The sequence below is a fragment of the Boleophthalmus pectinirostris genome, unplaced genomic scaffold (genome assembly GCF_026225935.1).
Source record: "Boleophthalmus pectinirostris isolate CB_2022bp ecotype Guang Dong unplaced genomic scaffold, ASM2622593v1 HiC_scaffold_18, whole genome shotgun sequence".
Taxonomy (NCBI): Eukaryota; Metazoa; Chordata; class Actinopteri; order Gobiiformes; family Gobiidae; genus Boleophthalmus; species Boleophthalmus pectinirostris.
The window spans coordinates 42,416,979-42,489,067 of record NW_026571133.1 but is presented as its reverse complement, the minus strand read 5'-3'; the positions used below and the strand labels follow the sequence as shown (position 1 = coordinate 42,489,067).

Genomic DNA, 72,089 nt, shown 5'->3' with positions numbered 1-72,089 from the left:
TAATAATTAATTACATTTACACTATCCTTGATCACAACCTATATAGAACACAAACTAGGAAAATACTAAAAAATATTTTTAAAATTCAAAATTATGTTTCAGTTTATAATTCTAATTTACAGATACAATTAAAAACATCCAGAAGACTTACCGAGGTAGCAGAGGCAGCCTCCGCCTCTAGGGGGCACTTTTTCCACAGTGGTAATATTTAACCACTGTGTAAGACAGTTCAGTAACCTGTTCATATCTGCAAGTTCTTATATTCTGTTGCTGTTATACACTGTTTAGAATAGGTTACATTCATGTTCTAGGATTTGATGATGTAATGCAGTATGTTTGTTTATTGTCTACCTTCTTAAAAGTCAATCGGTTGAATTCACTGATCACAGTAGTTTATACAAAAATTTTGTGATAACATTTGGTAATAGGCAATATTCTTAAGGTCATAGTATTCAAAAAGAACACAAAGAGGTAGTAATGTGTTGCACTGTTTATTGGTGAATATGGTGTATAGATGGGTAGATCAGTTTTATTCAGACTTAGTAATGGTGGGCAGACTGGGCAGCACACTGGTCCAGAAGGTCACAAAGCGCATTCTCATATTCTGGTGGACAAAGCCCTGGCCCATGTCGTTGCGGATCTCTAGGAACTTGTCTCCACCACTCTGGAACTCCGGCCAAGCAACAGGGACCGCCGAGCCACCCTGGTTTGGATCTCTGAGGAGGAACAAGGAGAAAAGTTTTTAAAGGGTTCTAGATCTTAAGAGGTTTCATTGGTGAATTATAATTGAAACCATAGACAGTATATATAGTAAATGGACATAGCTAACCCACTAGCTGCGGCGTTCCAACTAGAAAGTCTGCATGCAAGTGTTTCCAGCCCCTACTGACCCTGGCTCCCACGCTCTTACACTGGAATATTGTCGCCCCTCTCTGTATCACAAATATCGTCATGGTAAAGTGGCCATGTTCTAAGACTGTGAAATTGTAGTCAAAGAACCCATGCAAACTGACAGGGAAAGCACATCTTATTGATACTTTAGCTGTGTTCAACTGGTACTCCTGAACTTGAAAAATGCACAAGAACGCTCACCAGAAGTTCCAATGCAGCAATTTTTTCTTTCTAAAACATCAATAGTTCTGGCTGTGTTGTGTTCACTTTGTGGTAAACTTTCCAAAATTTCATGGATTGAGTAAAATTTTAAAATGCCACCATGATTTTTGATGGCTAGAAGATTTCTGATGGTTAGAAGAAAAGGGTACGTTTTTAATTTCGCCATTTTTAAATGGCCAGAAAATCCACATAGTTGAATTTTCAATCAGATCTCTTCATGTACTTCTACTACTCACGCATGTGCCTTTATGTATGTATTCATGTATTTACATTATAGGGCTGTTTTGCCATAAAAGTACTCCAGAAGTAAACTTAAAAATGTTATTTTATTTTTTTAATGTGATATTTTCAAAATTAAAAGAGTGACTTGGGAAACTTGAGCTAAATTTATTACAGCTTAGAATATGTCAATAATTTATGGTGGAAAAAAATGGTCCATTATTTTATTTTGAAAGGAAGAGCATTATGTGTGGGGGAAAAAATGCCATATTCCCATTGACTTCCATTATAAATGCATGGCATGACTAAAACAGTATAATAAGATGAATTCTAACAGAAATGGGAAAAAGCTGGTCTGGTTGTTCTTATCTGAAAGTAAACATGGTATGAGAGTCCAGGACAGACAATGTGACCCTGTGACTGCCCCCCTGTGGCACCTGGGTGAACACACAACTATCAGTGTCAAACAACTATCCCTCAAACAATAGTATCTCCCCTCTGATTGGCCAATGCAAAGTCTGTAGATATATTGATTATATTTTTGATGTGTCAAGGTCTAAATAAAGACTAAGAGCTGACCAGGTCATTTTCACAACATCCATTTTGGATCAGAAAATGAGAAGAGGCTAAAGTAAAGAGGAGACTCTTGGTGCTGTTGTACAGATGACTGAAGAAGTGGATCTCAACAGTCAATATGAGGAGGAGGATGAGAGCTCAAAATATGACCTGAAATGAATGAGGTGATGAATGTCGCTTAATTTTTAAGGTGACCAGGGGGTTGAATAAAAAAATAATAATGACATACTCATTATAAAGTAATTTTTTTGTTCCACAGTGCACCTTTTAGATGACATGAGCAGAGTTCATACCCAGTTTTGGCGAAGTTGGTCCAGTATGCGATGATGTATTTGGACAGGTCCCTGTGCTTGGGCCAGTACCCCAGAGGAGTGGAGAAGGGCTTCCCAAACACGTACTGCAGGTCGTCCGCATGGTCTGCTCCCATCCAGTCGGGGTAGGGCGTGATCAGTCCCCCCATGCGGCTCGGCTCAGAGAACAGGTACGAATATGTGCGGCCAGTTCTATAGAGGGACACAACAAATAGATAATGAGCTTACATTGATTACTATCTATAAAGATTAGTATTATTACTTAAAAATAGCATAACTTAATTAGAACTATAGTAATGTTCAAAGAAATTAATCAAGTAAAAATTAAACGGTATTAAACTACTACTATCATTTTATATTGTCAGTATAAAGTTTTTGTCAGTCTCAGCCAAGGAAAAGATAACTATAACTTTTAATCAAGTACTGTTAAACTTTCAAATATTACTCAGGAAGAAGTATGGTGAATGAAAACTACTCTGAGAAGTCACTTTTGTTGTCAAAGTTGCATCTCCACAAACCTGACTGGAGGAGGATGGATATCCTGACTTTTATAAGATTTAAAATTGTTCTCACGTGGAATGTTGGGCGTGGAGGTACAGAGCAGCCTGAGTGGGCACCAGGAAGATGTAGTCTGTCCCGATGGCCACGGCGGCCTTCTTGATGGTCTCGCGGTTCGGACTGGTGCCCCAGCTGGCGGAGTAGGTGGAGAAAGCTGTCTCCATGCCAGCCTTACCTTTGTCTTTGGTGTATGAGCCCAGCAGTGTCTTCAGGTCTTCACTGTAGCAGACAGACGAGAGCAGCACAAAATAAAAGAGGAAATTATTGCCAGTCTTGGGCCTAGAAGGCACATGCTTGTTTATCGTGTGTATGATTTGATTTTGTATGTGTTAGGATGCTCCCTTGTCTCAGAGGTACTTTTAAATTAAGTTATAATAATAAAATAAATGTACCGACATTGCATGAAAACTTGCTAAAGGTTGGGCTAGTGTGAGCGCACCCTTAAAGTGCATGTTTTCTAAATACTACTTGGGTCTAAGGACTGGGGAAGCTCTGGAAAAGTTGTCCATTTCCTTGTTTCCTGTGACTGCTGGTTAATCTGCTTGTCTGTTAATAAACAGAAATGACTGTTTCATTGTTTGACTTTCTAACTTTCTATTGATTAAATCAGCAATTTTGTGAAGCCCTGTGACATAACTGCCATTGTGATTTTTGGCTATACAAAAATAAACATAAAATAAATGGATTGAATTGATGTACATAGCACCCATATTGAATATCTTAATCTTTTTCCAATATTGTGCAGCCCTGGCTGAAACCTATAAATAGTCAATAGCCTAACTCACATGGGCGTATCCACCAGCATGGAGTTGATCGAGGGGATGTCCAGTGCAGTGAAGATGTGTCCGTCCATGTCATTGACCCCGGCGATGTAGTCGATCTCAGCAGCGTTGTGGAACAGATTTGAGGGGTGGTCTGGCAGGAAGTCTCCATCCACCACCGCAGACAGAACCAGGTTATCCACCACAGGCTCTACATGTGGACACACTTTGGATTAGGAATGAACTTTCTGTCAAAAATATAGTATATTTTACACACATCCAGTGTGTTCACTATGAACATAATTGGATCACAGTCTAATGATGGTTTAGTGACTTAAAAACAGAGCAGAAGTCCAGAATTCTACCTATGACATCACAATCCAGGCAAAATGCAAACATTTTTGAATGCTCATAGAAAATGACTTTGTATTGATGGATTAATGACACTAGCGTGAATGAAGTATAATTCAACTTCAAGTATGAATTTGATAAGTTGACAATGTAACATGGTTGAAAGTACAAACATGGTTATTATCAGAAATTGAGAAATTTAACAGTGCAGTCTGGGAAATTATTCCAGCTCTCAAACTACAATGAACTGCCCTGTAGCTCTACCAGTAATCTGTATCTGTAGTAAAGTCAGAAACCTAAAATAAAAAATAAAATAAAAATAAATAAAACTTAACTAAGGATTGTTGTAAAATAATGGCAAAAATATAACAAATATGAATTACGGGAAGGGGAGCTTTGAATGTTGAGGGTCCCAGCCATGGTGATGGCCACAGGGTCAGTCATCTTGAGACAGGCCGCCATCCTGCTGTCAGTTGGACAGTTCACCTTCAGAGCCACCTGATACACACACAAAGAGAGTAAGGTTTTGGAATGAAAATATACAACTGGAATTTCAACGGAACTAGCCTGTACTTAGAGTTTAAAAAATGTTACATACATACATACATACATACATACATACAGTATTACTATGAACTATGAGTTGTCAGTACTTTAAGATAGAGGACAAATACAAGTTTTTTCTCTTTCTCGTTATATAGATGGACCACACCAGATTATAAAATGGTCATCATGTCCAAGAATTTTCTAATTAAGAATAAATCAGCATTATACTTGTTATCAGTAAAAGTTATATTTGATTTGAACATGTTTACCTTATATCTTTGAACACAGTTAGATCATGTTTATTGTATTAAAAATCAAGATGTTACATATGGTTTCTTTAAAGAAGACATATTATGCTTAAGGCATTTAATATTAAACTATAAATGACTTAGGTCATTAATTTGCATTTTTTTTTAATAAGAAAAAAGCCTCCTCCTTTATTTTTTAAGTGAGACAGTCCTTTTCAAAATAGGCCCTTTGGTGACAGGAATGTCATTCTTGAACAATTTTGACAATTGCTCGTTCATGCTGGATACAGAGCAACATTCTGTAAATACTGACATATATTATATATTATATGATATTGATTGGAGAAAACAGAAGAAAACAACGAGGACAAAGATGGTTCCACTCTCAACACATCTTTTACAAGGTCATGTGCTTTTGATTTTCGCTTTTGATACGCAGATATTCACTTTAATTGTTGCCTCTAAGGGCACATTTTCTCACCGCAAAGGACACTACATGTTTCACAGACCTTTTATTGTTGTTATTATTATATATTGATAGTCCTGTCACACCTTGACGATTTAGCCAGCATATGCTGACGTATGAAAAATTTGGTAAATACGCTGGCGTACGTCAGATAAGTTATAGCTAAGTTTTGTATAAGTTCTGAGCACACTGAAGCACGCTGGCATACGTCATCATACAACAAGGTCGTCAAAAAATTTTCAGCATGCTTAAAATTTCTCAATGTATGTCTGCACATGCTTATACGTCCTGCATACGTGGGCCATAAGTTGTAGGTACATTATGCAATCGTTGACACACATAAGTAACTTACAATTAACGTGTGTGAATAAGTCCAAATTCGTTGAGATAATGTCTAGTAACTTATGAATAACATGCTTTGAACCTGTGTGTAACTTATGTCAAACTTACCTCTAACGCATATTGACGTATGCAGATGTATCTGACATGCCCCAGAAGACCACAGAACTTACTGAACGTGTTTCGAACTTTTAGCTACTGTATAATGGCGTGGGAAACAGTCATTTGCATTTTAAAAAAGCGCGTCATGTAGGCGATCTGTGAAGAACATCATATAGCCTAAATAAATCCTAAATTGAACCAGCTCAATGAGAAGACTTTATTACTCACCCAGCATTATCCATAGAATTTGTTCTCCGCAAATAATGACATCCAGTCCACAAAACCGCGCTATTAATCCATTTGAGTCGTTCTTTGAAAGTAAAAAGGCAAGAGTCGCACATGTGTTTGTTTACAACCAGCATGTGTGTGAAGCTGCAGATTAGCGATAATGATTCTATTTCCTGTGGACTTTATCTCCAATCTTTTATGCTTTAAAAACCATGTATCTGAAGTACTGCCTCACATTTCACAAATAATAACACAGTTTTGTCTTGTATCTAAACTAGAAGTGCAGAACAGTTAAGAGTCTCAAAGCGACTGGTTTTACTCTAGACAGAAAACAGCTGACGCGATCGCGCTCACAACTTTACAGCCTGTGGTCTGCAGACATATCCTGCCGCTCTATACCTACCGACCTATCAATCAATCTGCTGCATTCAGCATCATGGACAGCAAGAGACGTAAAATATGGCGTATCGGAATAGCAATCCCAAAAAGATTGGAAAACTGGCATATCTAAATAGAGGCATGTTATAATACCGAGTTGTCTAAAGGCTGGGATGTCGGAATGAAGGGATGTTGGAATAGGTGGCGAAAACTCACTGTACCTATTGCGTGCCAATAGAGCCAGGAGTTTTCTTCAGCGTGACGCTTATTAATAATGTTTCTACTGTGATATCTAATGCAGCTATGATTTAAATTGTCAAGCAGCAGCCTTTTTTTTTATAGGCGATAACATAGGGCCATGCACTATGCATAAGTTAGGGTGACCATATTTCCGTTTGTGAAAACCCGGACATCTTTGGGGGGAGGGGGGGGCTTTTTTTTTTTTTTTTTTACAGGGTATGAATGCGTATTGTATATTACAGGCGGGTAGTAATTACACATGGGTGGGTCAGGACTAAACCAGGTCTAAACCAGGACTAATCTTGGACTTAAGAGAGAGAACGCCGAGCAGTCGCAAAGCACGATCGGGCAATTGCCGCGTTTACCTCCGTGAGGTGCGGAGCTCTCCATCGGTCCTTTCTCCTGTGGTCACCTCCGAGCCTGTCCTGACGGTGAGTCCTGTTTCAGTCCTAGTTTAGTCCTGTTTTAGTCCTAGTTTAGTTGTGGATTAGTCCTCCTCTTCAGTCCTGGAATCAGTCCTAGGTTAGTCTTGGTTCAGTTCGTGGCGTAGGCAGCGCAAAAGTTTGATATAATCTCTGGTTAATGGGCAGGTGCAGTCCTGTCCTGTGCGGTTGCGGTGTTGTACTGGGGGTCTCCAAAAAAGGACCCTTGCAGGACTCTGCACTGAAGGCTCCATTACGGAATAAATTAATCTTCAGTTCGTTACATAAAGAAGGAGGAAAATAACAAAAGGATGACAGCAGCAATAAGTTTCAAGAAGGAAGTAAAAAGGGTTGCACCTGCCCTGTCTGAGAAGAGTTTATAAAGTGTGTACTGAGGGGTTTTACAGCCTTAAAACAGATAGAATAATTGTAAAATATAAAGTTGACTACTTCGCGGATTTCACCTACTCTCACCTCACAACCTGTGCACTTGGCCTCCCACTTGTCCCGACCGGGATGGAAAAACGGAGAATTTCTTGTACAAGTCATTGTTAAATGTGCATTTGTGCTTCGGTATGTTGCAGGCTGACTGACTGTAATGCCCCTAATGAACGGTACTGAAAACCCAGACATTTGCATCACTTTGTAAAAAAAAAACCCGGACGCCCAGGACAGGACGCAAAATACGGACATGTCCGGGGAAAAACGGACCTTTGGTCACCCTAGCATAAGTTGTGGATGCAGGCAACACACTGAGCATTAGTTGGTATCTATAAGTTATCGAAACATTCTATATAAGTTACTAATGCATCATGCACACGTCCTACTCATTATGAATATGCTATGTGTACGCCCAAAATTGATTAAAAAAAAAAACATCGATAGTTCAGCATATGACAGCGTTTTAGGGAAATTCTGGTATGTCGGCATACACTGGCTAAATCATCAAGGTGTGACAGGGCCATTAGTACACACATGAAATTAGCGCAGTTTATCCAGTGTTTATGCCCCTGGGAGTGAAGGAGTACAGCCTGTGAGTCCCGTTAATGCAGTGGAACACTATTTGGCAGAGTCAGAGCGCGGGCCTCCTTTCTTTAGTATAGATGTCTGATACCCAGACACTTTTAAGCTATTGTACTTTGAGCGTGAAGGCTTGTGGGCTAGCTCTTAACTCCGTGCGTGTACAGGAGCTATTATACTTTTAGCATGAAGGCTAGCAGGTTAGCTCTTAACTCCATGCGTGTTTATTCCAGACCACACCATGGGTGCTCCATGTCAAATTAATGAGGTGTCAATACCAGCAGAAGCCCACACTCACAGTATCGATACTGTGGCATTTCAATACCGTGGTATACCTTAATACCATTCATCGTCCCATCCCTAGATACCAGACATTATTTTTACAGGGCTTCTATTACAGTAGTATATCTAATTCATTATTTTATCATATAATGTATGCAATTTAATTATAGCGCGGCCTACTTTCACAATTCATGCACAAAGTAAAGAAAAGGGTACTGTCAAATCCACAGTATGGATTTTGGGCAAATAGATCAACATCCTTAGCACTCATTGACAGAGTTCAGCAAATCACAACTTCCTTAGTTAAAAAATAAATGCAATAGAAGTCTTTGTGGATCTGACCAAAGCTTTTGACAATATTGAACATGCCATTCTAGTTAAGAAACCAGAGCGACATGGGATTAGGGGCATCACTTTACAGTGGCTCAAAAGTTATCTGAGTGACAGAAAACAATATGTAAGCATGGGAGAACTACTGACTGTGGAGTTCCACAAGGGTCTATATTGGGTCTAAAACTATTTATTGTTTACATTAATGGTTTGTGTCATGTGAAACCAGTATTGTTTGCTGATGCTGTTTTGCTCTAATATCGATCTGCATGAATTAATAATAATAATAATAATAATAATAATAACATTCTGGTTTAATGGAAAAAAAACTATCACTTAATATGAACAGAACTAATTGATGTATTTTGGAAATGAGATGAATAATACAGAAATCAATATATAAACATTATCAGTATCAGTGCATCCCTAGTTTGTTAGCAATAAGATATTGACTGCAATGTGCTCTCACCTCCTCAGCAACCTTGCGTGGGTTCTTGATGACACCCCAGGGACACAGGGACACTCCGCTCTGAGAGATGGCTCTACGGATCAGGCCCTTGTTGTGTGGAGTCAGGGTCTGTCACAAAAACAAACATTCATCAAAGACTGGGGACTACTTGTGGCCATGCCAGCTTGTCAAAGCCTGATCCCGTCAGGTCTCAGAAGCTCAGCAGGACTGGGCCTGATTAGTACTTGGATGGGAGACACTGGGAAAATCAGGTACCACAGGGGGGTGCCAGTCGTAAAAAGCTGTTGTTGTGTCCTTAGGCAAGGCACTTCACCCTCATTGCCTAGTATGAAAGTGGTGTGTGTGCGTGAGTGATGGTGGTGGTCGGACGGGCAGATGACGCAGATTGGCAGCCTCGCTTCCGTCAGTCTATCCCAGGGCAGCTGTGGCTACAGTAGTAGATTACCACCACTGGGTATGAAGTGAATGAATAATGCTCTGTAAAGCATCTTTGAGTGTCCAAAAAAGCACAATATAAAACTGATGCATTATTATTATTATTAATATTATTACTATGACTGTCAACAATATTCTAGTGTTATGAAACAACAAAATATCAATCAATATGAATGTCAATAAAAATAAAAATAAAAAGCTAAACTACTGCAAGGGCTACACAATATGTTGCAAATTATCAGTATCACAATATATATTCAAATGAACTCATGCTGTTGATGGGCAGATGCACATTATTGGATGAACTTGCCAACAACTCTTGGGTTACTTAGATTTGGTCAAACTTCATATTATTACAACCTTATTGTTTATTTCTTTAAAAAAGTCAACTATATCAAAGCCAGTGTGATTGGTATTGGCCGTGTCTGTTGTAAGCATAGACTGTATATATAAATGAACATAGGTAAGGCACTAGCTGCTTCCAGCTCCTTCTGACCCTGGCTCCGATTGACTTACATTGGAGTATTGTGTCTCTTTGTAACTGCTCTTGTGACCCTTGTCATTTTGGTCTTAAAATGTTTGTATGAACCTGATCTGCATGATCCTATTTATAATATTCATAATTTAGAGGCTCCAAATTCTCCCCTGTAAGTGTTAGCATCGAAAGCTTCATTTGAGTGGAACCAATGGCTATGGGTGGGATCACACTCGCTTAGTCCACTTCTTTATACAGTCTGTGGTAGTGGTCCATATTGGTTTTAGGCGATCAGACAATGGGCCTCAAAAATCACCATCTGAGCACCTCTATGATAAACCAACAGAAACAATAAAAGATGGAGCAAACCTGGAAGCTGACACTAGCGCCCCCTGCAGACTCTCCAAAGAGGGTGATGTTGTTGGGGTCTCCTCCGAACGAGCGGATGTTCCTGTGCACCCAGGCGATGGCAGCCTGCTGGTCCCACAGGCCGTAGTTTCCTGAAGATCACAAACCATTATATTAACAGGACGTCCCACCAACAGTGAGCACTGTGCATGGGTTATGTAAAGCAGTGAGAGGAGGAACAGTGAGGTTTCTCCTGTTTGACTGTTGCTCTGCTCATTTTGGAGGCTACTGCTTTTATTCAGAAACACACCATAAATAACTGTATTAGGCCATAACTTCAGAATTCATTACTGCAAATGATAAGGCCTTAATATGTATTACATATGTTTTTGACAGTTTTTTTCACTACATAATTTCACAGCCATTTAATGGTTTTAAACAATATGAAATACATGAAACGTTAAATATAATAGTAAGATAACTGACAAGAAGTATTAAACTATAACAGGTCTATACCTCATACTTCACTTTATGACAAAATCTGATCCACTCAAAGGACAAAACACTGAGCCACAAACAAAGCAATGTGGTCTACTCCATTGAGTTTAGTGAAGACTGCAGTGAGCACTACATTAGAAAAAACAGCCACTTCACATGAGGATGAACCAACACAGACAAGAGAGCAGCAGTGGACTTCAGTCTGCTGTACATCTCCACCTAAAAGCCACGGGCCACTCCCTTGACGATAGTGAGGTACAGATTTTAACCAGAGAAAAGAACTGACTTGAGAAGGGAGTTAAAAAAGCAATTTTTGTTAAGAAAGAGAATCCTTCCTTAAAAAGAAATGGAGGCCTCAAACATCATCTATCTCCTATTTACAACTCCATCCTCAAACCTAAATCAAAACAAACAAAGAAAACAATAGGGATATCCAGGTCAGAAAGAAAAAGTCTCACCAGGGAGATCAGACTGTCCGGTGCTCAGGAAGCCCAGGGGTCCCACACGATATCCCAGAGTCACCACAATGACATCCCCCCTGTCTGCGATCTCCTGTCCATCGTACAGGTAGTTGTCCAGGAAATTGGCCCCCATGGAGCCCCCCACCAGGAAGGCCCCTCCATAGATCCACACCATCACAGGCAGGTTGGAGGAGACTGAAACAAGTGGCAGTTTTATAGAGTTAGAGTTTATACTGAGGGCTGAGAAGTGTCGTGTGTATGTTTAAATATAGGAATATGTTAATATTTTGTCAGACAATTGGATTTTTTCCTGTGTCATTTCATGCAACAAAATTACATCACAAGTTGTAGATGAGAGATTCAAGGATGATGGATGAAGTAAGGTGACAGACTAATTTCACGAAAACATACTTTTTTTCCTACACTGTACACATCTTGTTTCTCTGAGTTTGACAATTTTGCACCAGTTCCAAATACCCTGCAGTCCACATGGCGCATACTGACCCTGGCTCCCATTGACTTACATTCGACAACATCCCAGTTAAGGTGAACAGCTCAAACAGTGTTGGCGAAGGCATTGGACAGTTTGCCAGAATTTCTTTGACGCCAACCGACAGTCCTCCTCCATGGCCTCGCCAAACTCTTCCCAACCCCTATTTTGTGCCTCTATGACCACTTGGACTCCAGCGCGCTTGGCCTGTCACTACCGGTCAACTTACCTCTCCTTGAACCACTATCTTAATGTGGCGGAGGGGTTTGAGTGAATGATCCTAGCAGCTATGTTATTGGGGTCTTCATGCCCCTGGTAGGGTCACCCAAGGCAAACAGTTCCTGGGGAACGGGTCAGACTAAGAGCAGTTCAGAAGCCCCCTATGACGAGCAACACACAGAGGCCAGTGACGTCGCCCAGATTGGTGTTAATTGGGCTCCATCCTGGAGCCAGGTCTAGGGTAAGCCCGAGGAAGCAACGTGGGACCATCACCCTGTGGACCCACCACCCACAGGAGCATCCATTTCTCCACTTCTCTGGCATTACCCGTGGGGCGTGGCAGCAAGCAGGTGTGGGCCTGCTCATTGCCCCACACCTCAGCCACCATGTGTTTTGCTGGAGTGTTGTGTAACTGCGCCTTCAGGTTGGGGATAGGTCTCTTACTGTTGCGTCAGCTTATGGGCCGAACAGCAGTGCAGAGTACCCAGCCTTCTTAGAGTCCCTGGGAGGGGTACTAGATAGTGCACCGACCAGGGACTTCTTTGTTCTACTGGGAAACTTCTATGCCCATGTGGACAATGACAGTGATGCCTGGAGAGGGGTGATTGGGAGGAACAGCCTCCCTGATCTGAACCTGAGTGCTGTTCTGGTATTGAACTTTTGTGCTAGTCACAGCTTGTCTATAACAAACACCATGTTCGTGCACAAGGGTGTCCATCAGTGCACGTGGCACCAGGACACCCTAGGCCATAGGTCGATGATCGACTTTGTTGTTGCGTCTTCTGACCTTCGACCGCATGTCTTGGACACTTGGGTGAAGCGAAGGGCAGAGCTGTCAACTGATCATCACCTGGTGGTGAGTTGGCAGAGGAGGAAGCCAGAAAGACCTGACAGACCCAAGCGTATCATGAGGGTCTTTTGGGAATGTCTGTCAGAGCCTTCTGTCAAGGCGACCTTCAACTCACACCTCTGCGAGAGCTTCTCCCAAATCTCAGGGGAGGTTGTGGACATAAAGTCCGAGTGGGCTTTGTTCTCTGCCTCTATTATAAACTTCAATTGTACAATTGTAAACTTTATTTTATACTCTATGCTTTAAATCTGACACATCTTTCAATGCCCCTGGACACCTCATCAGATTTTGAGCTGGGCTTAGTCAGGGCTACCTTGAGTATGGAGCATTTTACTTACTCTGCATGTTTTGGGTTGATGAGGGAAACCAGAGTGCTCTGAGGTAAGCGACCCAGACACAGGGAGAAACATTTGCATAGAAAGGTGTAGGTGGCCTGGAAGTTAAACCCAAATGCAAGTACATTTGCTGCTGTTTACCTTCTGCGCGGTGAGGGACCCAGATGTTGAGGTAGAGGCAGTCCTCAGAGCCTCTGGTGTCTGTCATGAGCATATTCAACTGAAGGCAGCGAGGTTTGTAGTCTTGAGCTTTCAACACACCTGAGGAAACAGACACAATCAAATGACATGAAAAAAAAATGTAAATCATACATTTGATATGCCAAAAGAATATGGAGAGTTGTTAAATTAAATATTGGCCAGTTATAGTGAATGTAAAATCTGGATCAAGAAAATTACACTTTTCCTCATACACTTCACATGTTAAAAACATTTGTAAAGCCAATAACTTGTATGTTCCTGTGATAGAGGAGCATTAGTGTGTGCTCACCATCCCAGCCTGGATGGCGTCTGGGTTTCTCAAAGCGTCCGGGGGTGTCAGCGAAGGGAATTCCCTTGAAAATATCCATGTGCCTTTGGTAGGCCAGGCGGATGTTTTCCCCCTCCACCAAGCCGCCCTCCGTGGAAACCACACCCAGCTGTACAGGGAAAACAGCTCATTACAACCTAAACTATATGAAAATATCACAGATTTTAGGTTTTAGTGTGTCACTTTTCTGATGAGGGTTCTGCCACCTGCTTGTTTCAGTGTTATTGTTTTGACATCGAAATAATCTATGATTCAATTGCACGTGTATTAATTGCCTTGGAAAACATTCCTTCTAGGTATGTCGGGTTGCCTTTCCACAGAATAGATTCTTTAACATGCTCTGGAGCTGGCTCCATAGAGATAGACATGTCTAAAGTCAGTATGTAAAACAGGTTCTCTCTAAAACACCACAATTTGTGGAAATTTGAATTTAGAGCACAATATATCGGAGTTGTTATCTGGAAGTATTTCATGTATTTTGAGAAAATTTTGACATAAATGTAAATTTTGAAGAGTTCTATCTTTTTGTCAACTATGTCAGACATTTTCAAAATCCTAATAAGATGATCATCTAAATCTCTGCAGGAATAATTGGTTACTCAGGCTCAAAGAAATTATTTCTATTTCTATCAGCAGCTACGCTGTTTGCTTAATACATACATGGTAATTACACTTCAATTAACCGTGTTCTTATTAGGACAAAATTAAATTAACATTAGCTTTAAAAACACAAAATAATGTAACTGTTCTTGTATGCACCTTAAACTGTACTACAGAGAAGTAACTAATGCAAAAAAACATGTTCATTCTGCTCCGTGTCAACTTTTCTGTCTTTGTCATGTCACCTGTATAGTATAACATAGTAAAAATACATGTTATTTACACTGAGTGTCATTTCATTTGCTTATCCTAATGTGAAGCAGTTGGAATTAATACAAAACTTAATACAATTAAAGATGGATAAGAGGCAGTGCCCATTTTCCTCCAGAAACCAAATCATGAGCAATAATGAAATAATGCAAAACTGTATTTTTTTGTTTGTTTGTTTGTTTGTTTTCTTACCAAATACTCATTGGAAAAGCAAGTACATATACACATTTACTGCAGAAGGCTGGTCCCCCGCTGCCTCCATAGGGTTGCCGCACCAATCACGTAGGGTTGCAGCATTGAGGTTTGTGAGGCAGCCGAAGGTGAAGGGCCCAAACGAACCAAAACAAACATGGCAACGCCTGCAGACCTACTTCAGTCCATTTTAGCATCAATACTACAGGACTATTTAGGTTGTGAAAAATGTGCACAAGGTAAATCCTTTGTGTGTTTGTGGACAGGGATGATGTCTGTGCTTTTCTCTCAACTGGATGAAACTAAAGTTTGAATTTTCGTCTTGTTCCGCTGTTGTGACGCTTCAAGGCTTCAAGATTAAAATTATCGTCATGATGTTTGACATTTTCCAATTACTTTTGTTGAGAGCCATCCCAGATCGATGTGTAGAACTCTATTCAGAGTAACACACATATCAATCTGGTGTGAGCCAGCTTAGGTCTAAACAGTTCTAGTTCAATCATCACTAAAAGTGATGTGAAGTAAAAATACATTCTGTTATAGTCTATTATTTCACTTATTTGCTAATTCACAGTTCAAATAGCCTAAAAATATTGTTGTGCCAGAGGAAAAAAAGTGACCTTCAGCTGCCCTGTCCATCAAACTGAGCTTTCACACATCTGCCTGTCATCTTCAGGTCCTGACAGCAGAGACTGAGGGGTCCACACAGTGCAGGGGAGGAGGGAGGAGGTGCGCCTGTTGCAGGTAGCAGTCACCGTAGGCATCGCTTCCATATGGTAGAGCAATCCGTCATGTGGCAGTTTCTTGGTACACATCAGCTAATTTGCCCTCATAATTTAGCACCTGGCTTCCCTAAACTGTTATTTGTGAACTTATAAACGGGTTGAAACACCATTTCACAGTTTAAGTTGCAGATAACATACTTAAAATAGCATAAAGCACAAGTTACAGGTTTGAGTGTCAAGTTGAATGTGTGATGAAGTTGACATTTTAAGTTGATGTTGACAGATCCACCAACTTACTCTACTCTACAAGATGTCTAACTCGTAAATGTAGAATTGTAAACATGTTTTGTCCTGACTCTAAAGAAATTATTCTAAATAAATTTATTTTAAATTTAAAATCTAAAAAAAATTTACATAAAATATTTTTTTTTAATCCAAATGACTTACAGAAGCAGCCGAGACGGCCTCCAAAAACACGGCCACAGCCACACAGATCCCGAGCAGCACCATCGTGTCCACTCTAGCGACCAGAGCAGAGTCCTGCTGGCCTTTTATACTCCATATACTGACCCCCTCCTCTCACAGAGCAGCATCTGAGGCTCGAGGGAGACTGTTCTCACAGAGCTAATGTTTAACCAATCAATAACTTCCTCATCTGCCTGTTGGGAGAGATGTTATGGTGATGGTTTAGAAAAGGTTGCATTCAGAATTTGATGCCCTAATTTTAGTTGGAGGGCATAGGCTTACATGACTCTTTGGGAGTTTCTCTGTTTTTGAAATATCCAAAATTCCAACTTATTCATATTTTATGTGGATAGGCCCAGTAATTACAGAGATATTAACCATAAACCACGTGAAGAAATCCGCAGTCTGACACTTCAACAGTTCAATTCCACCACAGAATTCTGACCTGTCCTCCAGCTCTGTTTAAATTATAGATCTATAGATAAATACTTTATTTATCTTGAAGGATATTCATAAACCTGTTGTTTCTTCCTAGTTACTCACTGAAGGCACCAAAACTATGAACGAACACATACAGAGTGTAGTCAAAAAAAGGGATGAACTTTCCTCCTTCCCCTCAAAGTGACTTTGAGTGCACTATATAAAAGCACTATATATAAGACTAATGCTTTATATTTATTTATTATTATTATTATTATTATTATTATTATTATTATTATTATTATTATTATTATTATTATTATTACAGTAGTTCCTGATCTGTTTTTTTCCTCATCACAAACATACCTGGTGTTTTGTTTTGTTTCATTCACACACAGAAAACACTCTGTTCCACCTTGTTATGTCATGCAGCAGTGTGTTTTTAACCCCCTTACATCTTCATTAGAATCATTTTGGTCATTTCAAACGAGTTTCCAAATGAGTGGAACAATGCAGTTCCATCTAACTGCACCCTAGTGACCCACTTTGTTGAAGATCTTATGATAAAGAATTGTGTAAGTGGAGGTGACAAGTCATATGAGTTGCAGAGCTACGTCTTTGTGAGTGTGTCCTCACACAGCCCTGTACTATCAGCCTGTGGACCAGTGTACACAGCTGAAGCACAGGGCTCAGGCTCTCACTGCTCTGCTCAATCACAACACACTTCCATCTCCTCAGCTCTCTGCGCTACGTGCACTGATAACGCCTTTAATGAGGGCCAATACTCACATTAGAACTAATTCTGTCTGTATGCTGGAATGGTCCAAGGTCGCTAGTCACAAGTTGCCATGACAAACATTCAGGTAAATAATAATATTAACTGAGTGGATATTTTTCTGAGCACTGAAGAACAGATGTAAGATCTTTGTCTCCTGATATGAGGGAGACATGTTCAGATCAAATACTGAGAACAATAATCTAATAGAGGTAGGGTTCAGGTGTGATTGTTATACTGTTTTAAAACTGTAAAAGGACAGGCTACATACAGTTCCTTTTAACATGTACTTGTACTTGGGTACTCGACATGATGCTCCTTTTGCATAATCACATTAAATGACTTGCTATGATATTTTTATTCCAACAAAATTCAACTCATCTGTGCACAACTATGTATTCTATAAATTACATATAGTTTTACAATGAAGTTGTGTTTCAGTTTCTTTATATTTTAACATTAAACACTCAACTGTCCTGCGGTGTGACTGTAACTTTTCTTTTAAAAATTCTAGAATGAGTCTCTTGTGACAGTTCATAAAGATGTTGGCATAAAGAGAAGCATGTGTACATTATTTAATAATAGTAGACCTTTACTTATACTTTAAATTTAAAAAAAGATATTATCAGTATAATGAGGTAATCGAGAGGAGTGTCCTGCAGTGTGACATGACAAATCACAGATTAAACAGACACAAACACACAGCAACATTTTGTCACAGATATTCAAAATTTGGTACATATACTCATGATATGTTCTCGATCAAAAAAGTGATGCTCACTAGAGATGCGCGGATGGGCTATTTTTTCATCCGCAACCGCGACACAAAACTCATCATCCGCCCGCTGTCCATTTTGCACCGAAGGTTTTCAAAACCGCACCCGCCGCCATCCGCCGATTGATTTTAGATTTTAGAACAATCATACAGCAAACAAACTAAGGAGCCTCGATAAAAATGCAAACTCTATAGCTCATTCATTCCAAAATTCACTCAGCGTGTATGTTCGCATTCTTAATTGTCCGTAACAACCCCAAACTTACCTGGTTTTCTTGCGCAGCTAATTAATTTACGTTTTCCGACGAGGCTATTTTTGAACCTTCTTGCCTTCGTGTTGGATGTTGTTACATTCTGAACATTCTGCCATTGCCCGATGTTATTTCAAAGTCATAGCCTCACTCCATCGGTCTTTCTTTAAGTTTTAAATCCCCCGAGTGGCAGTCTACGCTATAATGTCTGCGTGTTTTAAAATAGATCTGATATCGAAACAAAATAGACAAATCATCTCATCCAGATGAACCTTTATTGAAATCAGGCAATGCCCTCTTTATATTCCAATTGAAATATGCAAGAAAAAATATGCATAACTAAATAAATATGGCCATAGCCACTTATGTGTTGGCAAACAGCTGAAATAAATTAGAAATAATAAAATAAACTGCATATAATATGTGCCTCGTAAACCTTAGGCATCAATAACCCGACACAACCTTAACCTTCAGAACATAAAAACGAGGTCAAATGGGCTAATTAAGGACATGACGTACACTTCATACTACAAGCATAGACAATGACACTCGTCTTTTCAGATGTAGGTAACAATACTAACAATAACTTTTTTTTTTTTTTTTTTTTTTTTTTAGTAGTTAAACCGCCACCCGCCCGAATTTAATTAAAATATAATTTTTCGTCACGTCATCCGCCCGACCCGCGGATTAACCGCGGATACCGCGGTTGTAACCGCAATCCGCGCATCTCTAATGCTCACGTTTGGTAGCTAGATGCATCATGCCAATAGGAACAAAAAATGATATTGTGACCACACCCCTTTACAAACCAGAAGTCCACCATCTTGGATTAAAAAAAAATCAATACATAAAAAAATTGAGAAAATGGTCTGGTTAGGTCAGTGGTAGGTTAGGGTAAGGGCTAGAGTACGTAGGACAATGTTAGGGTTAGGGTTGGAGCTAAGGTTACAGTTAGGGTTGGGGCTTGGGTTGAGGTTAGGGTTACAGTTAGGGCTAAAGCTAGGGTTAAGGTTGGGTCTAGAGTTAGGTCTGGGTCTAGGGTTAAGGTTTGTTTCAGGGCTAGGGTTAAGGTTAGGGCTAAGGTTAGGGTTAAGTTTATGGTTAGGGTTGGGGCTAAGGTTAGAGTTAGGGTTGAGGCTAGAGTTTGGGCTAGGGTTAAGAGTTAAGGTAAGGTTAGGTGCATTTGCTGTTATTATTCCATCTTAATGCTTCTTTTCTTGCTTGGCAGAAGGTTTGACTTGAAGTTGAACTAGCCATAACTCTTACAGCACATAGCACTGTTGTTATCTATGCATTAGCCTGAGGTAGTAACACGCCGACAGTGGATATTTGGGGTTAGGCAAGAGAGAACTAGCACGCTGAATCACAATAGGTCAGGTGTGTGATAAACATTTATGTCAGGGCTGTAATGTGAAGTTATGGGCAGAAGCAACGTAATGACGTCAAATTTTCTCAAAACTTCCAGCTCTCCCATAGATCTCCATTGACTTCGCTCTGACCCAGCGCCCTCAAACTCCAAACACATAATGCAAATAAAGTGATATGAGCACATTTAACATGATAAAAATATGTCTATGCAATTACACATTCAGTTTTAAACATAATATGAAACATGTAGCCTAATACAAAATAACCAGATTATCTTTTTTTTTTTTTTTTTTTTTTTTAAATCTAGGTCAAGTTAGGGAGTGTGGCACACTTACGCCCTCTTTGAACCATTTGCCACTGCAACACACATATTTTGGACCACCCTGTTTAACTTTCAGGGAAAACTGTTCAATAATATCGTCAGTGTCTTGGGGATTTGGGATCCTAGCTGTATTTTAGTTTACTTTTAACCTTCTATCGATGTAATAAACTACCTCTGTATTTATGTTTACTCTCCATCTTCTTCTTCCATTTACGTTGGACATCATATTTAAGTTTACTCTCCATCTTCTTCTCTCTATGTTGTTTACTTAGCTGGTATTGAGTATGCTTTTCATCTTCACCTTTTCTCTGTGTTGAACATTCATTTTATATTTCAGTTTACTTTTTGCTTTAACCTTATCTTAGACTAAATTATCTTGATGTTTCCCAGTTTTTTTCCAGTACATTTTGTCTGTGTGTTGTTTCTTTATACTTTCTTCGTGACATTTCTGTCATTTTCTCTTTTTATTCTCTTTTCTTTTGATCTCTCATGGATGGAGTACTACAGATAGTTTCTTTTCTACTTTACACACTTTTGATCTTGTGCTATACCCCTGACAGGCATTACTTTGCAGAAGTTATAACACAGTGTTTCACTGTCAACCACTTTAACACAAACAACTGTTTCATAGTCATTTCCATGACAGTTTTGCAAATATATTGCATTATTACATAGAACATAATTGTGGCATTTATACTGTAACCATCGACTATTAACAAAAGTGAATATAGCAACACCCAAGTAATGCGTAGTAGCCTGGATTTCAATTTCTGTAGTCCAGATATACATGTATGTCCCTCTCAGGCTCAAATTAAGTTTTAGTAACAGGAAAAATCTGATATTTGGGGAAAATTATCATATGGGGTAGTAATATACAATCCTGACTTTTTTTTTGAGAGAGACCTTCACTTCCAATGCGTTCTGGGATGTTGCGGATTTGCAGCATTGGCCCGGTGTCGTAAATTAACACTGAAGACTGAAAATGATATGAACGCTAATTCATCATCATTACAGCGATTCAAGAAGAGGTTATCTCCAGTGACATTGTAGCTCTAACACACCAGTCTGTGCCCAAAAGCAGTGCACTACGAAAGCTGAACCCCATTTTGAAGAACAATTTGATTTGTGTCAAGGCAGAGTCACTGAAACAAATACTATCATTCTGCCCAAGGACAGTCACGTCTCCCTGCTTCTAGTGAGATATTATCATAAGAAAGCAAAGCACCAAGACCACACTTTACTGAAGGAGCAGCAGGCTATTGGATCATAGGCAGAAAGCGACACATCTCCTCAGTTCTCCACAAGCGCGTGATATGTCGTCAGTTAAGTCACACAGCTGAGGTACAGCTCATGGCAGACATACCACCAGAACAATTACAAGTGTCATCACCTTTCACGTACATCGGAGTAGACATGTTTGGTCCTAGCCCGTTGTCTCCAGGAGCACAAGAAGTGGTTGGGCCATCTCGGACCATTCACATTAAGATCATCGCTCCCTCGGACATTTCCAGCTTTATCAAAGTGGAAGGACGAAGTCCGCTTGATGTCCCTCTGGTGAGAATGCAATCTGAGGTCCAAACTATAGATAGTAGGTCCAGACGAACTATTTGAAATTCATCATGATGGAGATACTAATTATTCTATTTCCTGTTTGTGGTGAGTGAAGAAAACATGGGGCAAACCTCAAATCATGGCCAAACATGGTCCAAGTAAAGGTAGAGCAATCAAAGGAACCATAATTAATGAGCTATTTGTAGTTTTCACCATCTAAGTTCACCGTTCCATATGGACTTAGATGTCCGAGCTCCCTGGGCCAGGGAGGCTCTTAGGCAGGGTTAGGGAAACCATGTCTGCCAGAGGTCAGTCTCCTCTTGGGGGGGTAGGGACCGACCCACACCATCCGTAACACGCGGGGATCTGTGGGAAGGCCACTGGGGGGAGATGGTGCATCTTGGTCTTGCTTTCGAGAGGTTTGGCGTGCAGGAAAGCCTTAGCATCCCTGAGTCAGGTGCAGTTTAACCTAGTGTGTGCAGGAGTCTTGGATATATGTCAATTGGACCAATTTTGGTTTGTTTACAGGTGTGAAAGGGGACCACACTGGAATCGATACATAATAACAATCTTATTGCCTGGTGTGAACCAAATAATTGAACTAGTGGTGTGAAAGCTCCCTTAGTGCAACTCCTACAGAAGCAACGCCTGTTATGTATACATTTGCACATTTCATTTGTGTGATTTCATGGATGTATAAATTATTTGAAAAGCACTTGTATGGTTAAAAAAGACATTATAATTATATTAGTCCATCTCCATCACAAACAGGTATAGTAGTCAGTCTCCATCATGTGTACCACAGACTCCATCACATACAGTGTGGCCAAACGCCTGAAGACAATTCTGGCTCTTCTGGTGGGTAACACGGAGCACCATATTACGAACCCAGCAGAATTTGTGAAGAAAGTCAAGCATTTCTAGTTTGACTAGGAAGGGACAATGGTTTTCTTTTGATGTGACCTTGCTTTACACTTGTGTCCCGACATCAGTAGCAGTGGATGCTACAAGAAGAAGACCACTGCAGGATACCAAGCTGGAAAAGAGAACTAAACTTTCACCTGACCAAATCTGCCAACTGCTGGAAATTTGTTTATATACCACCTATTTTCTGTTCAGAGAATACTTCTACAGGCAAATCCATGACTGTGCAGTGGACTCACCAGTCACTCCTGTCATTGCTAACTTACAGACAATTTTAACAGAGTGCCTTGACCTCTTTTCCAGGCATTTCACCCACACATTGGTTTGGTTATCTGGATGATAACTTTTCTAAAATCTAAAATCAAAATTCAAGATTTGGAACCTTTTACTGCACATATTAATGCTATAGCAACATCAAATTCACTCGTGAAGACGCCAAGGAGACACATTGGCTTTTTGTGCAGTAACGATGGGAAAAGAATGTCGAGAGCAGCAGTGGACGTCAGTCTGCTGTTCATCTCCACCTAAAAGCCACGGGTCTGTCCTTTGAGTATAGTGAGGAACAGAGAAAAGAATTGGTTTGAGAGGGGAGTTAAAGAGGTTATTTTTCTTAGAAAAGACAACCCTTTTCTGAACAGAAATGGAGGCCTCAGACATAATCTCTCTCCCATTTACAAGTCAATCCTCAGACCTAAGTCAAAACAAACAAAAAAAGAAAACAATAGGGATAACCGGGTCAGGCCCAGAGTTGTGGAAGTATCCATCAGGAGCCTGAATGATTACGCTTATATGAGTCCCCATTCAGTGCCATTCAATAGACCAAGCTAAGAAACAGAAACTGTAAACAAGTAGGTGTGTTAGTTTCAGAGTAGTTTCAATGTAGTTAGCTCCTCCCAGAACTGAACAACTGAAAAAGCTCAGCTTGGCTGAGCTGCGAAACATATTCGACCAAAAAAAACCTCTGTCCAGTTGACAAATTTACTTTCTCCTTTGCCATGGATTCTACCTGCACGACTGAGGGATTTTACATAAGTCAGCCATGATATGTCACATGGTCTCATATTAATATACCACTGATAAAAACAGAGTTGTGATAAATCCATTTATTGTTTAAATAAGCCACTTTATTGGCAATTTGTTGTAAGTGCTTTATTACATGTTACTGAGCTCAATAATACATGTACTGGAATGTGAAATTATTAAGAGATCGCTGTTTGTATTTTTCTCTTGAAGTTTCACTCTGCATTCATGAGATGAGGATTAAATCTAAAAACTACAAGTCAACAACTGTCTCATCACTGAATCAGAGTTTACCTCGCTGTCAAAATGGAACTTCTAACATCTCAATGAAGACAGTACAAAAGCATTTACAAAAAAGATAGGTATTGTAATGTCTTTAGGTAATATGAAAGCTATCAAGTAGAATTTGAGTGTGTTGTTACACATCATACAATTTTCAGTTAGCCTAATGTTAAACCAATGGAGATTTTAAGATGCTAAATAAATAATAGCGTATAAATAAATATAGCATAATAAATAAAATATAGCGTTCATTCAGAAATGTTCTCTCACTAGTATGGTTTAGTTTACACAGTTTTCCACATTTCTTTTGTTTAGTTTTCACTTGTTAAACCCTAAAATTGCTGGGCCAGATTGCACTGGCACCTTAAATACAAGGCAAATACATTAGCAACAGTCCTTTTCCTCCTCTGTTTCATTTCTCACTGAGTCACTAATTAGAAAAATTTGGTATTATTAAAAATAACAATATAATTAAAATAAAAGTCTTTTTTTTTTTTACATTTTACTAAGATAATTAGTACTAACTGTTCCTTGTGTGTTGTTCTCATCAGCAGCTCTCATTCACACATGTTCAACATACGGCTGATTAGATAAAACTCCAAAAATAGCTCACCTTTTTGATACAACATGTAACTGTTTACTTTACACTTTCCTTTTCAGGGGTATGGTTAAGATATCAGTTATTAATAAGTAAGAGCTCGCTGTTTAATGTACACTCTGCTCAAACACAGACACACCCACTTCTCCTGTTGGTCAGCCTGAGTCATGCTTTGAGTGAGTCACAGGTGGTTGTAACTATGGATTCAATGACATCCAAATCTCACAGTACAATAATATCATGATATTCATCTCATGGTACAATATTCTGCCTTAACAAGACCTAGAATTATGACAACAATAATTTACATTAAAAAATTAAGATGTAAGATACATTTTCTTATGTACTGTTAAATTTCTTTAAATTCTCTGCACTGAAACAGAGCAGAAATATGTTTGTATAATATATCATGGTCTATGTACTTCCTTCTGTTTTAGCTGCTGCAACACACACAGTATTTAGTGTATTGTTACATCCCTAGTTTAGCCAGTCACAGTGAACTGTGGGCTCGCAGTTCAATTACTGTTCTCATTACTGTTCTTATTAAAGAAGTTAATGTGCTTTTGTCTGCTATATATATACTTAATAGATGTGAATCATCATTGTATATTATAATATGGACATTTAAAATCATAATACTGGGTCTCATTCATGAAGTATTCTTATGGACAAGTTTTTTTTGGGCTATTACCGATATCCTATATATATTTGGCCTGGTGCTGTAAAATCCAGGCTCACAAAGTAACTTTTCACTTTGTAAAAATAATATTTATTTATAATATCGACAAACTAGTATTGGTATCATTAAAGCAACATTGTAACAGATCAAATCTAGTGCAATATAGTCCCTTTCATTTCATAGCATTCAAAAAGAACTCTGAGCAGTAGTAATGTGTTGTACTGTTTTACTGGTGTGTATAGTGCATGACAGTGTATAGAGAGGTTCATCAGTTTCATTCAGACTGGTTCAGGTCAGGCAAGTTGGGCAGGATACTGGTCCAGAAGTGCACATAGCGCATCCTCATCTTCTGCCGCACGTAGCCTTTGTTCATGTCGTGGTGGATCTCCAGGTACTTGTGTCCATCGGTTGTGAACTCCGGCCATGTGGCAGGGACCTCCAAGTCTCCCTGGTTTGGGTTTCTGGTAATCAGAAGTAGGAAAGTTACAGTGAGGTTTCATCCCAACTGTGAAGGACTTCCAGACATCGTCCACAATATCCAGTAAATCCATCTTATGTACACTACACCTGGTAATTGAATGAAGTCTTGGAGGTTTAATAAACCCTTATCATGGTGTCTGTATCAACCTGCTACAGAATACTGCAGTGGCTGTGGTTACATGTACACTCACAATATGATTATGAAGAGATTTTGCACATATACGTCCAGTTATAAGTTCTCTCTGATTACTTAAAACAGACTCTGTGGTTAACATATACCGTATTTTACGGGCTATTAGGCACGCTCTTAAGACTCTAAACCCCATCAAAAAATGACTGCGCGGCCCGTAATCCAGAGCACCCCATACACGAATCCATTCAGGTGTCCCAGCACGACTTCAGTAAACTACAAAACCGCACCACCCACAGCACACGCAAACATGCACGGAGCAGACAGTGACCACGCTGCGACAAACACCCGCAGTCACACTCATCACTCCACGACGACGAGGAACATAATGGAGGAACAAACCGAAAAACCGAGTGCAATGTGTCACTTCTAGACACAACTGAACAACTGAGTCACTGCGAACACGCCGACAATCCAGTGGTCCCAGACAGCACCCTCCCTACACGCCACAACTGAACAAAGCCCAGAGTCACCATGAACGCAACAAACAAAGTCCCACTGACCCATCCAACTGCTGTGTTTTGTTTAAAGTTCAGTGCCGTTTATTTGTGAAAAAAGTTTGAAAATAGAGCATTTAATGACAGTGCATGCTATAATCCAGAGTGACTAATAGCCCGTAAAATACAGTAATTTAAATAATCTTAAAGGACCAGAAATCAGATAATAATCAGATTTTGGTGTGCATGTAAACATTGTCATTGAGTCACCTGTTTGACTTGACTTGATTTTGTGGGACATTCAAGACATAGTAATAGGTTGTATTCATATTCTAGAATGTAATGATGTTATCATTTCAGATGGAAGGGAAGGGTCTGTAAAAGTGTATTTACTATTCATAAATTAGGTTAATGAAATCTGCAATCTGACAGTGAAACAGGAAATTCCATCACTGAATTCTGACTTGCCTTCAGCTAATTTTTAAACTGCAGGAATTGCAGAATGTTGTGATGTCAAATGAACACAATCAATAATATCTTTATGGAAACAATCAGGTGACAAACCCTGACAAAAGCAGAAAAGTTCTATAGTGCACCTTTAAGTGACATGAGCAGAGTTCATACCCAGTTTTAGCAAAGTTGGTCCAGTATGCGATTATGTATCTGGACAGGTCCCTGTGCCTGGGCCAGTACCCCAGAGGAGTGGTGAAGGGCTTCCCAAACACGTACTGCAGGTCATCTGCGTGATCTGCTCCCATCCAGCTGGGGTAGGGTGTGACCAGGCCCCCCATACGATTTGGCTCAGATAACATATATGAGTAAGTGCGGCCAGTTCTGGGGAGGGACACAATAAAAAGATATGCTGCTTATGTGACACATGACACACACGTGCAGTGACAGTGAGGCTTCTTCAGTTGCAGCTGGATACTGGTGAAACACTGTCTTAAATCTATCAGAAGGGGATGACTAAATATACTGAAACTAACATACTGGTATCAGCTATTGGTGATCAAGTCCATTGAACTGCTCCTGAGTCATATTTGGCATGGCTATTCAAAAAACTATTAGCTTACTCCGTCCCTATTGTTTTTCTTTATTGTGGTTTGGGTCTGCGAATGGAGTTCTAAATAGTTTATGAAGTTGTGTAGATTTGTTCTGATGATTTTATAAAATAATCTGCTACAGCGTAACATAGTTATTCTCTTACTTTAATAAATAAAGTCACTCTTCATAATTTAAACTTATTTTAATTATCCCTAGTACTAGTAATGTAACTAGTAACTGTTCTTAGTTCGTAGATGTGAACTGATATCAGAGCTCTCCTTTAGGAGCAAACTCAGGTTAAATTCTAGGTTAGTTCAGTTAGATCTGCTCTGGATCAGATTAGGCTCACAGAGTAACTCACGTAAAATGCAATTTGATTGTATCTCCATTTTTTTTATTTCTTGAAGCATTAAGCACAATTAAAATGTAACTGTAGAGCTGTAATTTTACAACATACAACATTTTTAAGATAGATGGATATTCCTTACCATCTATAAGTTTCTTAGATTTTTCGTTAGATGGCAGATGTGAAACTTGCCCCCCATTCTCTCACCTGGCCTTGGTTCAGGCTCACCTGTGCTCCCTGGTCGTCAGAGCTGGTACTTTATCAGACAGCAGTTACGTAGCATCTACTTGTGAGAACTACAACAGGGCTGGGGTGACCCATCTAATTAAAAATATCAGCTTTAAACCTTCCTTTCCATCAGATAAGATGTAAAATGGTTCTCACGTGGCATGTTTGGCGTGGAGATATAGAGCAGCCTGAGTGGGCACCAGGAAGATGTAGTCTGTCCCAATGGCCACGACGGTCTTCTTGACAGTTTTTCGGTCTGGGTTAGTGCGCCAGTCGGAGGAGTAAAGGGAGAAGGCGTTCTCCATTCCAGCTTTACCTTTGTCTTTGGTGTATGAGGCCAGCAGTGTCTTCACGTCTTCACTGCAGCACACAGATGTGATCAGCACAAAATAACAACAACTCTATGCAACAGTTTATGAGTTCTCAAACTGTAGTGATGCATTATTTGCTCTATAAATGCATGGGATCCACTGAAAAACAAGAGGATATAGTGTAATTATGCTCCCTTGGCTCAGTGCATCTCATATACTTTTAAATAGTAATAAAAAGTTATAATAACAGGATGTACCACCTCTGCATAAAAATTAACAAAAAAAGGAAATTCTATTCTATTGTGTATACTTTCCAAACCCAGCACAGTTGCCATAGCAATCTTAATTGTCAAAAGTCCTCAAAATGTGCTTCAGCTTCCTGTTATATGGTGCTATTTTGAGAACGATTAATCATTCCTATATACATGTAATATCTTATTTTATATTGCTAACTGCTATGGTAAAGGTCCTATCTTTTCATCCTTCTGAAACCCATGAACATGAATGGTCTAACTCACATGGGCGTATCCACCAACATGGAGTTGATCGAGGGGACGTCCAAAGCAGTGAACATGTGTCCGTCCATGTCATTGACCCCGGCGATGTAGTCGATCTCAGCAGCGTTGTGGAACAGCTTTGAGGGGTGGTCCGGCAGGAAGTCTCCATCCACCACCGCAGACAGAACCAGGTTTTCCACCACAGGCTCTACATGTGGACACACTTTTGGATTATTAACTGTTTATCAAAATTATGAAGACTTTTTCTAACAGTTGTGATTGTCATTTTCATTTGTGTTTTAAAATCAAAGATTCAGTTTTTACTACATTTCACTCACGTCCACATACAAACTGACAAGATTAAGAGAGATCATGTGATATCAGTGAATAATTGCAGCCTTGCTATTTGTTAATGGAAATCTAATCTTGGCCCGAGACCAGGCACATACAAGATTATATCATTATATTGTTTTTAATAGAGAAGATAAACCAAACAAACCAATGATGATGACAAAAAATAATGAACGAAAGTGTTACCAGCAGGGGAGCTTTGTGGGTTGAGGGTCCCGGCCATGGTGAGGACCACAGGGTCAGTCATCTTGAGACAGGCCGCCATCCTGCTGTCAGTGGGACAGTTCACCTTCAGAGCCACCTGATACACACACAAAGAGAGACATGGCTTGGAAAAAAATGTACCTGAATTATGAATTAATATCTAGTTTAGTCAAAGAAATTAGAGATCAAAGGTCTTATCAAAATAAACAGCGTGTATACAACGTTTGGGTTGTGAATAAGGAGTGCTCTTTATTAATAATAAAGCATTTTTTTTCTTATATTTGTTCTTACTGTATGTAGAAAACAAGTTCAAACTGATGTGAAGTCAATCAAGTAGTTTTCTTTTTGTATCTTTGATTTTATGTTGATGTAGAAAGTTTCTTGTGACACAGTCTTCAACATGAAAATCATGTTACTCTCACCTCCTCAGCAAACTTTCGCGGATTCTTGATGACACCCCAGGGACACAGGGCTACTCCGCTCTGAGAGATGGCTCTGCGGAACAGGCCCTTATTGTGAGGAGTCAGGGTCTGCCACAAAAACAAACAAGGTCAATAATATGTCCTTCGATAGTAGGGAAGGTTACTTGAAGGGATCACAACATCCACTCTAGTACTTGAGCTATATTCCTTCACTTTGTAGTAGTCAGATGAATTATGAGCAATATGATACGGTTCAGGGTGGAGGGTTCGACCTTTTTTGTCACCATGGTTCTGCCATATCCTAATAAACCTCTATCTCCATCTCCATGGAGACAAGAAGGTTACCCCATGAGGGTCAAGTTACTTGTCTGATCTGAGGAGAGGTGCACCTTTACATTGTATGCTTACATTGCATTGCTGCCAGACTGTTGATAAAATCATGGCTGTAAGATTGTCTATTGTCTTATGCCTCAGTCAAAGAAAGGACCACTGTATAGAGTTGTTATACAGTGTTCTATTAATTTAGTTTAAGTTCCACACTGATGTATAGAAGAGATGGTGCAGACCTGGAAGCTGACGCTAGCGCCCCCTGCAGACTCTCCAAAGATGGTGATGTTGTTGGTGTCTCCTCCGAATGCGCGGATGTTCCTGTGCACCCAGGCGATGGCAGCCTGCTGGTCCCACAGTCCATAATTTCCTGAAGACACATAAAATATTTTAAATAAAACCTAAAAACTTAAGTAAAAGCAATTCCACAGAAATTCTGAGATTATAAACAAGAGGGAGGAAATAACATGGGGTATGCAGGAGAAGTCAGTCTGGTTCTTGTTGATTAATCTTGTTGATTAATCTGGGGGGGGGGGCAAGCCTAAGCTTGTGCAGAAGGTTGAGAGGTACCAGCTGGACCCGCTATTTTTCTGGTGTTGCACGTGGGAAGCAGTGGCAAGCTGGTGTGGGCCTGCTCATAGCCCCACAGCTCAGCCGCCATGTGTTGGAGTTTACCGCAGTGGACGAGAGGGTTATGTCCCTGCTCCTTCGGGTCAGGGACTGGACTCTCACTATGTTGGCCTACAGGTCGAACAGCAGTGCAGAGTACCTGGCCTTCTTGGAGTCTCTGGGAGGGGTACCTCCCTGATTGAACCCGAGTGGTGTTCTGCTACTGGACTTCCATCACCCTGGCTGAAGTCAGTGAGGTCGTTGACAAGCTCCTCAATGGCTCCGGGGGTGAGATCCATGTATCTTAAGTCTCTGGATCTTGTGGGGCTGTCTTGGCTGACACGTGTCTGCAGAATTGCGTGGTGGTCGGGAACAGTGCCTCTGAATTGGCTGTTTAAGAAGGGGAAACGGAGGGCATGATCCAACTACAGGGGAATCACACTTGGCAGCCTCTCTGGTAAAGTCTATAGCATTCGACCGATAGTCGAACCTCAGCTTCAGCTGGACCAGCTCTATACTCTCCATCAGGTGCTCAAGGGGTCATGGAAGTTTGCACAACCAGTCCACGTGCTTTGTGGATCTTTTAAAAGGCAGTCGACCCTTGTTGTGTCCTGTGGGAGGTGCTCTGGGAGTCTGGGGCCTGGGGCCTTTTGCATAGGGCTGTCTGGTCCCTGTGTGACAAGAGCAGGAGCTGTGTTCACATTGCCGGCAGTAAGTCAGATCTGTTCCTGGTGTATGTTGGACTCCAATAACTAGGGTTGCCCTTTGTGACCAGTTCTGATTTATGGACAGAATTTCTAGGTGCAGTCAGGGGCCGGAGAGGGGCTGGTTTGGGGACCACAGGATCTCATCTCTGCTGTTCGCAGATGATGTTGGACACCAGGACAAAAATAAAACAAAATAAAACACAACAATAGGTTTGTTTTTGATGAAAAGACAGCATTATCACATGATTAAAAGCACAGAAACCTGGAATGACTTCTAGAGGGCTGAATGATCTCTGCACATGTGAATAAATAAGCATGGAGGATGTTTAAAATACTGCATCTGCACTGTTGAAAACAAAGAGAAACAACTAAAATATGTATGAATAATTCTAACCAGGCATATCAGACTCTCCGGTGCTCAGGAAGCCCAGGGCCCCTACACGATATCCCAGAGTCACCACAATGACGTTCCCCCTGTCTGCGATTTCCTGTCCATCATACAGGTAGTTGTCCAGGAAGTTAGCCCCCATGGAGCCCCCCACGAGGTAGCCCCCTCCGTAGATCCACACCATCACAGGCAGGTTGGAGGAGACTAGGGTACAAGAGGAAAACAATGATAAGTAGTGCCTTATTTAATAGAACTGTATGCAGTGTCCTCAAGGGGCCATAAAAAGCACACAGTGACACAGACTTGCATTGCTCTTACTTCCATGAGAGGAGATTTAAAGCAACACACAAGCAGGTGGATTAGGTTTCATTGGATTGGCACTGGCCATTTCCAGGCTTGTCAAGTGTGCAAAATGTCATGAATTGTGTCTGTTTATTAAAAGGTGGTTAACTGAACTGAATGTGCTACTGTAAAAATTAAAATACACCTCGCACGGTCTACGTGAAGTTTACTTGTGTTCCATATCGTCAACAATATATATATAATAATAGTAAAATGTTCTGCCACAAAATCATCAAAACTTATGTTGTGGTTTTGAAGTTACTGTTTGTGGCACCAAGGAGAGGGAGGACTGTCTCTGAGGGCACATACACACACACACAAAGAGGAAACACTGACTTGGCAAGTTAGGAGACTTGTGTAAAAGTTGTGCACTTACCTTTACGGTCATGAGGAACCCAGATGTTGAGGTAGAGACAGTCCTCAGAGCCTCTGGTGTCGGTCATGATCATGTTCAACTGAAGGCATCGGGCTCTGTATTCTTTGGCTTTCAACACCCCTGAGTAAACAGACACAATTTGATTCAACTCAGTATGTTTGAAGGCTGCTACAACTAATCAAGGATGTAGTTTTAGTAAGATTATGGGCTTAGATTTTTGGTCAGTGATCTCAAGCATTTCATACACAAAAATATTTGGTTTTCTTGAATCCTGAATACCACCAAATCTGTTCCTGCTTAGACTGCTGCCCCCCTCAACAAGGCCCCAGATAATCAGATAATCATGGATGGAGGGAAGCATGGGTGATCTGTTCCACTGGACAAAGGTCATACCTTGTGGAAACTCAGGACCTAATTTGGCTGAAATCACACCTCTTGCTTCTGCTCATATATGTGCGCACATCACAAATAGGCATAATTAATACATATTCAACATTAATTTCAACAGAAAGCTAGATAAGACAGTCTTATCTACTCCCCCAATCTATAGATACCATTCAAACCAATCCACCTTTTCAAACACTTCATTCTTTAAACATGTTAAGTAAGTTAGCGAGTAAGTTTTTATTTATATAGTTCTTTTCACAGACATATGGTACAAAGACGCTTTAAAGAGCATTATTCATTCACTCCATAACCAGTGGTGGTAAGCTACTATTGTAGCCACAGCTGCCCTGGGGCAGACTGACTGAAGCAATCGGTGCCAATCAGTCCCTCCGACCACCACCATCACTCATGCCACTCATGCACACAACGCTTTCATACTAGGCAATGTGGGTGGAGTGTCTTGAATAAAGGCACATCAGCAGTTGTGCCCCCCCGACTCATTTACGTGTTTCATATTCAAATGCTGTCTGTTTAACTGGTCTATACCTGTTCATAAACCACAATTTGTGGTGCACAAAAGTGATTCTTATGTCCAGATATGGGTCAGTATATTAGTAAAAGATTTTACCAGCCTTCAAATTATTGAATAATTAATCCAGATGGTTGATTATCTTGAACTCAACTTTGAGTGTTGCCCCAAACACTTCTTCCAGTTTAGTCTAGCTACACACTCACAGAGAAAGTCTACATGAGTCCTCACCCATCTTGGAACTAAACTTACTTTCTGTTGTACATAGAGTTGCTTTTTTCTTCACTAATTTATAAATATAGGTGTGCTGATGATAAAATCAGAGAGATATATATCTTAGGATCCTGTACTGTATAGTATGAATGATGTGTGAATGTTGTCTTTGTGTTGTGTTTGTATTTTGTTTTGCTTTGAAAGCTATTTTTGTAAATGTATTTAGGACTCCCTCGCAAAGGAGATGCTACATCTCAAGGGGCTTTCCTTATAGATAAATAAATAAATAATCAAATTCTTTATATCAACTTAGTCTACTCCCATACATTACTTTGCATGTGTGTGTAAGTGTGTGCCCACCGTCCCAGCCTGGATGGCGTTTGGGTTTTTCAAAGCGTCCGGGGATGTCAGCGAAGGGAATCCCCTTGAACACGTCCATGTGTCTGCGTAAACCCAAGCGGATGCTTCGGCCCTCCACCATGCCCCCCTCCGTGTACACCACTCCCAGCTGCACACGGAAGACAATTCATTACAACCTGCCTATGTAACTTCTGTGGCATCATCTGCCTGTCTTTGTGGATATGTTATTGCTTTGACTGGACGGTTCCACTCTGTTATAAAACTAATCTATAATTGAATTACACTTGTTTTTTAGTATTGTTATTGTGCAGTTGCCTCCCCAGAGTTGATTTGTAAGATGGCCTTGTGCAGCTTCACATAGATGAGTCTAGTTCCATACAGTTCACCTTTAAAGCATCGATTACACTAGTACATATATTGTACTGCTGTATAATATCAACAGTCCATTAAATTTCAGCATAAGTATAATAATTAATTACATCTACACTATCCTTGATCACAACTATATAAAACACAAACTAGGAAAATAGTCAAAAAATATTTTAAAAATTCAAAATAATGTTTCTGTTTATAATTCTAAATTGTAGATACAATTAAAAACATCCAGAAGACTTACCGAGGTAGCAGAGACGGTCTCCAAAAACACGGCCATAGCCACACAAATACCAAACAGAGCCATTGTGTCTAGACTGTAAGGGCCAGACTGGAGCCCTACCAGACCTATATACTCCATACACTGACACACACACACACCCCCAGAGCAGCATCTGAGGCTGGGGGGCACTTTTCCCACAGCGGTAATGTTTAACCACTGTGCAAGACAGAGTTCAATAACCTGTTCATATCTGCAAGTTCTTATATTCTGTTGCTGTTATACACTGTTTAGAATAGGTTACATTCATGTTCTAGGATTTGATGATGTAATGCAGTATGTATGTCTATTGTCTATCTTCCTAAAAGTGAATCAGTTCAATACGGAGCCCTGCAGGGGCAGTGGGGTGGGGGTTTAAATACAAAAAATCCTGAGAAGTTATCACATGATTCCAAGAAATTACCACATGATCCCAAGAAATTACCACATGATCCCAAGTAACACAATCTTTTTATTTAAACCCTCATGCCGCAGCCCCTGTGGGGCTCCGTAGTTCAATTGACTGATCTCAGTACTTTTGTACATACATTTGGTGAAATTATTTGGTAATAGGTGAAGCATTCAAAAAGAACACAAAACAGTAGTAATGTGTTGCTCTCTTTATTGCTGTAAACACAGGTAGATCAGTCTTATTCAGATTTAGTCATGTTGGGCAGACTGGGCAGCACTCTGGCCCAGAAGGTCACAAAGCGCAACCTCATCTTCTGGTGGACAAAGCCCTGGCCCATGTCGTTGCGGATCTCTAGGTACTGTTCTCCACTAGTGTGGAACTCTGGCCAAGTGACAGGGACCGACGAGCCGCCCCGGTTTGGGTCTCTGTGGAGGAACAAGGAGAAAAGTTTCTAGAGGGTTCTAGACCTGATGAGCAATAATTGAAACCATAGACTGTATGTATAAATGGACATAACTAACCCATTATCTGCCACATTCTCACCCTGTCTCCCATTGACCTACATTGGAATATTGTTGTCCTCTCTCTGTAATTGCTGCAGTGAGCCTTGTCATTTTGGGCTTTAACCCACTCTACATGATCCTCGTATTTTTCTTCCACTATTTTGTCAGTTAAAAAAAATCCTATTCATAATACAGAGCCTGTAACCACTAACATCTCGTGCTTCATTTAAGCGGAGTGGTTGACGTCACTCGCTTAGTCCACTTCTTTATACAGTCTGTGGCCAAGTTTACATGATGTTTTTTACTTGCGATTTAATTGTTCCAATTTAATTAATTCAGAATTACATTATTCTCCTTCGAGTTTACATGGAGATAATAATTCCAAATTAAGGTTCACATGGAAAACACATTAAATCGCCTTTATATAAATCCGCTCACTGTTTGAGGGTGGGGAAGAATTCTGATTGGACAGGGACATGAAAGTACTTACGTCGACCGGAAGAAAACACACACTTCAGTAGCTACTGACTTTTTTATCATCTCGGTTTGTTGTTACACCTGGGGATGCATACCACTGTTCCCTCGCCCATACAGACTGGGGAACAACAGTCCAAACCCAGACTCCTGAACCAGTGGAAGCAGCTCCAGTTCAAGTCGGGCCCGGATGAGCTGGACCGGGGAGTGGTGTTAGGTGCCTCGGCTTGAGAAGCGCTTTCACCGGGAAGAACCAAGAGCACAGAGGACGGACGCACAGATCAACATATAATGAACCAAATGGGATTCACAATTCTGTGTGGATGCTGCACCACCTCGGCACCAGCCGAGCCCCTTGAGCACGAAGGACAGGGGTAGCCACAGCGCATTGTCACTTTCGCCGGAGGGACCCGTGCATGGTCTTGCTCTCACCCGTCTGGAACCAGCATATGCAGAATGGAGCCTATGGACCTATCTGACCAACCCGCTCGGAGGACGACACAAAACCAAGGATGGGCTGCATGCTATGGTGAGTCTCCTTTGGGCCTGGCTCCACTGCACCCGTCAGCGCTTATGCACGTAACTTCGCGAAACCACAGCCGCGCGTCAATGTGAAGGCGATTCCACCGGCAGCTGCAGCGGGATGTACATACGCAGCACTGGCTCTGTGTTTCTCAATGGGAAAGCCGATCAAACTTGACTGGGCGCGTTTAGTCGCTTGTATCAGGTCCACAGTGAAACTAACCAGCTGAACAGGCTTGTATTTACCTTGTGTACAGGCTGATCATGGCAAACGCAAAGATTTCAAAAGTAAATTTTAAAGCACTAATTAACAGTATTTCTGGACCTGGACTCTTTCACATGACACAGAACTGCCCCAGGAGTAAGTTGTGGTGATGGTAAATGTACAAATACAACAATAGATGCATGCTGTCTGTATTTTGATAGGCACTGGGAAACAGAGGTATGGGGACACAAACATGATCCAAACTTTTTTTGGAAGGGTGATCCAACATGCGGAATTAAATTATTTTTGATCGGAATTAAAGCTCTCATGTAAACGGGACAAGCCTTTGAAACTGTCGTCATGGTAACATGGTCATGTTCTGTAAAATTCTAGTCAAAGAAGCCATGCAAACTCATATGGAGAGCACATCTTATTGATGCTCCTGAACTTGAAAAATGCACGAATGCTCACCAGAAGTTTGGCTAGAAATAATTCCAGTGCTGTGTGTCTGGGGCTTTTTAAATCTAAAGAAATAATCACACTCTCATTGTAAAGTCATATTATTTGTTGCAGATGTAAAAATAGGGGCTGTGTTTCCTTTCTTTAAACTTAGTGTTTAAGTAACAGCACAGTAAAATGGGACTATGTTCACCGATTTCATGCGGCTATTTCTCAGAGACTGTATATATAAATGGACATATCTATTCCACATTCCAAAAGGGGAGTTTGCATGCTGCTCTCCCGGCTCCTGCTGACCCTGGCTCCCATTGATTACTCTCGCCCCTCTCTCTATAACTGCTGCTGTGAGCCTTGCCATTTTGGTTTTAATATGTTGGTATTAACCCACTCTACAAGTAGGTTAAAACCACGGGTGTTTTTTTTTTTTTGCTGTTTTGTCCATGTAAAAAATCCTGTTCATAATATGGAAGCTTGCTTCAAATTTGCTCCTGTAATCATTAGCTTCACAAGCTTCATTTGAGTGGTGCTGAAAGTTATGGGTGACGTCACACTCACTTAGTCCATTTTTTATACAGTCTATACTATCTCCACAGAAACAAATAACATTTTTCTTTTGAGAAGAGAAACAGCAACAAATACCACTGGTTACCTCTATTAAACGCTGTTAATGAGTAGAATCGTTTGTATTGGGTTACATAAAATTTAAAAAAAAAGTGACTTTCTGATATAAAAGCATGTGAATGTAAACAAGTCGGAACACTGTCACATCATCTCGGCGTCCCAGGGCCACATGAACGCAGCATTTGCAGCTGATGTCATCAGTCATAGGGTAGAGGCAAACTGACGGCAGATGGATGGGTGAGAGATGGAATCGCACTGATGTTTATGTTGTGAGTGGAATTTAAACCAACTTTCGAATCAGTGGACAAACACTCTACTAACTGAGCTACTGCCACACAAACAATAATATCTCTATGGAGAGTAGCAGGTGTTGTAGTCTCTGTTAAGAAGTTCCACAGTGCACCTTTTAAATTACATGAGCAGAGTTCATACCCTGTTTTGGCGAAGTTGGTCCAGTATGCGATCATGTATTTGGACAGGTCCCTGTGCTTGGGCCAGTACCCCAGAGGAGTGGAGAAGGGCTTCCCAAACACGTACTGCAGGTCGTCCGCATGGTCTGCTCCCATCCAGTCGGGGTAAGGCGACATCAGGCCCCCCCAGCGGTTAGGCTCAGAGAACAGATACGAATATGTGCGGCCAGTTCTGTAGAGGGACACAACAAATAGATAATCATCTTTCATTGATTATTGTCTATAAAGAGCAGTACTATTACTTAAAAATAACATAACTTAATTAGAACTATAGTAGTGTTTTAAGTAATTACTCAAATAACAATAAAGTTGCATCTCCACAAACCTGACTGGAGGAGGATGGATATCCTCTGGCTTAAATTTTATTTTTATAAGACGTAAAATGGTTCTCACGTGGCATATTTGGCGTGGAGGTACAGAGCAGCCTGAGTGGGCACCAGGAAGATGAAGTCTGTCGCAACGGCCACAGCGGCCTTCTTGATTTCCTCGCGGGTCGGACTGGTGCCCCAGGTGTCGGAGTAGGTGGCGTAAGCTTTCTCCATGCCAGCGTTACCTTTGTCTCTGGTGTATGCCCCCACCAGTGCCTTCAGATCATTACTGCAGCACAAAATAAAAGAAGGCATATACTTGTTTATCGTGTGTAAGATTTGATTTTGTATGTTGTGTTGGGATGCTCCCTTGTCTCAGTGTATCTTAGAGGTACTTAAAATTATACATTAATAAAATAAATGTACCGAAAATTGAATGAAAATTTGCAAAAGGCCAGATCTGTTATTTTTCATACTTTTTCTTTCCTCTCCTTTCTAGGGCATGGTTCAACTGGGCTAGTGTGAGCACACCTTAAAGTGCATGTCCTGTGACCGCTGGTTAATCTGCTTGTCTGTTATTAAACAATGACTGTTTCATTGTTTGACTTTCTAACTTTCTATTGATTAAATCAACAATTTTATGAAGCCCTTTGGCATTATTGCTGTTGTGATTTTAGGCTATACAAAAATAAACTTAATTGAATTGATGTACATAGCACCCATATCACATATCGCAATCTTTTCCAATATTGTGAAGCCCTGGGTGAAACCTGTATATGGTCAATAGCCTAACTCACATGGGCGTATCCACCAGCATTGAGTTGATCGAGGGGATGTCCAAGGAACTGAAGATGTGTCCGTCCATGTCATTGACCCCGGCGATGTAGTCGATCGTAGCCGCGTTGTGGAACAGCTTTGAGGGATGGTCCGGCAGGAAAGTCCCCATCCACCACCGGGGAAAAAATCAGGTTCAGGATCAGAGGTTCTACATGTGGACACACTTAGGATTAGGAATGAACTATTTGTTAAAAATATAGTACAATTTTACACACATTCAGTGTGTTCACTGTGAACACAATTGGATCATGGGCTGAGTCTAATGATGGTTTAGGGATTTCAAAACAATGAAGGCGAAGTCTGGAATTCTATTCTATTCTATGACGTCACAATCCAGGCAAAATGCAAACAGAGCATTTTTGAGTGCTCAGAAGATGATTTTGCATTGATGTATTAATGACACTAGCATGAATAAAGCATAACAGAACTTCAGGTATGAATTTGATGAGGAGAATTTTAACAGTGCGGTCTCGGAAATTACTCCAGCTCTTGGACCACAAGTACCACAATGAAGAGTACTCTAGTTCTCAGAAACCTAAAATACAAAAATAAACAAAAACTAGAATTTTATTAAGAATTTGTGAAAAATAATGGCAAATATATAAAAAATATGAATTACGGGAAGCAGAGCTTAGAATGTTCATGGTCCCAGCCATGGTGAGGCGCGTAGGGTCAATCGTCTTGAGACAGGACGCCATCCTGCTGTCAGTGGGACAGTTCACCTTCCGAGCCACCTGATACACACAGAGAGAGATACTTAGGGTTTGGGATGAAAAAATACAACTGGACTATTTTTGGATACACCAGATTATAAAATGGTCATCATGTTGTGAACAATAATCTCATACTTAATGTTTGCTACAGCTAAAGTGCAAAATGTTCTGCTCAGTAACCTTGAATGATGCTTGCTACTCTGTTTTCAAGGTAAAACTCAGCTAAAAACATTTATAAATGGACAATACGCCATGTGGACCGCGTCTTCTCACGTATGCAGCATGGACTGCATCTTCTCACATACGCCACGTGGACTATATCTTCTCACATACACTGCGTGGGTTGCACCTCTAAATCAGAACTAAAACCAGGGCTAAACTAGAACTAAAGTCAGGACTAAAACTGGGTTTAACCCAAGACTAAATCTAGGTCTAAGCTAGGAGTTAAATCAGGACTAAAACCAGGTCTAAACCAGCCCGGGGATCATGTCACTAGAGGACAAAGTATAAAGGACGTTGAAATGTACTGGCGATGTTGAAAGCGATAGCCAAAATCACGGACTCCACCTCATCTGGGGCAACAGATGAGAACAGAAGCAGTAAGACGCACAGGCAATTAGTACTAATGCTGGATGAATGGATCGAGCAGATGAGAGACTTTGTTCAAACGAGAGGGCAAACAGAAAAAGAACGTGCTCAGATCATTATTGACCATTTAGAGCAGGGGTCACCAGCACGGTGCCTGCGGGCACCAGGTCGCCCCCAAGGACTACATGAGTTGCCTGCAGGATGGTCTAAAAACTCACTAGTGCGCTGCAGCTAAAATTGTATTTTATTCTGTTGCTATTCCTTTTTAGTCGCCCTTGCATTTATATAGATTTAAAAATGACAATATCTTGAAAATATGTTCATTATAAATGAAGTTTAGATAAGCAATTTAGATGAGCGAGCTGTTTTTTTTTTATTTTTATTTTTTTATCAGTGCTTAAAGTTTATGCAAATGAGCCTTGTGGTTTTAAGTTTTGTTTCTGTAAAACGTAAACAAATGTAGCAAAGCTGCATTAAACACTTTATAATATCAAATGGGCTGATGTGGCTCTATAGTAGTTATGGTTTATATGTTGTATAGTTGAGTTTATTTATGCAGAAGATTTTAGTTAAGAATCTGCTGCTCTTTAGATCTTGTACAATAGTGTTTCGAAGCGTGGATCTGTGCAGTGGATTATGGGATGCCTCATAGCTCCTTACAGCTGGTTAACCCTCCCGAGCTTCCTACGCTAAAGAGCTTATGGTTGTGTGTATTTTTCCTGGTTTATTAAATATATAATTTTTGCCCTTGCGTATTTGTGAGATTATGTCAAGAAACCGGGACACTGATGTGCATAGAAGCAGTGATGATAATTGCTAACACTGTACTTAAAAATTTTGTACAGATTTGAGATTGCATTGAAGCGTTGCAAAGTTTCCCACCTCGCTGTCATTGTTGATAATTATTGTGAGAAATCATTAATGTGCTCAGTGTCTTCACATAGATGATTATCATGAATGATTATTAATAATGTAAAAAGGCAAACAGGTAGCCTTTGCTTTACATGTGAGCAAAGTGGGCACATTTCCCACAATTGTCCAACCACTACTAAAGCTGAGCCTAAAAATGGCACCCACACCCACTTCCTAAAGCCAGGGGGAACTAGCACCTGCCAGTGTGCAGAGCCACACACCGGTGGGGGGCTTTCAAGGCTCTTCTCACCAATCTGGAAATCTAAATACTTGTAACTTATGTTATTAGGTTCTTTTTTTCAGACCTAGAGTGTTATTTCATACCTGACAGTGGTCACGTGATGTTGCTGTGACGTGTCTGGTCAGCTCTGAGGAAGACGCTAGTGAGCAATCGAAACTGTCAGGTATGAAATAACACTCTAGCTCTGAAAAAAAGAACCTAATAACATAGAATATTGGAAGACCAAATGAATCTCATTGGATTTGTAACTTGGTTGGCAAGTGTTTAGATCAGGGGTGTCAAACTCATTTTGGTTCGGGGGCCATATCCAACTGCCTTTGATCCCAAACGGGTTGGATCAGAAAACTCATGGCATATTTATCCCCAAAATATCAATAAGTTCAAATATTTGTGCAGAGAAACACAAATCTATTACAGAAATCTTTTTTAATTGATGAACTCTTTCTTTTACAAATACAAAAACTTTAAGAAAAATGTAATTTCAACACAATATTTTAACATGAACTTGTTTGCAAATAGGAATAAGTCAGTTTTTCTTGGAAAATCCTGCACTCGGCTCCACTTTTCTCATGTTGGACATTTTGCTGATGAGGGTGTCACGGTCAACAGTCAAAACGATCGTCCTTTAAGAGCGTTTGGAAAGAGACAAGTCTTCATTTGTGCTGCTCAGGTGGGAGGGGCCACGTACAGAGGCACTGGAGATGCTGCCATGCTAAGCGCCGCAGAAAATTACCAATATTTAAATAAAAAATATAATTAAAATATTTTAGTAGAAATAAGCCGAGGGCCAGATTAAAGGTCCTGGAGGGCCGGATCCGGCCCCCGGGCCTTATGTTTGACACCTGTGGTTTAGAAGGTTGAGGTGGATTTTGCTGGGGTTCACACTAATTGCCTGTTGGACAGCAGATCCATGGCTACAACCTTAACAGATTTTTATTATTATTTCTTTTTTATAATAATAATAAAATATTGAATTTGAACAAATGAACTGGAAAGCAGCATTTATTCAAACGTTTAAATACTGGGTGACAAATAAAGTAAAAAAAAAAAAAAAAAAAAAAGACATTTAAAATCTTGCATCAAATTTACCCATGTAATAATTATTTAATAAGATTTAACAATGAAACCAATACAAATTGCACTTTCTGTCAAATAGATACCGAATCGGTTAATCACCTTTTCTATGAATGTATATGCACAATATCTCTGAAATCGAACAAATTATTAATAAAAACAGAGATATCCTACTTTTCTACGACCAAGATACCAACTCTGATCTTAAATATATGATGAATCTTCTAATATTCCTTGGAAAATTTTACATACACAAATGTAAATTGGCAAAAACAAACTACTACTGCTGAAAATTATCTATGGAATGGCTTATTACTGAAAATAAATAATTTAAAAAAGAAGAAAAGAACAACACAAGTTAATGGGACGTTTGGAACCGTGGTTGTTGCAGTCTGTTCAGTGACCAGAAGAGTGTAGTAAAGATCACTGCCACTACAACCATGTTTCAAACAGACAGAAGTGAAGTAAAAATGTGATTATTTGGATATAATTCTAAACTATTTAATTATACTTGACATGGAATGAATGTAGATTTTATTGGACAACCACTGCTTGCCTTGATTGCCCTGACCGCACACGAGAGAAAGAGACAATTGATTACTAGGGCAATAAGAAAAACCAACAGGTCTAGCACTTTCTCCAAAACAAGTGTAAGAGTCTCATTTTGAGTGCTTTCTGATACCGAGTTACTAATACTGATACCAGACATTATTGTTACAGGGCTTCTATTACAGTAGTATATCTAATTCATTATTTTGTTTATATAATATATGTCATTTAATTATAGCGTGGCCTACTTTCACAATTCATGCACAAAGAAAAGACAATGTACTGTCTTTGCAGTGTGGATTTCGGGCAAATAGATCAACATCTTTAGCACTCATTGATTCACTTGAGCAAATCACAACTTCTTTAGATAAAAAATACTTTGAGGATTTGACACTATTGAACATGCCGTTCTCCCGCTAACACTGAGAGAATGCCCTGTGTACAGCGCTTTTTAAGCTCAAATGAAAAATTGGTTATGAAAGTTTTTCGGACTGTGTAATAATGGGAACTGTGCATGAATGGAGTGTGCAATATTTTATGATTTGGCCTCCTGTGACTCCAGCCCTTTGGGACAACGGATGGAAATGAGCCTTAGTCTACAATCTCGTGTGTTTACATTCATGCTGTGTCATGTTTGTCCATTAACGTACTCAGTCCCAATTAAATAAATAAATACATAAAATAAATACTTTCTATTTAGGAATTTGGAGCGATATGGGATTAGAGGCATCACTTTACAGTGGCTCAAAAGTTATCTGAGTGCCTGACTGTGAAGTTCCACAAGGGTCTATATTGGGTCCAAAACTATTTATCCATTACATTAATGATTTGTGTCATTTGAAACCTATATTGTTTGCTGATGACACTTTTTTTTTTTTTGCTCTAATGTTGATCTGCACGAATTAATAATAATAATAATAATAATACTAAAATAACATTATTGTTTAATGGAAACAAACTATCACTTAATATGGACAGAAATAATTGATGTATTTTGGAAATAAGACAAATAATACAGAAATCAATTTCCCATTAGATGGTGTAAACATTAACAAGTAAAATAAATTCAATTTTTAGGAATTACAAAGGACAATTACATGAACTGGAAATCACACATTACAAGAAAAAGCTTAAAAAAAAAAACACCGCAGTACTTTTAAGAGCAAAAAATCCAAATTGGTGTTTGAGGCCAATAATAAAGCTCTATCTGAAAACATTCAAAAACTTTTTTATTGAGAGAATTGGTTTATAATTTGAGATTCAAAACAAACTTCAAATTATTGAGTGTGTAGACAACTAAGAACAGCTTTTGTGCTTCAGTGTGTGGAATTAGACTATGGAACAGTTTGCCAGTGAAATTGAAAGAAGGTGTAACTATAAAGCAGTTCAAAAAGAATTACAAAAAAAAATGTCTTTATGAGATATGAAGGAAATGGAGATGCTAAGTAAATGCAGAAGGATAATAATACTGTATGTGTCTGTTTAATAGAAGAATGTAAAGAAAATTGTGGGAAGTGTGAAGAATCCCTCAGTCGTCCAGGTAGAATCCATGGCAAGGAGAAAATTCAATTTGCTTCTTCAGTTCAGAACTGAAGAAGCAGCTTGGATGAGCTGCGAAACGTCTTCAACCAAACTAACTTTTGTCCAGTCGACAAACTGAATTTTCTCCTCGCCATAAATTGTGAGAAGTTAATACTTCCACCCACTCCTTTTCAAACATGTATAATGCCTTGTTTATAAGAATTACAAATCCTCATTAATTATTATTAGTTGGTTTTCTTATGCTTTTTGTTTTAGTTTTTTCCCAGGTATGTTTGAAATAAACAACAAACAACAACAAAAGAAAAGCCAGGGCCACTTAGTCACATTAGCCTGCTATTATCGTAAACACAAGCATTGTGCTGATACTCTAAGTGAACCATAAAAACCTTTAAAAGTCCTAAATATTTCCTTAGTTCATGTGACAGTCACATGTGATTAAAGCTGATCTTAATGTCCAGAACAGTTAATGTGCATCTTTATGGTCCAGTCCTGTGTTCAGTGCACACTGCTCAGCTGAGAGACAAGCTGTGAGCATCAAATAACACAGTGCAGTTATAGATGGAATGACGTCTGGCATCGAACCAACACCCAATATTAGTAACAATATCAGTGCATCCCTAGTCTGTTAACAGTAAGATGTTGATTACAATATGTTCTCACCTTCTCAGCAACCGCGCGTGGATTTCCAATCATGCTAAAGGGACACATGGCCACTCCGCTCTGAGAGATAGCTCTGCGGATCAGGCCCTTGTTGTGAGGAGTCAGGGTCTGCCACAAAAATAAACATTCATCAAACACTGGGGACTACTGTCAGCAGTATTCTAGTGTTATAAACAACAAAATATCAATCAATATCAATGTCAGTATGTATATGAAAAAAAAGAGATCTTCAGTAACCAAATCTTCTAGAATATATTGTACAAATCAAAAATCTGATTTTCTTCAGTTTAAGAGGAATGATTACTTCAGAAGTATCAGGAGTGCCAGTAGAGTAGGAAAAGTCAAACATGAGGGCTGCACAATTATTAATATCACAATATATTTTCATATCAACTCATGCTGTTGATGGGCAGATGCACATTATTGGATGAACTTGTCAACAAAACTCCATTGATTATATAAACTAACTTACTTAGATTTGGTCAAACTTCATATTATCACAACCTTATTGTTTATTTCTTAAAAGTCAACTATATCAAAGCCAGTGTGATTGGTATTGGCTGTGTCTGTTGGGACTTACATTGGAGGAGCAGATAATCAGCCTCAAAAATCACCATCTGAGCACCTCTACGATAAACCAACAGTAACAATAAAAAATGGAGCAAACCTGGAAGCTGACGCTAGCGCCCCCTGCAGACTCTCCAAAGATGGTGATGTTGTTGGGGTCTCCTCCGAACGAGCGGATGTTCCTGTGCACCCAGGCGATGGCAGCCTGCTGGTCCCACAGGCCGTAGTTTCCTGAAGATCACAAACCATTATATTAACAGGACGTCCCACCAACAGTGAGCACTGTGCATGGGTTATGTAAAGCAGTGAGAGGAGGAACAGTGAGGTTTCTCCTGTTTGACTACTGCTTTTATTCAGAAACACACCATAAATAACTGTATTAGGTCATAACTTCAGAATTCATTACTGCAAATGATAAGGCCTTAATATGTCATTAAACTATAATGTCATTTAATTAAACCTTTAAACTAAGGAGCACCTCATGATGTCACTGAGTTGTAACTAAACTTTTGGTATGTTTTTGAGACAACATTTGAACTTGATTGAGCATATTGCCATGAAACCAAGTATTGCCAAGTTGTCTGTACATTAAACTGATTGGAAAAGAAAGAAAAGAAATCAAAGAAACTCTCACCAGGCAGATCAGACTGTCCGGTGCTCAGGAAGCCCAGGGTTCCCACACGATATCCCATTGACACCACAATGACGTCCCCCCTGTCTGCGATCTCCTGTCCATCATACAGGTAGTTGTTCATGAAGTTCATTCCCATGGAGCTCCCCATTAGGAAGGCCCCTCCATAGATCCACACCATCACGGGCAGGTTGGTGGAAACTGAAACAAGTCTTAGTTTTATGAGTTTATCTTGAGAGCTGAAAAGTGTAGTGTGTATGTTCAGATATAGTTAGATCTTTTTCTATTTCATTTCATGTTCATAATTTTCATAAGTTTATCATTTTACTTTCTGGTTGGGCAGCTGTTGCGTATCATGATCACCTTTTCTTCCCGTGGGCCGGTTCCAAATGGTCCTGCAGTCGTGTTAGGTTTTGCATCAGCTCCACTACAATCTGTCCCAGACTCAGCAGTGTCAGCAGCACTGTAGGCTACTGTAAAAGTTTAGCCTGGGTTTAAGAAAACGTTTACCATGTGTGTACATCAGCTGTTTGTTCTTTATGCATCTCTAGATTTGGTTTAGATAGACTGTATATATAAATGGACACAGCTAACACTGCCCCATTCCAAATAGGAAGTTCGTATGCGTGTGCTTCTGGATTCTTCTGACTTACACTGGAATATTGTCGTTCTCTGTAACTGCTCATGTGAGCCTCGTCATTTTGGCCTGAAAATGTTCGCATTATCCCACTCTACATAATCCTGGGGTTTGTATTTAGCTTTTTTGTCCATTAAGAAAGAGCGTGGCTCCAAACTTGCCTCGTAATCGTTAGCATCACAAGCTTCATTTGAGTGGAGCCGAACACTACGGGTGGCATGACACTCGCTTAGTCCACTTCTTTAAACAGTCTATGCTTATAGGCCTACATGAACAAAGTGCATGGTGTAAAGCTAATCTTACAAATATGGAAATTGAAGTTAATTATGTATTATAGTTAGGCCTGAGTGCCAGAAGCTGGCAAAGGGCCTATTAATATCTCAAAGTAATGCTACTTGTGGATGGGAAATTAAATGATGCAAAGTGAATTGCCCGTAGTGACCAGGGATCCACACCATAATGTAGGAATGCGCCATTGCTTTCCGAAAATGTATAGTTTGTTAGTTAGTTAAGAAAAAGCAGAACATTGTTCTCATATCAGAATATTATTAGGCCCAAGCGCCAGAAGCTGCAAAGGGCATGAAGTGCTCAACTTCGTCCCTCATTTGCCCCTGCATTAACAGCAGTATCCTAGTAAATGCCGAAGACATGGGCCATGCATATTTACTCTTGCTAACATGTAGTGGTCAATGCAGGGTTTTTCATCCAGTGAACAATGGCAAAAACTCACAAACATTTTATATGAAACTACTAAAAGTCATGCTTCTCTGACTTTTGGCTATTTCCATTTTTGGAAAACTAAATAAAATGGCACATCAACGCCCTCAAAAAAGGAACAAAATGCATTATGGTCTAGGCACAACTCCCCCCAAAAAATACCTATGAAATCTGACACAGAAGGAGATCATCACAGATATATAATAATAAAAATATTATCACAGCAGTGCCGTCCACTCCACCAGGGGACAGGTGTTGAAGTTGTACTTTTGAAAATTTCTTCTAGGCTTCCCTGAACAGGCTCAAATTTGGTACACATTATCTCAGGGGCTGGACAAAATGTTATCCAAATTTTTGACACACATCTTACAGTTACTGAGCAAAGAAGTGACAAAAATTGCCCAGAATTTGAAAAATTTAGCTCCCATTTGAGCAAACAAGCTTGGATTTCAGTGAAATTTGCATCAGTTGTTAAACTCTCTGCCCTAAAACTATTTACAGATTAAAACAAAATTCTGTATGGGGAGAAAACAAAAGTCTTTCAAAATGACATCCCTATCCAAAAAGTCAATGAGAGACATATGTCATATTTTTTTACAGTGTCACCATTGTGATGACATAAACTCTCCATGTTATTCTAATGATAAAATCGCCAAATCACACCAAATTTGACTGACTTTACTCAAATCGTGGGTGCACACCTCAAACATGAACAGATTGATGTAAGAAAATACAAAAATGGGTGCAGTAGCGCCCCCTAAGTAATTTGTATTGAACAATAACATTTGCCGTAGCGATACAAAATTTGATACATATAATCGTGACATGGTCTCAATCAAAAATTCAATAACACCCACACTCCAGCTCACATTGTATTGCCACGGCAACAAGCCAAAAGCTCTCCTCACCAATGGGACGTTCTGACAAAAATTTTGGAGTTGTCAAATCAGATTTGGTAACCAGATGCATCATGGCAATAGGAACAAAAAATATTTTGTGACCATGGCTTTTTCCATTTATTCATTTATTTATTTAATCATCAGAGGGTTAAAAAGTGCAACCAGACCCTGTCACTCGACTCATCAGGTGAAAACAAATTCCAAATTCCAAATTCCAAATTTTAATTGAACCCCAACAGTGACGTACATCGTTCATCTCACATAAACTGACAAAATTCACGTTCAAGTTCTTGATTTACAAATGTGTTGCGTTCAGTTCAAAGTTCACTGAAAAATTAACATGTTCGATGAACGCCTTCTTTTGAACTCGTTCATGCACAACACTGCAGGTTAATAGGTAGAGAGATTCCTCTTTTTAAAAATCTGCTATGGAATCATGTCATATCTTCTGCTTGTGTCCAACCAGGAAGTACAATTATAAACTTCAATTGTACAATTGTATACTTTATTGTCTGGGTTGCCTGGAAGTCAAACCAGAACGTACTGCATGTAGGTTTGCTGCTGTTTACCTTGGGCGCGGTGAGGGACCCAGATGTTGAGGTAGAGGCAGTCATTAGAGCCACTGGTGTATGTCATGTATGCGTTCACCTGAAGACACTCGGGTTTGTAGGCTTTAGTTTTCAACACACCTGAGGAAACAGACACAGTCAGATTGTACTCAATATGCTATATGACATGATTATTATTATTATTATTTAATTTTATTTTTTTTTGTAAATCATGCATTTGATATGCCAAAAGAATATGGAGATTTGTTGCTGGTAGAATTTTGTGTTGGCATGTGAATGTAAAATCTGGATCGAGAAACTTTTCCTCTTACACAAGACTCTCACTTCACTTGTTAAAACATTTGTAAAGCCTTTGTAACTTTTTAACAATTCACATGTACTTGAAGTTGAAAAAACTACCATGCTACTTTAAGGTCACAGGAGGATCTATTCACATCAGCAGGGGTGAAATAATGAAATACAAATGAGGTGCTTTTGGCCTAAAGTATTCAGCTTTTACTGGCATTGCCAGATATTAATAAATGAATGGCCAAGGATAAAAAACACCTCCTCATACTCGAGCACACCCCACTTTACACCATCACCAAACACAAACTCGTTAGCTTGCCCACAAGTCTCCAAATTTTTACGCACACCACAAAGTAAGCAGTGTGTGAGTAAAGTGAAGCCAACAGCTATACTCACGAAAAACTCACTTCCAAAGTTTCAATCCAGTTTTGGTAGGTTCCCCAAAGCCCAGCAGCTCCCGCAGAGGAATATGATTCAATAGTGAATGGAGAAAACAATAATCCAAAAAGCGATATATTCTGTGTATTAGCTCCACGGCCTTGGCAGCTCTGACATGAGTCCAAGACGCCGTGTGACGTCACCCTATCTGCTCGTGCATCCACTCTCCACTTAAATACCCCGTACGTCTGGAGAGGGTGCAACCAAATGTTGATATACATTTTACATAATAATAATACATAAATATAAAGGACCATATACAAAAAAAAACTAATACGTTTCACATCAGGTGAGCAAATCAATAGGCTGTGAGGACCTAAGTGGTCTTGCATGTTCCTGTGATAGAGGAGCATTAGTGTGTGCTCACCCTCCCAGCCTGGATGACGTTTGGGTTTTTCGAAGACGCCGGGGACAGCGGCAAAGGGAATGCCCTTGAACACATCCATGTTCCTTTGGTAGCCCAGGTAGATGTTTTGTCCCTCCACCATGCCGCTCTCTGTGGAAACCACGCCCAGCTGTACAGGGAAAACAGCTCATTATAACCTTAACTATATGAAAATATCACAGATTTTAGGTGAACTCTGTCACTTTTTTGATGGGCTTTTGCCACCTGCTTGCCTCAGTGTTATTGTTTTGACATTGAAATAATCTCTGATTCGATTACAGGTTTTTAATTGGCTTGAAAAACGTGCCTTCTCTAGAAGGCATCTAACCCCACAGACATTTAGGCATCTAAGTGTGGGGCCGCCTTTCCACAGAATAGATTCTTTAACATGGTCTGCTGCTGGCTCCATAGAGACAGACATGTGTAAAGTCTCCATGTAAAACATGCCCTCTCTAAAACACAACATTTTGTGTTAATATTTTAATATTTAATAAAATATGTTAATATTTTCAAAATATAATAAATATGATAAAATGATGTAAATCTCTGCAGGCCACAATGTTCCAATGTAAGTCAATGGGAGCCAGGGTCAGAAGGAGCCAGAAGAGCCACATGTTCACTTCCTATTTGGAACACGTCAGTTAGCACTTTAGCTATGATCATTTATACATATATACAGTCTATGGTAGAGACACAAGGTATGTTTGAATGTATGTTTCTAAAGCTAATGTTAATTTAATGTTGTCCTAATAAGAAAACAGTTAATTGATGTGTAATTACCAGTGAGTATTAAGCAAACATTGTTGCTTAAGGCTCAGGCTGATAGAAATCAGCTTGAGTAACATTAAGCCTGCAGAGATTTACATCATTTTATTATATTTGTTATATTTTGAAAATATTGACCTATTTTATTAAATATTAAAATATTAACACAAAATACTGTGACTGTATACAGTCTGAACAGTCAGTATACAGTCTTTGACCGTGCGTTTCAGTTGCGTGGAGTCAAATGCTGTAGGTGACGTCACACTCGTGTAGGCCACTTCTTTATACAGTCTATGTTTGCAGCATTGAGGTTTGTGGGGAAGCCAAAGGTGAAGGGCCCAAAACAAACATGGTGACTTTATTATAATTATTATATTTATTATTTTCTACAACCCACATTTCTAATCAGTCAATTAACATTAAACATATTAACAGTTTTAAGCAAAAAGGATTTGGGATTGTTTCTTTTCAAGCTACTCTCACTCAACCTCATTAATAGACTATTTAATGCTAATCAGCAATACACAAACTTAGTTTTTGAACTGTTATGAGACTATATACTAGCAAAAAAAGAAATATCAATGTATAAATACATTCACAGTTTAATTAATGTCCGCTTTGATTAACATTAGCTGTTAGTTCTATCTTTGATAATGTGTTAATTCCAGTGCAAGAATAATGCACAATCTCTAAAACTCCAATAAAGTTTGTTCATTGCAGCCCACGTGTGACCCACACCATTAGTGTCCTGCATGATGACAACTACAGGAGCTATTCAGAGTGACACACATATCATATCAGTCTGGTGTGAGCCAGGCTAGGTCTAAACAGTTCTAGTACAGTGAAGTGAAGTACAAATGCATGAATCTACTATTATGAATATTTGCTAATTCACAGTTAAAATAGCCATAAATATTGTGTGGCAAAGGGAAAAAAGTGAACTTCAGCTGCTCTGTCCATCAAACTGAGTTTGTCCATCAAACTGAGCTTTCACACATGTGTCTGTCATCTTCAGATCCAGACAACAGAGACCGAGGGGTCCACACAGTGTACAGGAGGAGGGTGAGCAGTCACCGTGAGCATCAGTTCCAAATTGGCAATCCAGTCAAGTGGAAGTTTCTTGGTGCATATCAGCTAATTCTGATTCATTATTCATTCATTTTATGTTTCAATTTGCACTCTGTTAGTTGTGACCTTATAAATGGGTTAAATTGGCATTACACGTTGCATAATACTTAATAGCATAAAGCACAAATTACAGATTTTAATGACAAGTAATGTCTATTTTTCGGATAAATTTTCAGATATAGCCTACTAACAATAGCAAATCTTACCGAAACAGCCGAGACGGCCTCCAAAAACACGGCCACAGCCACACAGATCCCGAGCAGCACCATCGTGTCCACACTAGCGACCAGAGCAGAGTCCTGTTGGCCCTTTTATACTCCATATACTGACCCCCTCCTCTCACAGAGCAGCATCTGAGGCTCGAGGGAGACTGTTCTCACAGAGCTAATGTTTAACCACTCAATAACATCCTCACCTGCCTGTCAGGAGAGATGTTATGTTAATATGAAGGACTGTTTAAAGTAGGTTACTTTCAGAATTTGATGCCCTAATTTTAGTTGCCAAGCATGGGCTTACATGACTCTGTGGGTGATTCTCTGTTTGTGAAATATCCAAATTTCCAACCTATTTATGTTTCATGTGGCTAGGCCCAGTAATTACAAAAATATAAATCATAAACTAGGTGAAGAAATCTGCAGTCTCACAATTCAATAGTTCAATTCCACAGTAGAATTCTGACCTGTTTTCCAGCTCTGTTTAAACTATAGATCTATATGTTCGTTTTTCCCCGGACATGTCCATTTTTCGCATCCTGTCCTGTTTTTTTGAAGTGATGGAAATGTCTGGGTTTTCATTACCTTTCATTGGGCCATTAAACTGACTGACTCTCATAGCTCTCTGTGCACTCAGAAGGAGAGAGCAGACACAAACAGTCGGTCAGCCTGCAACATGCTGAAGCGCAAATGCGTATTTAAAGATGAATTGCATAAGAAATTCTTCATTTTCCACCCCAGTTGGGACAAGTGGGAGGCCATGTGCACAGTGTGCAAAGCAGGCACAGGTTTGTGAGGTGAGAGTAGCTCAGTGTCGACCCCCCACCCCCAGTAAGGTGTCCTGGTTTTCACAAACAGAAATATGGTCACCCTGCTATAGAGACCCTGCAATCACATGACCGTTTTTGTTTTGGCCACTATATTGACGGTCTTGATGACGGTAGCTAAAATTATAGTAACATGGCTTTGTCTGTGGTCGTGTCATAAATTCCCCAATTTATGGCAGCCGGTGTGTGAAATACAGGGAGTGCCCCCCCAATTAACCCATCACACCCCCTAAAAAGCCTCAAAAAAAAAAAATCCAGACATCATCCCATCCCATCCATATTCCCTGTTAAAACCGCAAGCTGTCCTCATCTCAAGTTATCACCATGAACTCATAAAACAGCAGCATGTAGAACTTTGTACAAACTCACCACACATCAGCCCAGAGTTCAGGTAACAGCAGCAGCCAACAGCGTTAAAGACATGGGAGCACTCACTGTAGCTCGCAGCCCCTCAAGACGGGATTGGGGGCCTGGTCTTTGGTCTTGTGCCGTCCTCCAGGCGCGTTGGTCAGATAGGTCCGGAGGCTCCGTCCTCCATGTCCTGGTTCCAGACAGGGGCGAGCAAGACCAGTGCACAATGGACTGGGTCCGAGCGGTTCCGTGCCATCGTCTGTGGGCTGGTTCCATGTGGGGAAAGCGAGAATGCGCTGTGGACCGCAGGTCTGGGCAGGCTGCTCCAGGCCCAGACACCTAACATCACTCTCTGCTTAAGCTCCTCTGAGCCTGGCTTGAACCAGAGCTGCTCCCGCTGGGCCAGGACTCTGGTTTGGATCCAGCCTGTCTGTAGCATTTCTCACATGAGGCTAAATGCAGTTCATTTTATAATCAACTGAATAGAGCCAATTCAGTTTAGGTTGTCTGTGGCACCCACCGTGGTGTCTTTTTCTTTTTTCACATTTGAGTCTGTATCGCTCAACAATTAGGAGATGGGGACACCCGCAAATATTGAAGGGTATTTCGCACACTGGTGGCAGCTCCACTTGTCTCGTCTGTCAGCTTCAACCAGGATCTGATACAACTGAAGCTCTGTGTCTTTATCTCTGCTGATTACAGCTCTCTGTGCAACACTTTTTTGGCATGTGTCTTAATGCGAACAACTCGAAAATGTACTCACTTTACAACGGCGGTCTGTTACATGCAGGGTCTCTATAGACACATACTTTATTTATCTCAAAGGAAGAAAAAAAAACTGAATGAAAAAGTGTGTCCAGAGCATGACTGGTGATGTATGTTAGGACTGCACAATTTACGATTTGTACATAAATGAACGTTTCTGTACATGCACTCGATTTAGTCAATGTGCAGATGTGACAAATACACAGACACCATCACCTTAAAAATAGTTCAAACAATGTACATACAAAACAACTTACAACTATTTACATAGACAGTTATAAAACACATGCACAGACAGACATGTTCAGAAACATTTAGAGCATAGCTTAGACTTAAAAGAAGACAGAAAATGAAGAGCTCCAGGACAGACATGAACTGAGTCAGTGTGAGCTGTGCTGGTTCTCATTTAGCCATTTCTTTAATGGGTCTTAAAGGGCCCATATGACCAAACCTCCTTGTCAAAGCCTGATCTATTATTAAAAAATATTATTACACCAACACTGCACAAGGGGTCAGCATTTGGATATTGGATTAAAAAATACTACAAAAAATAAAAATAAAAAAATGCTAACCATGAGTCAGCATTGGTACTACTTCATACTTTTATGCACCTGTCCTAGGGAGTTTGCCAGAACAGGCTCAAATTTGGTACACATTATCTCAAAGGGTGGGACAAAACCTATCCACATTTTTTACACGTCTTACGGTCTCTGAGCAGTAAAGTGACAAAAAATGCACCAAATTTTTAGGAAATTTTTGATTTTTCAAATTGCTCCCATTTGTACAAACTCCGATTTCAGTGAAATTTGAAACAGCTGTTAAACTCCCTGTCCTAAAGCTGCTGAATGTGAAAGACTGAAATAAAAAATGTATATGGTGGAGAAAAAAAAACATTTCTGAAATTTTGCACAAAATCACATTCCTGATTCAAAAAGTCAATGACACCCATGCCATAATTTTTACTGCATTACCATAGTGATGACATAAACTCTCAATGGTAAAATAATGGTAAAATGGTAAAATCTGTAAAAGTAAAAGTCTTGCTATCTTCACTGAACTAAAGGTAAAAAAAAGGCTGTTAACTTGAAAACTACTACTTCATGACATCAAGGACAGAGCATTTTGAGTTCTGGAGACAAAGATGCACATATAAGACAACACACAACTCCAGGTATGTTTTTAGGAGGTAACAACATTCTAACATGGCTTAAAGCAGAACTAAGTAACATTTTTACCTTAATTAATGTCTTGTCCTTCTAATGGTCTCATATGACATTTTGGGGTGTTTGAAGGGTAGGCAGCGGTCTCTGGGCGGAAAAACCAGACATGCAACTTGGCTGCACAAGGAAAAGAAAACATGAATCAGACAAGGCCCAAGCTCGTACAGAGTCAATCTGGGGAAGGAGTTTGAGGAATTGCAGAGCTCAAGGAAAGAGATCTGCTGATATGCCGATATGCATTGCTCGTATCATAGTTATAGTTATGCAATTTGAGAAAATGTTAGCTTTCGTATGCAGTTATGTTGTTCATAGATGCTACGTTTTTCAGTGTAGCTCTGAAGCTGAACCATTGGACTGACACATGCTTGTATACATCCTTTGATTTGAGCGGCTCACGTCTCATCTGCATTCAGGACATGTACAGTTTGTGTTATCAATGAGCAAAAACAAGTGCAATTCAGTCTGTAAGTGCGGCAATGAACAACTTTAGCCCAGATGTAAAATCATTAACAGTATCACATTTGTGTTGGATCAACCTGTTTGGAATTTCGAGGGGAATTTAGAATGCTATTATTTATTTAAAGAGTACAATAACATTACCCACCTGAGATATTTTGTTGCATACAGTGTTCATCGGTTTTGTGGAAACAAATGTGAGGCTCAGCTGAGCGGTGGGGAGGGTATTTATGACAGTGCATTTTCACAAGCGAGCTGACTACTGCTGAAGTTACTTAGTTCTGTTTTAAAGCTCACAAGACTCAATTTTGCATAATATAATAATCTTTAAACATATTGTAAGTTGTTGCTTCAGTGATAATGGGGATAGAATGATGAGTATGATCAAGAATTATTTAAATGGAGGTAACAGACCGTTTATGAGTCTCAGAGCTACATCTTCCTTCAGAGCAGTGAGTGTGTCCTCACACAGCCCTGTACAATCAGCCTGTGGACCAGTGTGCACAGCTGCAGCACAGGGCTCAGACTCTCACTGCTCTGCTCAATCACAACACACTCTCATCTCCAACGCCCTCTGCCAGTCTGCCACGTGCACTGATAACACCTTTAATGAGAGCCAATACTCACATTAGAACTAATTCTGTCTGTATGCTGGAATGGTCCAAGGTCGCTAGTCACAAGATGCCATGACAAACATTCAGGTAAATAATAATAGTAAGTGAGTGGATTTTTTCCTGAGAACTGAAGAACAGATGTAAGATCTTTGTCTCCAGATATGAGGGAGACATGTTCAGATCAAATACTGAGAACAATAATCTAATCCTGATTTATTCCTACAAAAAACAATGGACATTTATTTATGTTATACTTTTGTGTTTCAGTTTTCATGATGATTACCTAAACAGAAAGCAGAATGAACCTAGAGTCACTCATTTGAGTTGCCAGTTCCAATGCTGAAATCCAGTAAAAGGACTCTCTGATCTGAATGATCACTACCTACCCACCCAGCACCTGCAGCCAATCCTGAGTCAGTGCTAGTGCAGCCTCTGCAGCTCAGGGAGGGAATTCTGGAGGAGTCCCTCCATCAACCCAGGTTCAGTTGTGATTGTTATAGTGTTTTAAAACTGTAAAAGGACAGGCTACACACAGTTCCTTTTAACGTGTACTTGTACTTGGGTACTTGACATGATGCTCCTTTTTGGCATAATCACTTTAAATTACTTACTAAATATTTTTTTGAACTATGTATTCTATAAATTACATTTAGTTTTACAATGAAGTTGTGTTTTAATTTATTTATATTTTAACATTATACACTCAACTGTCCAGCTCGGGTCCTGACTCGAACCAGGAAGTACGAGCACATATATCCTGTGCTCAGGTCTCTGCACTGCCCCCTGTGGCTCAGAGAATAGACTTTAAAGTGGCTCTGCTTGTGTTCAAGTCTCTCCATTGCCCAGAACTACAGTACATCTCAGACATGTTAGTGCCATCTGAACCATCTGCACCCTGAGGAGCTCAGGGACGGGCTTCCTGCTGGTGCCCAGAGTCACAGCTAAACACGGAGAGCCAGTGTTTCAGATTTGTTTTGTCAGTGTTTGTTTTATGATGATTTTTTTAATGTTTTGATTAGTTTGTATTGTGATTTGAATGTATTTCTTATTCTGTAAAGCACTTTGAATGACTTTGTGTACAAATGGTGCTATACAGATAAACTTCCCTTGCCTTGCCTTACCCGCTTGCAATTTGAGTATAATTGGAGCCAGGTAATTGTAATTGGTGACATTTAACCAATTACTTATTGGCTATTATTAATGGTCGCTCTATCGGACCGTTGTGGTGAAGCGGGAGCTGAGCCGAAAGGCGAAGCTCTCGATTTACCGGTCAGTCTTCGTTCCTACTCTCACCTATGGTCATGAGCTCTGGGTAATGACTGAAAAGGATGAGATCGCAGATACAAGCGCTCGAAATGAGTTTCCTTCGCAGGGTGGCTGGGTGCTCCCTTAGAGATAGGGTGAGGAGTTCTGTCATACGGGAGGAGCTCGGAGTAGAGCCGCTGCTCCTCCACGTCGAGAGGAGCCAGTTGAGGTGGCTCGGGCATCTGTTCCGGATGCCTCCTGGACGCCTCCCTCGGGAGGTGTTCCGGGCATGTCCCACTGGGAGGAGACCCCGGGGAAGACCCAGGACACGCTGGAGGGACTATGTCTCTCGGCTGGCCTGGGAACGCCTCGGGGTCCCCCCGGAGGAGCTGGAGGACGTGTCTGGGGTGAGGGAAGTCTGGGAGTCCCTGCTTAGACTGCTGCCCCCGTGACCCGGCCCCGGATAAGTGGACGAAAATGGATGGATGGAAGGACATTTAACCATTGCCCCTTTCTAAACACATAACAGCACTGCAGCTCCTGCTGTCCATTGTCAGAGCTCAGACAATATGCAGATCTGAAATTAAACTTTTACTACAAATATATTTTTATTTTTAATAAAATAATTTTACTAAAGTATTTGTAACTGACAGATATCAGTGTTCGAAATGAGCTTCCTCCTCAGAGAGGCTGGGTGCTCCCTTAGAGATAGGGTGAGGAGCTCAGTCACACGGGAGGAGCTTGGAGTAGTGCTGCTGCTCCTCCACGTCAAGAGTTCATTCATGAATATTTAGGAGAATAAAAGGATTTGCTGGTAGCTGGCAATAAGTCAACACTATTGGCATTTCATAGTGTTGAAGTGTCCTAGTGACCTAGTTTTACTGTTGTATAGACAGAGATGAACAGAGCTGAAACCTGTTAAAATCACAACAAAATGACATTACTTAAAGATCCTATTTTATGTAAAACAATTCAACATTAGAAGTGTCTTAGTTATAGTCATGCAAAAGCATTGACATTGTGTGAAGCACCCTTATAATTTTATATTAAAAAAATTAGACTAAACATGGATTATTATTTTACCAAAGTGTTTATTACATCCAAACTGGCTGAACAAAATGTCTGTGTGTCTTCTGAAGAATCTTTGTGTTACATATACTCCAGCATCTCTGTCTCCATCTCATTCTCACTGCCTTCTGATGGCTGGAACTCCACATCCTCCTCTTCTTCCTCTTTGGTCTCATCAAGGGCTCCACCAGGCTCATCCTCTGCATCTTCATCTGTACCTTCATCAGGCTCTTCATCGGGCTCTTCATCAGGCTCTCAGGCTCTTCATCAGGCTCCTCCTCGGGGCGTCCACCCTGCTCACTGCTGTCCTCTTCGTACTTCGGAGGGAGTTTGGAGCTCAGGCTGCTGCGCCGTCTCTTTGGCTGTTTCCGCACTAGATGGCAATTTGACAAACACAAATGAAAACTGTGTTTAAAAAAAAGTGTATTGTTTTATATCCTGCTTTCATATATTTATGGAAAATTGTTGTGTGGGAGCATGAGCAACTTGTGGGCTAGTGCATTGGACAGAACTGCCTTACTAAACATAAGGAGGGTTTGAATAGGACCCTGGAGAGATCGCCAGATTACACAGACATGCATGGCTGATCTAAAACCTCGTCAGGCATGTTTTTTGATGCCAATCTGTGCCTTGTGTAGAACATGAGCAGACACAGCCTAAAATAAACCATTTATCTCATTACAACCCTTAGGGCAGTCTGACACTTCCTGGAAAACATTTTTTTCAGTAATATACGACAGAGACACAATATTTGTTTGGACTACTCTAAATTGACCCTACGTATCGGCCCACAAATATCGGCAGAGCTTATCGGCCATCAGTTACTCTGGATTCTAAAGAAATGGCATTGGCCATGAAAAACCCAGATCTTTAATAGGTGATGAACGGGCCCATATCTATTAGGAAACAGGCATTTTATACAATGTCAATAAATAAATTAAACTACCGTATTTTTCGGACTATAAATCGCTCTAGAGTATAAATCGCACCAGCCAAAACATGTGTAATGAAGAAGAAAAAAAAACATATAAGTTGCACCGGACTATAAGTCGCACTTTTTGGGGGAAATGTATTCCCAGTTGCCGTGAAGCTGTGTTCTCCATTTCCGCTTTCCGCCAGTCCCTCACAAGTTTCTCGCTCACTCCAAACTTTCTTTCTGCTGCTCGATAACCGTTTTCTGCTGCATATTTCACTACTTGCAGCAGGACAGTGTTTTTTTCTGCAGGAGATATGCGCAAAAAACTGATACACAAGCCTAGAGCGTCTCAAGGCTGTCAGTCTGAACATTTTAAAATGTAAGTTGCGCCGGAGTATAAGTTGCAGGACCACCCAAACCATGAAAAAAAATGCAACTTATAGTCTGAAAAATATGGTAAACTACTGAAATAGCCTACATAAAAAAACATTTCAATATGAAATAATAAGGCTCAAATGGCAAAGAATATGTGTGCAACCTCTTGCTGTGTTTTATGGGAATGTATTTCATATTGAGATATTGTGTGTATATATGGATTTATAGTTGTAAATGCTTCCCTCTTATTAGTCCATTGCACAAAAATGTCAGTGTTGTGTGAGAGTAGTTTCTTACAGGCCTTGTTCCTCTTGGAGCGGACCACCTTCTTGATGCAGTCAGAGATGATGTCCCTCAGCTGGTCTGTGGTCCCCACCACACACCAGCCGTCACGCTCGTCACACTTCTTCTCCAGGCCTTTGTTCTCGTTCACCACCCTCTGGATACTAACACACACACACAGAGGTTAGTGTACTGCAGGGAAGAGATATAGGTATGTACAGCTGTGAAAATAATGAACAACACTAGAAAAAATAAGGTAAATAAAATTGAAAAAGTGATCAGTAGACCCTTTAAAGGTTGCAAAATTGACTCTCGTGACCTTTAAGCCATGTTAGAATCTTAAAAAAACAGACCTGAAGTTGTGTTTTGTTCTCATTCACACCCTTTATTATTAGTCTGTTTACATCTCCAAAGCTCAAAGTGCCCTTTTCCAAATTGTGATGTCATGAACTGGTAGTTTTCAAGTTAACATCTCCTTTTAACTTTTGTTGGTGAGACTGGCAATTCAGGTCTGAAATTATCCTAATGATCCAGTGAAGGTTTATGGAATTTAAAAAGCACTGGAGTGTTTGAGAGAAGAACTTCTAAATATCATATATAAGAAAGCCTAAATATGCAGGGTATGTGTGTTCAACATGTGTGAATGAAACAAAACACAACTCCAGGTCTGTTTGTGATAAAAAAAAAACAACATTATAACATAGATCAGAAAATAGTATAATATGGGCCCTTTAAACTGTTACTTCTTCAATGATTAATTGATATCAGATCTAAATGCTAATGTCTCTGATATTACTCAAACGCAGCCATTTTAGGATAGAAATATGGAAAAAATAGCTTCTTACAATAAAACATGAGCACAGAAGAGCAGTCAAGTTGGGCTTATCCAGTGTTACCTGTCCACGTGTAGGTCACACAGCTGGTAGAACATCTGTCTGTGAGGGGGGACCATGCCCTCTCTGAATATGTAGGCAGACTCCTGTGTAAAGGAAAGCACAGCATATAACTGACTTTGTATTGCTTTCTTGACACTTATTTAACAATACGTTTCTATTATTTAAGACTTAGCATGTTTTATTATTGCATCATCATGTTTGCACCAAAAGGACAAATGGAAAACAAACAAACATTGACTCACCACAGTTAAACTCATCAACATCATTAAAGGGCCCTTATTACGCTGTTCTCTGATTTATGTTATTTGAATAATTTTAGATTTGTAATTGCCAATCTCTATTAAACAAAAGGTAACACTTAGCTGTTAACTTGAAAACTACCACTACATGACATCACAGAGAGTTACTCAAACATATGAGTGAAACAAAACACTCCAGGTATGTTTTTGATAAGATACATTACATTATAGTCAATTTTGTGTAACATTTGAGAGAAGATGGCAAAATGCTAATATGCAAAATATAACATACTAACACAGACCTATGATAAGACCACAGAGCAACCATGAATGAACTATTGTCTTGAAAATTATGTTAGATACAATTGTATTTACATAATGAATGAATCTGTCAATTCAAAATGTTGAAACATTTAAAGGTCTTATATTATGGAAAAATAAAATAAAAATTCTTGTGAGCTTTAAGCCATATTAGAATGTTGTTATCTCATCAGGAACATCCCTGGAGTTGTGTTTTGTTTCATTCACACGTTTGAGTATTGTATTTTCCAGGCTATAGGGCGCGCTCTTAAGCCTCTAACCCCTATACACAAATCCACTCGAGTGTCTTAGCACGACTTCAGTAAACTACAAAGCCGCACCACTCGCAGTACACGCAAACACACACGGAGCAGACAGCGACCGTGCAGCGAAAAACACCCACAGCCACACTCATCACTCCACGCCGACGAGGAACGGAACGGAGAAACGAACCGAAAAAGTGAGTGCAATGTGCCTTTCTGAGCCACAACTGAGCAAAGCCCAGAGTCACCGTGAACGCGCCAAACAAAGTCCCACTGACCAATCCAACTGTTGTGTTTCGTTTAAAGTCCGGTGCAGTTTATTTGTGAAAAAATATCGAAAAAATAGACCATTTAATGACAGTGCGTGTTATAATCCAAAGCGCCTAATAGCCCAGAAAATACAGTAATCCTGAATTGTCTATATCTATATCTATAAAGTGCTCTGTTCCAACTTGTGATGTCATGAAGTGGAGGTTTTCAAGTTAACAGCTACATTTTACCTAGTTCAGTAGAGACTGGCAATTCCAGAGCTGAAATCCTCTGAATGATTCTAGTGAAGGTGAAATTTAAAACACAGTGAAGAACTTCATGTATGATATCACAAGTTGGAACAGAGTGTTTTCTGTTGGAGAGAAGAACTCAGCCTAAATATGCAGGATTTGTGTTAAACATGTGTGAATGAAACAAAACACAACTCCAGGTCTGTTTGTGATGAGGACACAACCTTGTAACATAGATCAGAAAACAGCGTAATATGAGCTCTTTAACTTACTCCATGGTATACTCATGACTTGTTATTTTCATTTTGTAATGATTTATACACAGTATCATAGTGTATGGAATCTCCTGACCATCATGAACCATATCTAGAGTTTTACATGGAGTGGAGTCTAGACTGACCTTAAGTTTGTATGTGCAGGGGTTTTGTTCCTGGCTGGTCCCTTCCTGATCAGGCAGAGACATCACACTGGCGGCCGGAGGAACTATGAAAACAGGACATACATCAGTACACAAAACACCACAGGATTTACTCTGGCAAGGATACTAGCTGGTTTGAAAGTGGAACTAAACACTAAATCATCAGCATTGTCTACCGTTTCTAGTTCTTATTTGGCTATTTTCTGCAAACAAGGTACAATTGCAGTTTTCTGGTCAAAAACAAACAAACAAGAACTGAGTGTGTGCTGCCTCCAGTGGCCACTGCAGTTTCAAGTACTATGTGACATCACGCAGGACTGGGGCCACCTCTTATTTCTATTTCCTCGCTTCCTTCTCCTTGATTCCTCTCCTCGATTCTGCAGGAAATGTTTAAGGAAGTCCCACCCACAGAGGAGATACAGGGAGGAGACAGGATATAATCTCCTCACTGAGACCAATAGTTTGATGTTTACTTTTTCATTTTGGTTGACAGCTGACAAATGGAGGATTGAGGAGAGGAACCAAGGAGAAGAAAGTGAGGAAAGAGAATTAAGACGTGGCCCGACTGTCCCGATTACAGTAAGGTGTTTCTGATTACAGAAGTGGAATTTGAGAAACAAGAGGTGGATAACTGTTAGACCAATCACACTGTTCATATACCCCAAAACTCCACCCCTCCTTGAGTTTGCACTGAAAGTGGCAAAAAGGAAGTAGGAACAGCAGACAATGCTCTACAAACTCACCATATGCACAGTTTAATGACAAAAAAGGATGATTTAGTGTTTTGTTCTACTTTAAAATGTGTTTATGGGAGGACTTTGTTTTGTCCCACTTTAAAGCTGAGCGCTTAGGAGACCTTTGGTGATGAATTTTAAAACACAGAGGAGCACATTTCGAATTACCACCTAATGTTGTCATGAAGTGGTACAATTTAAACTCTGGATAAATATGCAGCACTTCATAGACACATACAAACATGAAACAAAACATAAATCCAGGTATGATTTTGATGAAGATGCATAAAATAGCTGAATCAAAATATTAATTTAGAATAACTCAATAAACAAACAGTATTTACACAAAGAAAGATGTTCCTAATCAACTATGGCACCTGTTTTGTTGAAAGTGTTGGGCAGGGTGTAGCTGAGAGAACTCCTCTTGGGTTTAACCAACACATCGCTGACAGAATAACCTTAAAAGAGAGAAAAAACAACAACAGATCTTTTTATTTTCAACATACAAAGCGATATCACATTTATTAGAGATTCTTAATATTATGCAGTGTTAAGTCAACCAATTTATTTGTCAACGCTTTTTATTAAAGTCATATTTTTGCTAATGAAAACTAAAATGTGATGACTGTCTATGTTTAAGACAAGACAGCATTATTGTTTTTTCAATTCAAACCCCCTACTCATCCAAGGACCAAGACCAATGAACCCAGGTAAAAAAGAAACAAACAAAAAAAAATAAAAAATCCAGGCTCAAAATGCTGCTGTGCATATGACTGAAAGGTTTATATCCTGCACTCTTCTCTTTCAGTGATGGTTATTTTTGTTTTGATTTGTTTGTGTTGTGATTTTAATGTCTTTCTTATTCTGTGAAGCAATTTGAATTAGTTTGTGTACAAAATGGACTGTACAAATAAACTCGCCTTGCTCAATCAATAAAAATAAAATAATTTCTGTTCCGACTAAAACTTGAAGTACATTAAATTAGCTCAGATGAGTTTGAGAGAGGTGTACCGTGCTTGATGCTGCAGCGGATCCTGAAGTCTAGCATCTGGTACTGTTTGGACTCAGGGCTCTTCCTGGGGTCGTAGCCCAGCCGCACCCATAGACTCCTCCACGGCCCAGTCACCTGCACACAAAAGTTCATTTTACAAATATTACATTTTAATATTATATTACTCCATTTCCTGCAAATCGGAATTTTAGAAATGTGAGTCTCAGCTACATGTGTGTGCTGTCCTTGATGATTTTGTCTAGTACATCACTATACGGGTCTCTTTTTACATCTTCTGACATTATCCAATTCACATCAACAGTGAATATTCCATAGAGCTAAGGATTGTGTCATCACACATTTTCAGTGAGCCTGAAGGAGATATAAGATATTTAAGATGCTAAATACTAGCCTAGTGTCCATTCAAATGTTTTCTGACACTAGAGGGAGAGAGATGGATTTGCCAGTAGTGACCCAAGAGTTAAGTGACCCAAGAGTTAAGTCAGGTTGTTCCACCACGCTTTCATCTACTTTTCAGCATTGTTTTGGCAAATATAGTATCTCTGTGAGAGTTACGCATTACTGCCACAAAGGTTTTCCATGGCAATGACCATTTTTTGATATTCGATCCCAAGCTCTAATTGCAAAAAGGGGAAAGTGTTATAATGACCTCTGCAGAGAAGTGTCTTATTATGTACTATATTAAATGTTTTGATGATTCCACCACTATGTAAGTTACATAGTGACATTTAGTGGGGAGTCCACCATCTGCTTGTCTTTCACAGTACAGCTCAAATTCATGTAGCTTGCATTTGTTCAATTATTTTACTTGTTTTACTGCAAATATAATTTTTTTAATTTTAAACATGCAGGTGGCAGACTAGAAACGTTAAGGGCACATTTAACAGGTCATGTTTCTCTTAAAACATGTCCATCTGACAGCAGCTACAACATCTTAGAAATATTCAGATCAAATTCCCAAATCATTCAATCTGGTTCATAGATTTTGGCAGTTGATTGGCTTTACTGACACAGTAGACATCAATGATTATGTACTCATGCATTAGTCACATTTAGACATAAGACCCTCCATAGTAACAGCATGTTTTCCCGTTACTGATCCCATCATCCGAGTGTGTCCACAGTTCCTTGAATACAATGAACATGATTTCATGTGGACTCACCATATAATAGGCCACTAGGGGCAGCAGCAGCTTGAGCTTGTCCGGGTGCACGTCTATGTTGGCCTTCACAGCATTTCTGGACCAGATGGGCCGCCTCTCAAACATCTACAGGGAACAGCAGGGTGCCAGATAAGATTACACACATTCAGAAAACTTTACATGGTGTTCCTGTTTCAATAACCCTGATATAAGTCAGACATATGAGAGGGGCAGGTGTAACACCAGCCAGGTGAGAAGTACTACATGATAAAATACTAGGTGATAAGAGACTACTGTGGTAGAGTGTACCACCTGTGAAGTACTGTGGAATTGTGTTTGATAACTTTAGATAACTTTATTTAGGGCACAATTAAATTAAAAATGTAACTTTTTATCTGCAATTTTAAAACTACTAATGTATAGCATTAAACTTATCTATCTCCATATTTACCAGTACAAATAAATATGGAATAGGACAGATCTGGAGGATAATAGCTTCCTAATAGCTTCATGTTTGATTCTTCTCAAATCTTTGCGTCTTTTTTTTCTCAACACTTGTCTTGTGACACTGTTGACTATTTGCAACAAAATAGCTGATGGTTCTGTAACCACACCCCAATATCTTTACAATTTCAGGAGAGTTGATTTTTCAGAGTCAGTCAAATCTCTTTTTTGGCCCATTTTGCCTGAAGAAAAGAAGCTGCTTAATAATTCCTCACACCTTGATATAGGATGTTGATCTCCTTAACCCTCAATCGTTACACAAATAACACCGGATCTGCTTGAATCCAACAAGAATTCAAGTTTATACAGCTTGGAGTTGGAGAATATGCATAAAAATCAGGATATGGTCAAAATACAGACTTGCCTGATAATTGTGCACAGTGTCTTTTATTTGCTAAAATACACACAAAATCCTGCAATCTTACTGTGAGTGGGCTCACCTCTCTGCAGATCTGACATGTAACTTGAACTGGCGGCATCACCTGCTTGTCTCCATGGACACACATAAGTTGCCATACTGTGGAGCATTCGAGGCAAAGCAGAGTCATCTCCATGGAGACAAGCAGGTGGTGTACCCTCCAGAAGAAAAGTTATATAAAACCCCTGTCAATAATGTTAATAGTAGAACTTCCCTGAAAAGCAAAAGCAATATCCTAGTTAAAAAAGGTAAATACAGCCTTTTTTGACGATCTGGTCACTCTTTTCAGTGTGAGCCAGTCTATAAGTGATAAAAGCCTCATGCATCTGCTACTAGTCAGGTAGGTATTAGCAGCTATTAGCCACAGGGCCAGTACCAGAGTCAGTACCAGAGTCAGTACCTCTGTGATCTGCTGCTCAGCCCTTCGGTCGCTCTCCTTCACGCACACACGCTGCCAGTTGACTTTGGCCATCTCCATGCACTCATTTGGCACAGGGTCCAGGAAGGTCACAAAGATGGCGTTGTGTGGGCGCCGGGCCCGATTCAGACCAATGAAGTTCTTATGAGGACCTCCATCTCCACTAGAATAAAAAAAATATATATACAGTTAGCCTTAAGTGACATCACACAACAATCTAAAAATGCTACAGTTTACAATTACAGCTGGAGAACCGATCAGAATACCATGATGCAATTGGCTAGTTAAGTGTTTGGGCTTGTTATAGCTGTTATTACAGTCAAGACAAAACATTAGTAACATGTACCCTCTCACACCTGAAGCATAAGTAGGAGAGACCAGACAGCGTGATTACAGAACAATAAGGCAAGTTCCAATCAGAGCAACAGCTGGGGTAGCCATGTCCGCTGTATTGTACTCTCTATGATTGTTAAGACGCTAAAAATTAATATTAGATTAATTAAAATATTTATTAATTAATATTATATTGGGTCTGGGTCCATTTGTGGTTTATTTCAAAAACAGGGAATTTTCAATAAAGTTTTATAGGCTCTGGCCCTCCATTTGAAAATATGACATAAAAGTGTTGAAAATGAGAAAAACACTTTTGCAAACAAAATTATCTCTTTTTAGAACGCATGTTTTGTAAGTGCATAGATTCAGTTACGTCTTGTGCATGACGTCGGGCCGGTAGAAGTAGTCAATGGGCGTGTCAAGGCGAGAGAAAATGGCGGGGGGCAGGAAGTACGGCAGCGGCTGCTCAAAGAAGTCCTGACTCTCCGGCCGTGTCAGGACGATCCTGTCGTACAGGGACATCTTACGGCCATTCTCTGGGTGTACAGCGAGGCATTGGAAGTCTGCCATTCCTAAAGAAAGAAAACTCAATATGGAGTCATATCCTCAACATCCTCAATCCTAAAATATGGACAGGTTGAAAGAAAGAATAAAAATGTGCAAATATGTGGCTTATAGCATTTGATAATATTTAAAATATTATATAAAAGGTATAAAAGGTATGAGCTGTCAAACACAGGTGTAAGACATTGCTTTTTGCTTCAGCATGCTCCAATGGGGCCTAGTTTTATTACTTTAACAAGGCTACAAAATATATATAATATACAGAATGTTTTAAAGACATATTCAACTTACTCAAAGTGAGTAAAATGTGAACAATGTGAGAAAACTATGTACCACATCAGGATGAAATAGTGTATTGATAGACTACTAGAGCAACAGCAGTCTCTCTTATTTATAGTAATCTAAAGATCCTATCTAATCTTGTAAAACATATGTGTAAATTGTGCAAAATAGAACATGCTTGTCTCCAGAGATGTTACTGCTTTGCCTAGAATGTTTCTGTGTGGCATTAAAAGTATTTACCTTGCATTTCTGCAATTACAGGTGATAAAAATGCCCTGAAAAACATACATTATTTCTATGAGCTGGATCTCTTCTATTGACCTGGAACTTGTCTTGGTGTCACAAGGAAATTGATAAGTGTAATGCAATACTGTGGAACATATAGGTAAAGCAATAACATCTCCATGGAGACAATCAAGCAGCATAGTGCGTAACACACAGTATTAAAGACACAGTAAAGATATGCAAATGTGAACAGAACTGGATTTTCTGGAGAGAATCTTTTAGCAGTAGAAAGTTTGGACTTGTTTGTGGGAAATTCTACTTTTCTAATTTCTCTACTTCTAGTTCAGTTACCCTCTCATACTGCTGCACTTCAACTAACACTATTTGTATTGGGACTAATACTCCCAACGACAACTGTAGAAGATACAGTTAGCCTTGTCTGATGTTCATGTTCATGTTCATTTCACACCCTTTCTCCCCTCTACAGTACTAGTGATGCCAAACCTTGAAACTTGTATGTCGTTCCTATGATGCCCAGTATCTCAGTCTGTATCTGCACATCCGTGGGGTCACTCTTCCTCACTCGGCGCCGCACTCGCATCAGCAGATTACTCGAGTCCAGACGGTTTCCACACAGAGAGTGACAGAAGGGGTCCTGAGGGCGCAGACGCAGCTCCAGCCGCCGGTTTGGGTTGGCATATGTCTGTGGGGAAAAACAAAGTATGGAACGGTAAATGAAAGCAACTGTACAATATATTTTACATGTTTATATCTACCTGAATATTGTGACTGTATTCCCTAATTATTGTCATTTTGTAATTTTTATGATAAAGTATTTTAGAAACATGCATACGTTCAATATAAATCAAGTAACAAATTAATACCGCAATTACTGTTTTGGAGAATAACTAGTAAAAAGTCTACAAATTGTCTGCAGAAAGGGCCTATTTATAATTTAAAAAAAATAAAAATAAAAACTTGCACCTTTCTGGCTCATTTTTGTCCATTCATATTATGTTTGACACTTTGAACTTCAACAAAGACATTTACAGGGATATGAAGAGCATTTCTCATGGATTGCCATTATTAGTCTGGTATATTGTCAAAATATTATCAAGATAACTTTTTCCTTTTTGTCCCCCCACCTAATAACATCAGTTTTATTAAGCTTTACAAGCCATTATATTTTGAGTTTGACTAGGGTAACCAGATTTTCAAAATCAAAAACTGCGACTCCCCCGGTGTGTGGTGGTTGGTAATAATAAAATTGGGAAACAAGTGGGTAATTAAGGAAAATTGTTCTGCACTTGACCCATTCTCCGGGTGTACAGCAAGGCATTGGAAGTCTGCTGTTCCTAAAGCAAGAAAACTCAATATGTCTCAGCATCCTCAAACCTAAAATATGGATGGGTTGAAAGAAAGAATAAAAATGTGCAAATATGTAGCATTTGATAATATTTAAAAGTACTACATTTAATCTGGTTAGGGTATAAAAGTTATGAGCTGCCAAACACAGGTGTAAGGCATGGTACACATTGCTTTTTGCTTCAGCATACTTTAACAAGGCTATAATATAAATGTAATACAAGAAATGTTCTAAATAAGGTGTTTTAAAGACATACTGTATTTACTCAGAGGTGAACAATGTGTGGAAACTATGTACTGCATCTATGAACTAGTTCAACTATGAACTACGTATTCATGACTAACATAAGCTAGAATAGTCACATTTTCTTTGTGTTTTGTTTATTTTCAAGCAGCTTTTCTGTATTTTACTTAAACAAATGACAATGTATACCTCTCTTTACTGTTGGCAGGGATCAAATTTGTCAAAAATAGAGACACCTGGGACATTTCTTGTATAAAACTGTGACAAATCACTGGTTTTGTATAAATCTGCAGGCACAGGGGACACAGGGCTCAAAACTGGGACTGTCTCGGCTAAATAAGGACGTCTGGTCACTCTAAGTGTGACTATGTAATAAAAACATAAGGATTTTCCAGTGCATTTATAATTTATCTGAATTTACAATGCAAAAATAGCATGAAAATATGACTTAGGCTTGTCTAGTTGGGTTTATTAAAGGAAGATTACTTAATTTATTTGCTAACATTTTAAATATATATGTTTTTTTTATAATTCTTTGCTCACTTTGGACACGGTGTGCTCTCCGCCCAGACTCTCCAAGGCTCGGTTCAGGTTCTGGATCACGGCTGGATACTCCACACACACTAGCCGGGTCCCCTGCAGCGGCAGACACGCGCAGTTCCCCGGGATCTGTGGGCTCTGGGCGGACAGGGACAGCTCCTTCAGGCTCAAATCCACCCTCGGCCCTCTCTGAGACATTTTTAACCCGTAAACCTCACCAGAAGAAACGATAATATCTGTAGTTTTATTAAAATGGGGAAATGCAAACACGGACACTTTTCAGACACGATTTCCCATAGTGGTCCTACAACAAAATAAAGTCGAGTGGACTGCGTTGGTTGACAACAAAAGGTTCCGCGTGTTTTGTTTTAGTGCACTTTTTAATCGATAAAATGTTAATGGTCATATTTAATCGATTAATTGTGACTCATTAATTAAATTTAATCTGACATGGATCCATATTCAATCATCCAACGTTTAAACCTTGTCATGTATATATATAAAATAACATTTAACACATAAACTCCGCAACAAGGAAATGTTTTGATGTTCAGTTTTGTTTTATTATTTAGGACGATAAAAAAAAAAAGAAAAAAAGAAAGAAAGAAAGGAAAGAAGAAAGAAAAAAGAAATGGACTGTACCACAAACTTACTATTGGCCGACATATTGAGCATCTTAGCCACCAGAGGGCGCTGTTGTATGGATTGTGTTTTAGGCCTCGTTTGAACTTTTTGGTATTGATTGAAAAATCTCTTAATTTTACAAACCAAAACTTGATTTTTTTCTAGCCCTATGTCACAAATTTTAGGCTTAATTACCTGGGCTTAGTATCCAGGATTCAGTATTACAAAGCCAGGAGCAATTTTATTGTATTTTATTACAATTTATCTTTTATTTATTTATTATTATTATTATTTTTATTCATTACAACTAGGCTATTATTTTTCAGTTTAGTTGCTGCAGTATCTCAAGCACCTACTGGGATCCATCCATGTTTGAAAAAAGACAAAAAGAAACAGATTTTATATTTTATTACTTATTTTTCTATTTT

At 39.7% G+C, this 72,089-nt stretch overlaps 3 protein-coding genes and 1 pseudogene across 4 annotated transcripts; all 4 read right to left on the bottom strand.

Moving 5' to 3' along the window:
• Nucleotides 1–486: 486 nt before the first annotated feature.
• Nucleotides 487–15,897, bottom strand: LOC110161179 (bile salt-activated lipase-like). The gene is made up of 11 exons (XM_020925894.2): nucleotides 15,834–15,897; nucleotides 13,561–13,708; nucleotides 13,212–13,331; nucleotides 11,174–11,371; nucleotides 10,239–10,369; nucleotides 8,960–9,067; nucleotides 4,273–4,387; nucleotides 3,563–3,749; nucleotides 2,793–2,996; nucleotides 2,202–2,411; nucleotides 487–716 (listed from the first exon to the last, which is right to left on the bottom strand). The coding sequence occupies exons 1-11, from the start codon at nucleotides 15,894–15,896 to the stop codon at nucleotides 530–532; spliced, it is 1,671 nt and encodes a 556-aa protein (XP_020781553.2). The 5' UTR covers nucleotide 15,897; the 3' UTR covers nucleotides 487–529.
• A 9,128-nt stretch (nucleotides 15,898–25,025) lies between these two features.
• On the bottom strand, nucleotides 25,026–34,243 carry LOC110161182 (bile salt-activated lipase-like). The gene is made up of 11 exons (XM_020925897.2): nucleotides 34,181–34,243; nucleotides 33,565–33,712; nucleotides 32,076–32,195; nucleotides 31,364–31,561; nucleotides 29,893–30,023; nucleotides 29,327–29,434; nucleotides 28,887–29,001; nucleotides 28,371–28,557; nucleotides 27,698–27,901; nucleotides 26,548–26,757; nucleotides 25,026–25,277 (listed from the first exon to the last, which is right to left on the bottom strand). Exons 1-11 carry the CDS (start codon nucleotides 34,241–34,243, stop codon nucleotides 25,091–25,093), a joined length of 1,671 nt encoding a protein of 556 aa, XP_020781556.2. The 3' UTR covers nucleotides 25,026–25,090.
• A 569-nt stretch (nucleotides 34,244–34,812) lies between these two features.
• LOC110161180 (bile salt-activated lipase-like) lies at nucleotides 34,813–52,640 on the bottom strand (annotated as a pseudogene).
• Nucleotides 52,641–59,070: 6,430 nt separating this feature from the next.
• On the bottom strand, nucleotides 59,071–71,349 carry gtf3c5 (general transcription factor IIIC, polypeptide 5). Of its 2 annotated transcripts, XM_055153410.1 has the most exons (12): nucleotides 71,041–71,349; nucleotides 69,393–69,591; nucleotides 68,191–68,389; nucleotides 67,467–67,647; nucleotides 66,166–66,270; nucleotides 65,002–65,116; nucleotides 64,368–64,448; nucleotides 63,239–63,321; nucleotides 61,537–61,619; nucleotides 60,656–60,804; nucleotides 59,411–59,440; nucleotides 59,149–59,267 (listed from the first exon to the last, which is right to left on the bottom strand). In XM_055153410.1, exons 1-12 carry the CDS (start codon nucleotides 71,233–71,235, stop codon nucleotides 59,149–59,151), a joined length of 1,539 nt encoding a protein of 512 aa, XP_055009385.1. In that variant the 5' UTR covers nucleotides 71,236–71,349. The 2 variants fall into 2 exon arrangements, with proteins under 2 accessions (XP_020781552.2, XP_055009385.1); XM_020925893.2 differs by having other exon boundaries at nucleotides 59,071–59,440.
• Between the last annotated feature and the right edge of the window lie 740 nt (nucleotides 71,350–72,089).

What these genes read in the sequence shown, in the direction of transcription:
- LOC110161179 (XM_020925894.2), bottom strand. Translation starts at nt 15,896, where the DNA reads ATGGTGCTGCTCGGGATCTGTGTGGCTGTGGCCGTGTTTTTGGAGGCC. An exon ending in CGGACAGTCTGATCTCCCTG is followed by an intron (nt 10,370 to 11,173) that starts GTGAGACTTTTT and finishes TGTGATCTTCAG; the next exon opens with GAAACTACGGCCTGTGGGAC. An exon ending in ACCAACTTCGCCAAAACTGG is followed by an intron (nt 717 to 2,201) that starts GTATGAACTCTG and finishes GTTCCTCCTCAG; the next exon opens with AGATCCAAACCAGGGTGGCT.
- LOC110161182 (XM_020925897.2), bottom strand. Translation starts at nt 34,243, where the DNA reads ATGGCTCTGTTTGGTATTTGTGTGGCTATGGCCGTGTTTTTGGAGACC. An exon ending in ATGTTGGTGGATACGCCCAT is followed by an intron (nt 27,902 to 28,370) that starts GTGAGTTAGACC and finishes TGTGTGCTGCAG; the next exon opens with TGAAGACGTGAAGACACTGC. An exon ending in ACCAACTTTGCTAAAACTGG is followed by an intron (nt 25,278 to 26,547) that starts GTATGAACTCTG and finishes TCTGATTACCAG; the next exon opens with AAACCCAAACCAGGGAGACT.
- gtf3c5 (XM_020925893.2), bottom strand. Translation starts at nt 71,235, where the DNA reads ATGTCTCAGAGAGGGCCGAGGGTGGATTTGAGCCTGAAGGAGCTGTCC. An exon ending in TGTGACCTACACGTGGACAG is followed by an intron (nt 60,805 to 61,536) that starts GTAACACTGGAT and finishes TGTGTGTGTTAG; the next exon opens with TATCCAGAGGGTGGTGAACG. An exon ending in CTCCAAGAGGAACAAGGCCT is followed by an intron (nt 59,441 to 60,655) that starts GTAAGAAACTAC and finishes ATTGCCATCTAG; the next exon opens with TGCGGAAACAGCCAAAGAGA.